Source organism: Choloepus didactylus, chromosome 5, assembly GCF_015220235.1.
Source record: "Choloepus didactylus isolate mChoDid1 chromosome 5, mChoDid1.pri, whole genome shotgun sequence".
Classification (NCBI taxonomy): Eukaryota; Metazoa; Chordata; class Mammalia; order Pilosa; family Megalonychidae; genus Choloepus; species Choloepus didactylus.
The window spans coordinates 68,310,236-68,382,324 of NC_051311.1; positions in this window are offsets into that span (position 1 = coordinate 68,310,236).

Sequence of the window (72,089 nt, forward strand, 5' to 3'; positions counted from 1 at the left end):
AATACCTGAAACTACCAAACTCCAAACCAGTATCCTTGACTCTTGAAGACAATTGTATAACAATGTAGATTATAAGGAGTGACAGTGTGATTGTGAAAACCTTGTGTATTGCCCTCCCTTTATCCAGTGTATGGATGAATGAGTAGATAAATGGGGACAAAAACTAAATGAAAAATACAGTGGGATGGGAGGATGATTTGGGTATTCTTTTTAGTTTTATTTTTTATTCTTATTCTGATTCTTTCTTGTATAAGGAAAATGTTCAAAAATAGATTGGGGTGATGAATGCACAACTATATCATGGTACTCTGAACAGTTGATTGTACATCATGGATGATTGCATAGTATGTAAATATATCTCAATAAAACTGAATTTAAAAAAAAAGGTCCCATCCACAATAGGTCTGCCTCCACATTAATGGATTAAAATAACATGGCCTTTTCTGGGGTACATAACTGCTCCAAACTATCACAGGCAGTGACTAGGGGGCCCATCATTCACTGACTAATTTAGCAAGTATTAACTTGTCTCTCAGTCCTTTCATCTCTTCACCTATCATGTTCCTATTCTCCACCCCAAAACTAGCTATTGACCTTGTCATTACACATAATGCACTTGCAAATGTCTTAGCATTTAACGTCCCACAAACTGACATCATCTCTGTAGCTCACTCTTTCATGTACCCCAACTCCAGTAATTCTTTGACCACACTGCAACCATCAATAAATTGACCCTGTCAGTTTTTCTCTGCAGCTTTACTCACGTCCTAACTTCCTTGCTCACCATCATAAATTTCATAATCCACCATTTAAATTAGTGTCTTGCCAATCTTTTCTTCTATTTACTCACTTATCAAAACCTCAACCCTGGTTAATTCCAACCATCTGACTATTCTACTCCTGTAAAAACTCAAGAGACAAGCAAACAAACAGACAAAACAATGTCATAAAAACAAAAAAGTTAAATTATGGTTGAAGTAAAACACACTGACTGATCCACTTTAAATCTGTGACTGAAAACCTCAAATGAGGCTTTGATACTTTCAACCATTCCTACTATATTTCTTAGTTTCAATTTCTCTTCCACTATCTCAAATGACTTTTTCATATCTTTCATTGATTTCTCAAAACTTCAAAATCCTCTCCTCCTTTCCACACTCTCAACAGAGAGCTTGCTTATTTCACTCAGAAAATAGAAGCAATAGGAAATGAATTTCCACATTCTTCTACCAAAAATCTCTCAAGCTACCTGCACATGAACACATGGAGGAACTCTCCATTCTACATCATTATTTTCCCCTATCTAGTCAGTTATTCCCATCACACACAAATATGTCATAAAACCTCTTATCTTAAGAGCCAACAAAACTTGACCCCAAACTTCTGCACCTTGTGATCTCTCCCAAACTCCCTCTTATGAGGTTTCAGTTCTGCCTCTCTACCAAATTGGTCATGTCAAATCCATTAACAGCCTCTAAGTTATCAAATCCTATGGTCAGTTCTCAGCCCTCTTTTTATTTGGCAAATCAACATCATTTGATGGAGTTGATCTCTCCTTCTTGAACAATTTTCTTTGCTTAGATTTTGGAACACCGTAGCATTAGTTTTCTTCCTATCCTCCATTCTTCTGCAATGGCTTCTCCTTATCTTTCTGATCTCAAAAAATGGAGTACTTCTGTACTCAGAACATAGGACTCTTTTCCTTTTTATTTATATCCACATTCTTGTTGAGTTATACAAATGCATTGCTTAACATAACATCTGTACATTGACCACTTCCAAATTTAAATCTCTGGTCTCAAGCACTCTCCTGAACCAGAGATTCATATATGCAATTACCTACTCCACATCTTCAGTTGGATAGTGTAGTAGTTTGAAGCTGTTATATACCCCAGAAAAGGCCATGTTCTTAAATTTAATCCATTCCTATGGGTGTAGACCTATTGTTGAGTGGGACCTTTTGATTAGATTATTTGAATTGAGATGTGACCCACCCCAAAGTGAGCCTTAATCCTCTTACTGGAGTCCTTTATAAGACGATAAAACACATCAGAAGCTAAGAGATGAAATTCAGAGAAATATCCAGAGAAGTTTAGAGAAAAAGCCACAGATTGAGAAGCCAGAAGTTGAAGCAATGAACTCAGGAGAGAAGGACCAGCAGATATCACCACAAGTCTTGCTGTCTGACAGAAGAGACCAAGATCAGGATAACCGGAATTCAGAAGACGTATTGTCCTGTTGATGCCAACTGCGACATTTTCAAGACCTTAGAACTGTAAATTTGTAAGCTAATTAATCCCCATTTTAAAAGCCAGCCCATTTCTCTTATATTGCATTCTGGCAGCTTTAACAAACCAAAACAGATAGTACTGAGAATTTCAAACTTACTGTGCCTTAAACTGGTCTCTGGGTTTCTCTTCCAAAACTGCTTCTCCACAATTCATCTCATTTCATTTCTGGCATCACTATTCTCCCAGCTGCTCAGGCTAAAGTGCTTTAGATTTCAATTCTCTCATATCCCATGTCCTCAATAAGTCCTGTTGGAATTATGCATTCAATATATCCTAAATCTGACCACTTTTTCTTCACCTCTACTAAGCCACTCTCATATCTAACTTGGACTATTGCAACATCTTCCAATTGATCCTTATTTTCAGCCATAACCTGCCACCATCTATATATCCCACTGCAACCAGAGTGGTACTTTGAAATATGAGTGGTATTATACCATTATTCTGTTCAACATGTTTCAATAGCTTCTCATGTGGAGAAAATTGATATTTGGTAAATATAGGAGCACACATTCAGGCACAACAAACACTCCTAGCAAATGTCCACTGTACTGCTTGCCTGGCATAAAGGGTCCAAAAAGACAGGGGAAAAGATCCCACTTTGGCTGTCCCTGGGAGACCAACTTCTTGCATGAGGTTTGGTGGATGGCAGCTTGATGAAGGACACCTGCACTGACTGCAAGCTGGGCTTTTACACACTTCAGGGGGTGGGGCGGGAGCTTTGCCAATGAACAAAATTTGTGCCCTGGCAAACAGCTGGGACTTGTTAAGATTTAATGTCTTCCCTTGCTTCCTGTGGTATCTTGCTAAACAGAAGCATATTGACCACCTGATGCAAAGAAGCAGAAATAGAAACAAAACAAATCCCTGAACATAAACAAGCAAGAATGGAAACATAACAAACACCTGCACACAAACAAGAAAGAGAGGGGAAGAAGGGGGAGGGCAAGGGCTGGGAGACAGACACTGAGTATATCCTTGACTTCCCCAACATCCTCTCTCTCCGAGAAGAATATTTTAGAAGTCCTTACTACTTCCTGACATTTTAAATTTGTTAATGTTCTCTTCACCCTACCAAAATCAGGACAATGGAGAACTTTTTCTATTTTCTTCATTGCTGTATCTCTAGTACCTAGGTTAGTGCCTGGCTATGGTGAATAAATAAATGAATAAATATATAATCACAAACACTGAACTCCCCTATTAAATAATGAGGACTCCCTTGGTTAAAAAAAATCCATTTGTTGCTTTGAAGAAATATATATAAATTTAAATTTTGTACGTCTTGATAATAAAACAGCAAAAAGTGATTCTTTAATAAGACGGGGTAGCAATATTTAAAATAGAAAAGGTGGAATTGATGATAAAAAGCAATAGACCCTTGCTGGTGGGAATGCAAAATACTATGGTGAGTTCAGAAAACCACTTAGTGGTTTTCTATAAAGTTATACAAATAGTTGCCATGTCAGCAAGTGATCCCACTTGTAGGTATCTGCTCAAGAGATATGAACACATATGGAGCAGGCAAAATTTATGGTGATCCCCTAATATCCCCACTTCTTGGAGTTCAGACCCTTATATAATCCTTTTCTCTTGAGTGTGGGCAGTATCTGTGACTTACTTCTTATCAATAGAATATGGCAAAGGTGATAAGTCACACCTGTGATTATGTTACATTACATAAGACTCCATCTTGCTAAAAGACTCACTCTAGAGATTCTCTTTGCTGACTTGATGAAGGAAGTGGCCATATGGGGAAGTCCATGTGGCAAGGAACTATGGGTGGCCTCCAGGTGATGAGGGAAGACTCCTGTTGACAACCAGCAAGAATCCAGAGCACTGAGTTCTACAACCTCAAGGAAATAAATTCTGCCAACAACCAAGTAAGCTTGGAAGCAGACTCCTCCATAGCTGAGGCACCAAATGAGAACCCTGCCCTGGCCAATACCTTGATTGTAGCATTGCAGAAGCCTGGCTAAGCCACGCCTAGATTCCAGACACACAGAAATTGTGAGGTAATAGAAGTATGCTGTTTTAAGCTGCTAAGTTGGTGGTAATTTTCTATTCAGCAATTCAAAATAACATAAAACATGAACACCCAAAGACTAACAAGCAAAGGTTTGTGTCAGTGTTATCCTTAAAAACCAAACCCTGGAAAGAGCTCAAATATTTTCAGTCTCATGAATGGATAAATAAATTGTGGTATATTCATTCAACAGACCACTACTCAGCAATTAGCTACCCAAACTACCCTAACACCCAACAGGAAGAATCTTCAAAACAGAATGTTCAGTAAAAAAGGGCCACACACAAAGGAATACATGTTACATGATTTTGTTTATGTGAAATTCAAGAAAAACAAAAATATAGTAACAAAACGTATAACAGTGGTTTGCCTGAGGCTGGGGATGAAGGTAGAGGACTGACTGCAAAAGTGTACAGAGGTGTTCTGGGGGTGATGGAAATGTTCTACATCATCACTAATAGAACTATATGTGATGATTGGATATATTCAATAATTTCTGTCCCATTGAATAGCCACCAGTCATAGACAGCTATTGAGCACCTGGAATGCAGCTAATCCAAATAGGAAGTGAATTTTTAAATGATATATTTTTTTTTTTTTCAAAACAAATTGTACTTTCGATTGTTTACAGTACCATTACATAGTTGTACATTCATCACCTAAATCAATCCCTGACACCTTCATTAGCACACACACAAAAATAACAAGAATAATAATTAGAGTGAAAAAGAGCAATTGAAGTAAAAAAGAACACTGGGTACCTTTGTCTGTTTGTTTCCTTCCCCTACTTTTCTACACATCCATCCATAAACTAGACAAAGTGGAGTTTGGTCCTTATGGCATTCCCAATCCCATTGTCACCCCTCATAAGCTACATTTTTATGCAACTGTCTTCGAGATTCATGGGTTCTGGGTTGTAGTTTAATAGTTTCAGGTATCCACCACCAGCTACCCCAATTCTTTAGAACCTAAAAAAGGTTGTCTAAAGTGTGCGTAAGAGTGCCCACCAGAGTGATCTCTCGGATCGTTTTGGAATCTCTCTGCCACTGAAGCTTATTTCATTTCCTTTCACATCCCCCTTTTGGTCAAGAAGATGTTCTCCGTCCCACGATGCCGGGTCTACATTCCTCCCCGGGAGTCATATTCCACGTTGCCAGGGAGATTCACTTCCCTGGGTGTCTGATCCCACGTAGGGGGGAGGGCAGTGATTTCACCTTTCAAGTTGGCTTAGCCAGAGAGAGAGGGCCACATCTGAGCAACAAAGAGGCATTCAGGAGGAGACTCTTAGGCGCAAATACAGGGAGGCCTAGCCTCTCCTTTGCAGCAACCGTCTTCCCAAGGGTAAAACTTATGGTAGAGGGCTCAACCCATCAAACCACCAGTCCCCTATGTCTGTGGTCATGTTAGCAACCATGGAGGTGGGGTAGGCGAATACCCCTGCATTCTCCACAGGCTCCTCAAGGGGGCACTACATCTTTTTTTTTTTTTTCCTTGTTTGTCTTTTTTCTTTTCTTTTTTTTTTTTTTAACTTTCCCTTCTTTTTTAAATCAACTGTATGAAAAAAAAAAAGTTAAAAAGAAAACAAACATACAATAAAAGAACATTTCAAAGAGACCATAACAAGGGAGTAAGAAAAAGACAACTCACCTAAGATAACTGCTTAACTTCCAACATGTTCCTACTTTACCCCAAGAAAGTTACATAATATAGCAACATTTCAGTGAACTTGTTCCTACTACATCCATCAGAAATTAACAGACCATAGTCATTTCTGGGCATCCCCAGAACGTTAAATAGCTTATCTGTTGTTCTTGGATTATTGTTCCCCCTTCCTTAATTGCTCTCTCCTGCTAGTTCCCCTACATTCTACATTATAAACCATTTGTTTTACATTTTTCAAAGTTCACATTAGTGGTAGCATATAATATTTCTCTTTTTGTGCCTGGCTTATTTCGCTCAGCATTATGTCTTCAAGGTTCATCCATGTTGTCCTATGTTTCACCAGATCGTTCCTTCTTACTGCTGCGTAGTATTCCATTGTGTGTATATACCACATTTTATTTATCCACTCATCTGTTGAAGGACATTTGGGTTGTTTCCATCTCTTGGCAATTGTGAATAATGCTGCTATGAACATTGGCGTGCAGATATCTGTTCGTGTCACTGCTTTCCGATCTTCCGGGTATATACCGAGAAGTGCAATCGCTGGATCGAATGGTAGCTCTATATCTAGTTTTCTAAGGAACTGCCAGACTGACTTCCAGAGTGGCTGAACCATTATACAGTACCACCAACAATGAATAAGAGTTCCAATTTCTCCACATCCCCTCCAGCATTTGTAGTTTCCTGTTTGTTTAATGGCAGCCATTCTAACCAGTGTTAGATGGTATCTCATTGTGGTCTTAATTTGCATCTCTCTAATAGCTAGTGAAGCTGAACATTTTTTCATGTGTTTCTTGGCCATTTGTATTTCCTCTTCAGAGAACTGTCTTTTCATATCTTTTGCCCATTTTATAATTGGGCTGTCTGTACTATTGTCATTGAGTTGTAGGATTTCTTTGTATATGCAAGATATCAGTCTTTTGTCAGATACATGGTTTCCAAAAATTTTTTCCCATTGAGTTGGCTGCCTCTTTACCTTTTTGAGAAATTCCTTTGAGGTGCAGAAACTTCTAAGCTTGAGGAGTTCCCATTTATCTATTTTCTCTTTTGTTGCTTGTGCTTTGGGTGTAAAGTCTAGGAAGTGGCCGCCTAATACAAGGTCTTGAAGATGTTTTCCTAAATTATCTTCTAGGAGTTTTATGGTACTTTCTTTTATATTGAGATCTTTGGTCCATTTTGAGTTAATTTTTGTGTAGGGTGTGAGGTAGGGGTCCTCTTTCATTCTTTTGGATATGGATATCCAACTCTCCCAGCCCCATTTGTTGAAAAGACCATTATGGCTCAGTTCAGTGACTTTGGGGGCCTTATCAAAGATCAGTCGGCCATCGATCTGAGGGTCTATCTCTGAATTCTCAATTCGATTCCATTGATCTATATGTCTATCTTTGTGCCAGTACCATGCTGTTTTGGCAACTGTGGCTTTATAATAAGCTTCAAAGTCAGGGAGTGTAAGTCCTCCCACTTCGTTTTTCTTTTTTAGAGTGTCTTTAGCAATTCGAGGCATCTTCCCTTTCCAAATAAATTTGATAACTAGCTTTTCCAAGTCTGCAAAGTAGGTTGTTGGAATTTTGATTGGGATTGCATTGAATCTGTAGATGAGTTTGGGTAGAATTGACATCTTAATGACATTTAGCCTTCCTATCCATGAACATGGAATATTTTTCCATCTTTTAAGGTCCCCTTCTATTTCTTTTAGTAGAGTTATGTAGTTTTCTTTGTATAGGTCTTTTACATCTTTGGTTAAGTTTATTCCTAGGTACTTGATTTTTTTAGTTGCTATTGTAAATGGTATCTTTTTCTTGAGTGTCTCTTCAGTTTGTTCATTTCTAGCATATAGAAACATTACTGACTTATGTGCATTAACCTTGTATCCCGCTACTTTGCTAAATTAGTTTATTAGCTCTAGTAGCTGTATCGTCGATTTCTCAGGGTTTTCTAGATATAAGATCATATCATCTGCAAACAATGACAGTTTTACTTCTTCTTTTCCAATTTGGGTGCCTTTTATTTCTTTGTCTTGCCGGATTGCCCTGGCTAGCACTTCCAGCACAATGTTGAATAACAGTGGTGACAGCGGGCATCCTTGTCTTGTTCCTGATCTTAGAGGGAAGGCTTTCAGTCTCTCTCCATTGAGTGCTATGCTGGCTGTGGGTTTTTCATATATGCTCTTTATCATGTTGAGGAAGTTTCCTTCAATTCCTACCTTTTGAAGTGTTTTTATCAAAAAGGGATGTTGGATTTTGTCAAATGCTTTTTCAGCATCTATTGAGATGATCAATTGATTTTTCCCTTTTGACTTGTTAATGTGTTGTAATACATTGATTGTTTTTCTTATGTTGAACCATCCTTGCATGCCTGGAATGAACCCCACTTGGTCATGGTGTATGATTTTTTTAATGTGTCTTTGGATTCGATTTGCAAGTATTTTGTTGAGGATTTTTGCATCTATATTCATTAGGGAGATTGGCCGGTAGTTTAGCTTTTTTGTAGCATCTTTGCCTGGTTTTGGTATTAGATTGATGTTAGCTTCATAAAATGAGTTAGGTATTGTTCCATTTTTTTCAATGTTTTGAAAGAGTTTGAGTAAGATTGGTGTCAGTTCTTTCTGGAAAGTTTGGTAGAATTCCCCTGTGAAGCCATCTGGCCCTGGGCATTTATTTGTGGGAAGATTTTTGATGACTGATTGGATCTCTTTGCTTGTGATGGGTTGGTTGAGGTCTTCTATTTCTTCTCTGGTCAGTCTAGGTTGTTCATATGTTTCCAGGAAATTGTCCATTTCTTCTACATTATCCAGTTTGTTGCCATACAGTTGTTCATAATATCCTCTTATAATTTTTTTAATTTCTTCAGGATCTGCAGTTATGTCACCTTTTTCATTCATTATTTTGTTTATATGGGTCTTCTCTCTTTTTGATTTTGTCAGTCTAGCTAGGGGCTTGTCAATCTTGTTGATCTTCTCAAAGAACCAACTTTTGGTGATATTTATCCTCTCTATTGTTTTTTTGTTCTCTATGTCATTTATTTCTGCTTTAATCCTTGTTATTTCTTTTCTTGTACTTGGTTTAGGATTGGTTTGCTGTTCATTTTCTAGCTTCTTCAGTTGATCCATTAGTTCTTTGATTTTGGCTCTTTCTTCCTTTTTAATATATGCGTTTAGTGCTATAAATTTCCCCCTTAGCACTGCTTTTGCTGCATCCCATAGGTTTTGGTATGTTGTGTTCTCATTTTCATTCGTCTCTATATATTTAGCAATTTCTCTTGCTATTTCTTCTTTAACCCACTGATTGTTTAGGAGTGTGTTGATTAACCTCCAGGTATTTGTGAATTTTCTAAGTCTCTGATGGTTATTGACTTCTAATTGTATTCCATTGTGGTCAGAGAATGTGCTTTGAATAATTTCAATCTTTTTAAATTTATTGAGGCTTGTTTTATGTCCCAGCATATGATCTATTCTGGAGAAAGTTCCGTGAGCACTAGAAAAGTATGTGTATCCTGGTGATTTGGGATGTAATGTCCTGTAGATGTCTGTTAAATCTAATTCATTTATCAGATTGTTTAGGTTTTCAATTTCCTTATTGGTCTTCTGTCTGGTTGATCTATCTATAGGAGAGAGTGATGTGTTGAAGTCTCCCACAATTATTGTGGAAACATCCATTGCTTCCTTTAGTTTTGCCAGTGTTTCTCTCATGTATTTTGTGGCACCTTGATTGGGTGCATAGACATTTACGATTGTTATTTCTTCTTGCTGAATTGCCCCTTTTATTAGTATGTAGTGGCCTTCTTTGTCTCTCAAAACATCCCTGCATTTGAAGTCGATTTTATCTGAGATTAATATTGCTACACCTGCTTTCTTTTGGCTGTAGCTTGCATGAAATATTTTTTTTCCATCCTTTCACTTTCAGTTTCTTTGTGTCCCTGTGTCTAAGATGAGTCTCTTGTATGCAACATATTGATGGTTCATTTTTTTTGATCCATTCTGCGAATCTATATCTTTTAATTGGGGAGTTTAATCCATTTACATTCAACGTTAAAACCGTGAAGGCATTTCTTGAATCGGCCATCTTATCCTTTGGTTTATGTTTGCCATATTTTTCCCTCTCTCTATTAATATCCTTTATTGTACCCATACTGAATCTCTTTAGTACTGAACCTTTCTCCAAGTCTCTCTGTCCTGTCTTTGTTTCTCTGTCTGTAGGGCTCCCTTTAGTATCTCCAGTAGGGCAGGTCTCTTGTTAGCAAATTCAGCATTTCTTTGTCTGTGAAAAATTTAAGCTCTCCCTCAAATTTGAAGGAGAGCTTTGCTGGATAAAGTATTCTTGGCTGGAAATTCCTCTCACTCAGAATTTTAAATATATCGTGCCACTGCCTTCTCGCCTCCATGGTGGCTGCTGAGTAGTCACTACTTAGTCTTATGCTGTTTCCTTTGTATGTGGTGAATTGCTTTTCTCTTGCTGCTTTCAGAACTTGCTCCTTCTCTTCTATGTTTGACAGTGTGATCAGTATATGTCTCGGAGTGGGTTTTTTTGGATTTATTCTATTTGGAGTTCGCTGAGCATTTATGATTTGTGTATTTATGTTGTTTAGAAGATTTGGGAAGTTTTCCCCAACAATTTCTTTGAATACTCTTCCTAGACCTTTACCCTTTTCTTCCCCTTCTGGGACACCAATGAGTCTTATATTCGGACGTTTCATATTATCTATCATATCCCTGAGGTCCATTTCGAGTTTTTCAATTTTTTTCCCCATTCTTTCTTTTATGCTTTCATTTTCCATTCTGTCATCTTCCAGGTCACTGATTCGTTGTTCAACTTCCTCTAGTCTTGTACTATGAGTGTCCAGAATCTTTTTAATTTGGTCAACAGTTTATTTAATTTCCATAAGATCATCCATTTTTTTTATTTAGTCTTGCAATGTCTTCTTTATGCTCTTCTAGGGTCTTCTTGATTTCCTTCATATCCCGTACTATGGTCTCATTGTTCATCTTTAGTTCTTTGAGTAGCTGCTCTAGGTGCTGTGTCTCTTCTGGTTTTTTGATTTGGGTGCTTGGGCTTGGGTTATCCATATCGTCTGGTTTTTTCATATGCTTTATAATTTTCTGTTGTTTTTGGCCTCGTGGCATTTGCTGAACTTGATAGGGTTCTTTTAGGGTTTGTAGACCTATTGAAGTCCTTATCTCTAATTTATCAGATCTACAGCTTCGTGGAGTACACTTTCTCTAACTAACCAGCAGGTGGCATCCACGAGCCACCTGTTCTCCACAAGCCAGTTCTCCCCTGCTTAGCCTTTTTGGTGAGTGGGGGAGTGAGTCTTGTGGGGCCCAATTGGTGTACCAAGCTTGCGTGTGTAGTTGGTGTTGCCTGCCCTGTATGTGGGGCATGTTTCTGGGCAGTCGGGGAGGGCGGGTGGCCCTAACCATCAAATCTCCCTGATGATCCTAGAGTTTTAAAGCTGCTGCAATAGTCTAATCCTTCAGTTCAGTCCTGCCACAGTTTGTCTCTACCACTGACCCACAAGTCTTTGGTATTGGCGTATGGCTCCTGAGACTTGCAAGTGGGCCCCTCTTCCAGGCTGTGCACCCCGGGTCCTCTGTTGAGGGATGACTGTGCTATGTCACAGGTGAGTGCCGTCCCCCCAGGGCAGTTCTGGGCTGCTGGGCTGTGTAGGCAGGCTCCCAGTCTGCTCAAATGATGGCTGAATGGGGCTTTGTTAATTCACACTGCTCCACCTTCCCAGCTCTGGGACATTCAGCTGAGGTTGCAGGGAAGGCTAATGTCCACGCCCAGTTTTGTGGTGTGTGCCTGTTATTTGAAGCACTTCCGTCACACTGGGTTGTCTGGGGCAGCTCTGGGCTATGGGGCTGGCGATGGGCAGGAGTGTTTCCTGTCCACCAGGATGGTGGCTGTGAGCGGACACCCCCCTTTTCTTGGGAAGTTGTGTTGTTTAGTGAATTTTCTCAGCCACTGGATTATTGCCTTTTGTCTCAGAGCTCTCTTAGTTCTGCTCTTGACTTGACCTGCCCAAATTGCAATTCTTTGAAACTTTCTGTATTGGGCTTCTTGGAGTAATTGTTTTAGAAAAAGAAAAAAGGATTTAAAAAAAAAAAAAAAAAAAAAAAAAAACGGCCCTCCTCAGAGATCTAATGGGTTATTGAAATGCTAATAGACAAAGCAACCAGGGCCATTAAGGAAAGGTCCACAGGGCAGAGAGATCAGCTTTGCTTCGGGATTTGCATATGCGCCTCAAGGCCTGAGCTCCACCCTTCCCCTTTCTGTGTTCACCAGAACTCCAAAAATCCTCTGCTTTTATTTTGGAGTTTTTCGTGTTGTTTTTTTTCTATGCCTGTCTCCTCTCTGCTGGGCTGGCTGCTCTCAGAGTCTCTGGTGTCTGGTCTCAGTCTATCTATGGTTGGAGTTTGAATCAGTAGAATGAGTTTCCGATAAGAGCAGCCACTGCAGTTCTCCCTTCTCCTTCCCGGAGCTGACAGCCCCTCCTCCCCCGGGACTGAGCCTGGCAGGGAGGGGCGCGGGTCCCCTGGCTGCAAAAACTTACAGATTTCGCTGATCTCAGCAGTTCCACGTTTTCATGAGTGTTGTATGAAGTATGCCCAAAGACAGATTGCTCTGTGGTGTCCAGTCCACGCAGTTCCTGGCTTTTTACCTACTTTCCTGGAGGAGTAACTAAAACTTACAGCTCACCAGTCTGCCATCTTGCCCCCCTATCTCTTTAAATGATATTTAATTTTAATTTTATTAGCCACATGTGGCTAATGGCTACCACAATGGATAGTGCAGTTATACATCATTGGATTGCGGTGGTGCTTACATGAATGCACACATTTGTCCAAACTCACTAAATTATTGTGGTGGTGCTTACATGAATGCACGCATTTGCCCAAACTCATTAAACTATACTTAAAATTGGGTAAATTATACCTTAATGAAGCTGTTAAGAAAAATAAAGAATTGGGGCTAACAGAAACACAGTGTAGTTATAAAAATTACATTCAGCATCTTCCCTTCCCCTTTCTCACCCCTTTACTTTCCCCTTCCAGTTCCTGAAGCATTTAGTGGTACAGCCTTTAGGTGTGTAGTCATTCATGCTAGGTAGAGGGTGAAGAGGCACTGCTCTGGCACAGTCAGACCTGAGAAGAATGAGCAGGGCATCCATGAAAGAGAAGTACCCAGCATGGGGTGTTAGTCAGGCAAGTTGAAGAGGTTGTCCCCAAGCAAGGGAGTCATGGCATTAGAACCCAAGCTGACTGGGGAGAGGATCCATGCAAGAGTGGGAGGAACCCACTGTGGTGTGTCAGACCTGAGCAGCCTGAAAAGGACACAGGCAAGGGGGCTGTTTAGCAGGAAGAGTCAGTGCTCAGGTTAGCTGCATTTCAAGTGCTCAATAGCCATGTGAGGAGGGTATGTATGTGTTGGGGAGCAGGCACGGTGTACCAGAACCCAAGTGGGGTTAAAAGGACGTCCACAGAAGAGGCATCCTGGTGAAGTTTTCCAAGTTTAAGCAAAGTGAGAAGAATGCCTATGTGGGAGGGAAGACCTGTGAGACATATCAGAGCCCGAATGGGTGAGGGCTTGTATGCCCAGGAAGGGTGGTAGCAGCATTACAGCAGAATTGGTCAAATAAGAATTGGTAATGGGAGACTATCACCTGAAGAAAGAGCTGCAACTGAGTGCCTGGGGGTCTTGGTTTGCTTCAAAGAGCTAAACATGTCTATAAATAATACTAATGGATCAGAAATTTCAGTTTTTTTTTCCTATTGCTAATTTAAGCCTTCCTAAAAATCACAATGACTTAGCTCTCAAATAACATTTTAGGGGTTATGTACCACCACACCCACTGACCACACTTGATACCTGGAGCAAAAATAAGTAAAAGCAACATACTTTTCTACATGCTCAACATAAATTTTTATATTTGGAAATGGCCATCATATATTCCTAGAAAATATGGTCAATATATTATTGTTTCAAACATTTCATTTTTAAGTAATGTCAAACATGTAAGAATAGTAACTTGCAAGAACAGTACAAATAATTTTTCCTGAATCTTCTGAGAGTAATTTGCCAACATACCACTCCATTAACCCTTACTGCCCATTGCCTACACACAAGGGTACTTTCCTACATAATCCCAGCAAATCCATCAAAATTAGAATACGAACATTGAAATGGTGAATTTCTATTTCTACCATTCCTTCTAGATCTATTGGTTGGCATTCTACTGTAAAGTGGGTCTGTCTTCTCATTTATTTGTTCATTTGTTTTAACTTACATCAATAAGGATTCATGGGACTGTTGGGGGACATCCATGACTGAACACACATCATACGTCAGCCTGGAATGGATGGAATGGCTAAGATTGCAGCACAGAACTAAATGGAAATGTCCTTAAATAGATTGTTGTGGTGAATGCATAACTATGTGATTATATGGGGAACCACTGATTGTTGACTTAGGATGGAATGTATGGTGTGTGAATAAAACCATCTAAAAAATAAACAGAGAGATACAAGTGCTGGAGAAAATTTGGAGAAAGTGATGTGCTTAATCACCATTGGTGGGGAAGTAGAATGGTGCAGCCCATCTGGAGGGTAGTGTGGTGGTTCCACAGGAAGCTAAGCATGGGGTTGCCATATGGTCCTGCAACTCGGTTATTGGGTATATACTTGTAATAACTGAAAAGAGGGACATGAATGGACATTTACACAGTGGTGTTCATGGTGTCAGTATTCACAATTTTCAGTGGATGGAGGTGGCCTAAGGATACACCAACTGACAAACAGAGTGGCGAATTGTGGTGTATACATGCAATGGACTACTGAGCTGCTATAAGAAGGAGTGAAGTTCTGAGATGAATGGACATTAAGGAAAGCATGTTGAGTAAAATAAACCAGAAATGAAAAAAAAATAAACATTATAATGTCTCACTAATATGGACTAACTATAAGGTGTAGGCTCTGAGAATTGAGTCTGAGAGCATAGATTATCAGGGGAAGGCTTATTGTAAAGGTTCCTAGATTGTAAGCTCTTACAGCAGTTACATCTATTCCTGAGTTGTAATGGTTATTTCTAAATTCTGAGATGCTGAGCTTTTTGTGTACAACCTGGTCTGTCCCTGGAACTTTGGGTATCTGTGTGACACCTGAGACTCAGAGCCAGAGTCTGCCAACTATGAATGTCAGCATTACCCCATAAAGCAAATGTTAAGGAGTCTGCAGAAAGAGATCACACTTCAATTAGAGATATAAATAAAATGGACTTGGTTAGGACTAAGGTAAATCAGACTAAAAGATAAAGGATGATAATGACAGTGTTCTAAAACTTCAACTTCTATATGAGAACAAAGGAAGAGATGATTATTAGGTACAAAATCTATATCTTTTGTAACAAACTATATAATTTAATTTGTTTGATTAGTTTATTCAAAAACAACATAACTATATGGAACGTTGAATAGAGAATGAAATCTGGTTGGTTCGTACAGGCTAGTGTGAAGCCCTAATATATCCCAGAGTAATTTGAGCAAAGAATAAAAACAAATTTGCAAAGCCTCCTTGAGGGACTGGGGGAAAATGTGGAAATATTAAATTTCCCCACCTGGGGAATTAATGATATTCTCACAAGCATTGGGGGCTACCAATCTAGAAGGCCAAGACCTTGATCTTGGAGCTTGCCCTTATGAAGTTTATTACTGAAAAGGAGAGGCTAAGTCTACTTAAAATTGTGCCTAACAGTCACCCCCAGAGAACCTCTTTTGTTGCTCAGATGTGGCCAATCTCTCTAAGTCAATTCTGCAGATAAACTCACTGCCCTTCCACCTAAATGGGACATGACTCCCAGGGGTATAAATCTTCCTGGCAATGTGGAACATGACTCACAGGGATGAGCTTAGCCCTGGCATCATGGGATTGAGAAAGCCTTCTTGGACCAAAAGGAGGAAGAGAAATGAAACAAAATAAAGTTTCAGTGGCTGAGAGATCTCAAATAGAGTTGAGAGGTCATCCTGGATGTTATTCTTATGCATTATATAGATATCCCTTTGTAGTTTTTAGTATATTGGAATAGCTAGAAGGAAATACATGAAACTGTTGAACTGCAACCTAGTAGCCTCTATTCTTGAAGAGGATTATATAACTATTAAACTTACACTTTGTGACCCTGTGATTGTGAAAACTTTGTGGCTTCCACTCCCTTTATACATTATATGGATAGATGAGTAGAAAAATGAGGACAAAAAGTAAATGAATAATAGGGAGGGACGGTGGGTGTGTGATGTTTTCAGTGTTCTTTTTTACTTTAACTTTTCTTTTTCGTATGTGGTAATGAAAATATTCAAAAATTGATTGTGGTAATGAATGCACAGCTATATAATGATACTGTGAACAACTGATTGTAAACTGTGGATGACTGTATCATATGTGAATATACCTCAATAAAATTGAATTTTAAAAAAAGCTGGAAAAAATATGGATTCCTACACTGTTCAGTGGCTTATTATTTATTTTGATGCTCAAATCAGCCCAGTGGGAACCCCTTCAAGCTGATTTTTGTTTCCTTTTAATGTATCTCCATCATTCATAGATCACTACCTTATTTCCAGTTCAAAATTCTAGACTCAGTTTGTATATTCTCTTTCCACACCCTGGAATCAACTATTTCTTCAAGAAACTCTGATTTCTTTCAGTGGGGAATGGTATTTAGAAGCCAAAACCTGGGGCTGTGTGTGTGCTTATTGTGATGAATGTGTCACTGCTATCAGGCTCTCTCAGTGGACAAAGATGGAGGGGGAAATACACCCGCACCCACATACACACACAAATACCCACACACATGCATCATACAGACACTTATAGCTATATACAATTTTTCTATACCTATCTGTACATACTGAAACTTATATGTTCCCCCTGACACCTCAATTCCAATGTACCCCAACAGGGTTTATTCTACCCTTCCACCTTTCCATAACTTCTTTGTAACTTCTCTTGCAGTTAAACAAACAAACATATACACACATTCACACCATTATTTCCAATATATTTACCTATTTGATCAATATCCTGTATGTAAACAATTTTTAACCCTACTAGGCACTACCCCAGATAGCCCCTTTTTTTCATTCAGGCTTCAACTCCTGGCCGTTTTCCTTGCTCAGACTCTGAACTCTGACAAGAGGGTCACTCACTACCTTGCCTGGAGCCCACCTTGCTTGGCCTCCTTCTCTGGCTTTAAGGCTAAATTATTCAGAAAGGAGATAGGAAGGAGGGGAAATAATGCAAGAAAGAAGGTAGATAGACAAATGGGGAGCCTCATCAATATACTTTCAATGTGGGCTTAAAGTTCAAAACTTAGAATGTCAAGACTGGATCTACTTTTCAGATACGATATTGCAAAGGCTAAGAAACTGTCTTAACAGATTATTTAAATGGTCGAAATGCCAGAATATACAAAGTCTTAAAATGGACACTCTGATAATATGTGTTTGATCTTAGATATAGAGCCTACTGTTTATATAATTCACAATGATAAATACCTACAGTAAGAGCTGAAGCTTGCTCTGCTTGATAGTTTTACTAAAGTGACTGATTCAAATAACTGAATAATGAATTAATAATCACCCAATGTGAAATAAGTTAAAAGATATATTGGTGTTAAGCAAACAAGATTTGCATGAGATAACTATTTCCAGCATTCTCTGATTTTCCTATTTTTAAATCATCCCTGAACTATGTAAGAAATTTCTTTGACCTTAACAAGCTCTGAACTCACTATTAATAAATTATTGAGGCTTTCCATCCATCTCTGTAAAGTACCAAAGCACTCTTGGGTAAAGTACAGTTTTTAAATTTCAAAAACAATCAATTTCTTTTCATGACAGATTACTAATAGCATCTACCAATGCTTTTAGGGAGCATGCTTCCCTAGCAAAACAAAAAGTGAGAGAAAAAATTGACAGAATGGTGCCAGGTTAGTGGATATTTTTATGCTCAACTTGAATTAGCAATTTCAAAAATTGCATTTCATCTTCTCCTTCCTTCCATGCTATGTACCCTACAAATACATGGTAGCAACACACAGCTCCCCATGAGACAACTCCAGAGAAGTTTAGAAAGCCTATAAAGTGCTTCCTAAAGTTAGTAAGAAAAATCTTGTGATTTTCTTTTTAATTAATTTACCTGAGCTTTGTACTCTTCATCATTTTAAAACCAAGAATTCTTTGTTTGTATCAGTATCATTTGCCAACCTTACTAGCAAGTATTTTTTTCTAGCTCAGGAACTTACTGTTGAAATAAAGGTATCAATCAACGCCTTATCAATTTTAAATACAATTTTAGCCTCTTTCTTCCTTAAAACATCCATAGTATTTGCATATTTCTTTGCAAATGCCATAAGTAATAGTAATTAATAGGCTACTTTTACAAATCAAAAATTATTCTTGAGTTAAAATCACTTTCCACATTGTGTTTTATTTGCTTCTGAGGAATTATTTGTAGTGAAACTGGACTATTTTTAAAATAGCAACAACTCAGATTCAGAAGGTTTAAGAAATTTCACAGCATTCATGAGGGATCAGTAGGCTTTACTTTGAAAGAGAACAAATGTTTCTGAATTATTTCCAAAAACACACAATTATTCTTTAATATTAATTCATTAAATATGTATTCATTCAATAAATAAATATTGAGTCTCTATTTGCAGGCATATGCTAGGCACAGGAGTTGCATCAGGAAATAAAATAGATGAAATAATTGCCCTCATGGAACATTCATTCTGTTAGGAGAGACAGAAAAGCAATCAAGACAGAAAAGCAACCAATAATTACAAAATATGATATCAAGTAGTAGCGATAAAGAAAACTAATACAGAAGTAGAAGAAAGCTGCTTTAGGCAGTCTGGTCAGGAAAAGGTGCTCTATGAGCACAAATGTGAATGAAGTGACAGAGTGAGCCAGGAGCAGATCCTTCTAGGTAGAAGAAACTGCAGAAGGAAAGATCCCACAGCAAGAACAAGCTTTCCATGTTTGAGGATCAGTGGGGCCAACGAGAGCTGAGAGGTGTGAGGAAGACAGCCTTAGGAGATTAGGTTAGGGCTAGATCAGGCAGGGCCTTGAAGGTCATGGTAATCAACATGAATTATTATAGGCCACAAACTCGGGACCCACAACAATCTGAAGGCTGTGTGTTGTGTGTTTCAGTTTGCTAAAGCTGCCAAAATGCAATATACTAGAAATGGACTGGCTTTTAACAATATGGATTTATTAACTTACAATTTACAATTCTTAGGCCATGAAAATGCACCAATTAAAGTCTCAGCAAGATGATACCTGGACTCTAAAGAAAGGCTGCTGGCATCTGGGACACCTGTGTCACATGGGAAATCACATGGCTGGTGTCTACTGGTCCTTTGATCCCTGGTTTCATTCCTTTCAGCTTCTGGTTCCAGTGACATCCTCTCTGAGGTTCTGTGGGTCCTCTCTTAGCATCTCTGGGGCTTTTCTCTCTAAGCACTCTTGCACTTTCTTGGCTTTTTCTGTTTTTTATCTTCCTAAAGGACTCCAGTAAAGGATTAAGACCCACCTTGAATGGAGTGGGTCACATCTCAATTGAAACAGCCTAATCAAAAAGTCCGATCCACAACAGGTCTGCACCCACAGGAATGGATTAAAATAACATGGCCTTTTCTGGGGTACATAATAGCTTCAAACCAGTACATTATGGAACTAGTAATTAAACTTTGCTTTAAATGAAGAAGACAATAAGATTTATAGCGAAAGAATGAATGGACTGGAAGAAACTTGAATGGTTATAGGGCTTCAGAATCATCTAGAGGACTTGAGAAAAATTAAAATGTCCATATTCCACCCTTGGAAATTCTAATTCACTAGTTTGGGAAGTAATCAGAGTTTTGCATTTTTAATAAACACTGTGGAGGTTTTCACTTTAGTTTCTTTGTCACCAAAACATGGAACCATTTGGGTTCCTCCATTCTAGGTGAGCCCCCTCACATTACAGATGAGGAAACTGGCCCAGGTACCTGGTCTTGCCAAGGTTGAACATCTAGTTTTCAGCAGAGACCAAACATGTACTATCATTTTACATAATAATCAGTACTGACTTTTGGGTTGTTTTTTAGGAACAGGGAAGTATCTTTACTAATTTGATTACATTTTGTTCCCAGCTCCCCTCACATTATATGCAAAAAGTTGGGCAGGTAGGTTGTCAAATAAAATGTTGGAAATCTTGACTTCATATAGTACACAGACCAGCCAGCTAAGTAAACCAGTGACTAAATAAGATACTGAATACATTTGAGTACTAACAATGTCACATGAAATTATCTAAAAAGTAAGACATAGGCAAGGCTTGGAAACAAAGTTTAGCAGCATTGTTTGCCTATGGCAGCCAAAACAATCAGTGACTGACAACTCTGAATTTGACACTGATATAAAGCCTATTGCATAAACTATCTATTGCCTCATATCTATTAGCACAAACTTAATAGCTTAAAACAACACAAATTTATTATAGGTTCTTTGGGTCAGGAATCTGAGCACAGCTTAATGGTACTTCTGCTTAGGGTTTCACACAGCTCTAATCAAGTCTCCAGGCTGCATTCTCACCAGACGCTTGTCTGAGGAAAAATCTTCTTTCAAGCTCAGTCAAGAATTTGGCAAATTCCTTTTCCTATGGATTTACGAATAAGGGCCCTGGCTTCCTGATGGTCCTAGGGGCTGCTCACAATTCTTCAAGGACACCTGTAATTTCTTGCCATGTATGCTTTCCAAGCATAGCCACTTACTTCATCAAGTCATCAAGGGAGTTTCCAGAGTGAGTCTGCTAGGAAGATGTGGTCTTACATAAAGTAACATAATCACAGGTGTGACATCCATCACCTTTTCCACCTTTTCATTGGTTAGAATCAAGTCACAGGTCCAGGCCACATTCAAGGGAGAGTGATTGCACAAAGACATGAACACCATAAGGTAGGCATCCTAGGGAGCAACCTTAGAGTCTGTACACTGCAGCTATTTAATTGTGCTTCCCACTTGGATGTGACCAATTTAGAGAAAGGGAAAACAAATATTCATTTGCAGAAGCAGCATCTTATGTCATTATATTGTGATAAAGAAGCTAAAAACCTAGGAAAAAGGAAGAATAAAGACTTATAACAACAGCAAGCTGTTGAAAATGTATGTAGCATAGAAAAAAGGAAGAAAACGTAGATGTGGTCCAAAATCAATTCTGCACATCGGTTTTGTTGGACAACACTAAATCAAAGAGTTAGTATAATTAAAGCAAGTAGAAGCAATGAGTCTTTTAAGGAAAGGATATGCAAATAGCTACATAAAAAGATAGGTGAAATTTTGTGCTGTCTGAGGAAGATTGTCAATATTTATTTTCCTTGTGTAGTCACACAATATAACCTTCTAATACATGAAAGCTTAAATGTGCATATTTTAAACTCTGACCGCAAGACTATCTGCTTTCAATTTCTTTCAGTCCTTCACTCAGGCTATGCTGATTTTTGACATCTCATAGACCTCCAATCCTTTGAACTTTCAACCTCTTCAATATTTCTTTGGACTTATTTCCTTCTCTACAGTCTAGACTCCATGATTGTTATTGTGATGTGATGTGATATTGTGCTGTCCACTAGGCCTACATGCCCAACATGGGCAAAAATCCACATTGCATCCTAGTTTCTTGAGAGCTGCAGGAGAAAGTGACCCAATCTTCAGACTGGCAGAAATACCAATGCATGTTTCCAACATTTGGTCACTTGGTCTCTCAATACCTTTTTAATTCTTTTACCTTATTTCTGTTGTGCCATCTGTCTTAATTTGCCAGGCAGCTATTACAAATACCACACAGTGGGTTGGTTTAATTAAGAAACATTTATTGGCTTACAGTTTTGAGGCTAGAAAAAGTCCAAAATCAAGATATTGGCAAAGCTTGCTTTCTCTCAGTGTCTAAAATGTTGGCTGCTGGCTATTATGGTTCCTTGGCACGTGCTCTACTCTCCATCACATGGCAATGTCCTCTACTTTCTCTACACTGACCTCCGCCCTCTCTGGGTAGCCTTCTCTGACTTCTAGCTTCTGTTTCTTCTCTTTATCAGGTCTTCAGTTATGGATTAATATCCACCCTCATTCAGGTGGGAGAAGCCTTAACTAAAAATAACATATCTTTCTGTTTACAAAGGGTTGGCAACTACAGGAATGCAAATTAAGATTAAGAACATGGGTTTGTTGGGGTACATAATTCAACATATCATACCATCTTTCATTCCAGTAAAATATTCCAAAACTTTTAGGCTGCCCTTATTAATATTAGAAGATGTCCCTGAAATGTATTTCACTGAGAAAACAGGAACCAGATAGAAAATGCTCTCAAATTCAATTTGACCTCCATCATACCCTTCTAATGCTCCTTCTTTCCTTCACTCTCAGGAGAAAACTTGTTGCTCCCTTCATTAACTCATCCCTTTTTCTTATACCCTGATTGCATGTCTTCTGTTTCCTCCAAGATCGGCTCGGATTCCCACCTGCAACACGTTACTATTTATGGATGTCTTTCCTCACACTTAGAGATGCTTAAACCTCTATTTTGAAAAACAAACAAAACTACTATAAACTCCTTTGATTATGTTTCCTATCTGAACACTGCCTTCTAATTTTCTTTCTCTGCTAAGCTTCTTGAAATAAAACTCTATAGTTCTTTAGCTTCTATTCATTCCCTTTAAATCTGAAGTCCTGCCTCAGTTTACTCCACCAAAACTACCCTGCTAAAATGTCACCAAGGTCTTCCCAATTATCAAACCCAGTGATAAAGTGTCAGCTTTCATCTTGCTAGACTTCCCTGAGAATTTTGATAACTTAGCTACTCCCTCCTATTTTTTTTAAACTCTCTATTTCTTCACTTAGCATGACACTATCCTCTTCTGTAACTTTTCTACCCACTCCTCTGACTATTGATTCTCAGATTCTTTTATTAGATTCTCTTTCTCTAACCACCCATTATATTCTTGTATGTCCAGTTACTTTAGGGAAGTATTTTTTAGCCTATGTTTTTTTAGAGCACTAGGGGTTAAGCAGAGATACATCAGGATGGTGGTGTTTGCACTATTTCCATGTGAGTTTGCTTTAAAATAACACATTAACTGTCTATTTATGTGTTATGCATTTTTATGTGTTTTACCATGAAAAAAGTATTTTTAAGTAGGAAAGAGGATAAAATACATAATTCTGGGTAGTTATTATTTCAGGAGGGGAAACAGGAATATCATAGAAAAGAAACACTTGGAGAGGAAAATTTAACAAAATAGACCAGCGTTGAAAATATTTAATTACTTAGGAAGAAGTTAAAAATGCACTTAACTAAAAAAAAAGCAGATCAAAAATAGTGGATACAGATGGATTCCATTTTTGTAATCATATATATTATCCATGTATGAATGTTAACAGTTATTTTCTTTGGTATGAAGGAATATTGGAAATTATTTTTTTTAATTTTTGTTTAGCTGTTTAAAAGGAAGTTATTTTTTAAATATCTTAACTATATTATAATTGAAAAGTCATTAATGTTACTGTAAGATTAGACATGTAGAACATGAGAGCTTAATTTCAAGGATTACTCCCAAACATTCTCTTAAATATGATGTGTGACACTGTTACATAAAATAATACACCCTTCTGAGAAATTCTCCAGGTTAAAAATAAAATCAACAATTTATCAGTCACCAATGTGGCAAAGAGAAAGTGTTCTGGTTTTCACTTCAAATATACAGTTGAATAAAGAAAGCTGTTACAAGTTATCAAAAAGGAATATTTCCAACCTTCCAGTTATGCTACTTCTGAAGCAAAAATGAGTCAGTTATTTCTTTTCCTGCTATACCATTCATATCAAACAAAAGGAGGGCTATTTGTTGTTAAGATTAGGGAAACTTAATCACATATCTGTATATTCTCTTAAGAAATTTGTTCCATTACTTTGTTTAGTTTCCTCATTTCTATGCCAACCATAATTAGAGCCATCAATGCCAGTTTCTCAATTTTTTTTTTACAGCTGTGTGGTACAACAAAAATGATACATTTGGAGTTGTTCTGTAGGAGTAAAGTGTTAGGTAGATAAGATATTTTACTGAATTTCAATTTCCTCATCTGTAGTATGGCAATAATCATTACAAACTCCTAGAATTGTTTAAAGGCTAAAATAAAATATTGGAGGAGAATAGAGGCTAGAATTCAGTAAAATAATTACTTTTGAATCAAAAAATAAATTATATGTGTATTGAAGAACTCTGCATGAAATCATTGTCACCTACACTCCACCAGCGTCTTCTTTGGCCTCTAGGGGAAATGGGAAGGTTGTAGGCAGCAAGAGAAAGGTAGCAAAGACAGAAGTAAGACGGGAAGAAACATTTGAGGCAGACCCCAGACTATTTTGCATCCTTTCTGATCTGGTTCAATGGAATCAAGGGAGATATCTGTATAAAAATTTTAGTTCTTACTGTACTTACTCACTCTTTACAGATAAAGAAACCATGACCTGAGGAGATAAAATGACCAGGGCAAAGTTACATCCATACAAGTGGTAGATTTTTGACCCCTAAACTCAGAATCTGAGAGGTCAAAGACCAACCCTCATTTACAGAATAGAAAAGTAATAAGTGGAGATAGATGGCACAGCTGCTTAACTACTGAGTCAGAATTTCTCAGCTATAAAGTAGGAATAGTAATAAATATCTCAAAGGGTTGTTTATATATACAAAATTCTTTAAGCAAAAGGACTTAGTACAGTGCCTGGTTTATACAAGTTGCCCAATAAATAATGTTATATAATTCTCAGCTAAGTAATGTCAGGAAAACAAGGGTAGTCTTATTCATCCTGACAAGTATTCACTTTGTTTAGTTTGACTTGGTAAGGAATACTGCTTTCCTGTGATTTGCCCACTGAGCATCATAATGTTCAAATAATATTCAGGAAAGTCTATACAAATGTGGCATCCTATAAAAATTCTGAGCTCTTTATCTGGAATTTGATGAAATGGAACAAATGTTATTGAATACATGTAAACTTACAGTCTGGAATTTAAAAAAAAATATTTTAAAACAAAACTAGCACATATTGTTCTGAACATTTTGACATCAGCTTCTGATTGCCACTCACCAAGGAACAAGTGATAGCTTGATACAGTGTATTTTAGTAATTTATTTGGCAAATGTTTATTGAAAACCAACTGTAACAGATTCTCTTTTAGGTGCTTGTAATACATCAATGGATAAAACAAAGATCACTCTATAGTACTCCTCTATAGTACTTGGATGATGCATATCAGAGTGGTATAACAGATGGTGAGAAATGCAGAGACAAAGAAAATATTGAGCAGGTTTGGAGAGTACAGATTGCTGGAGATAAGGGGTACAGATTACAGCTTTAGCTAAAATGGTTATAGTTAAAACTTGAACAAAGACTTGCAGGATATGAGGAAGATAGCCATGCAGATTAGCTAAGAGAATGCATTCCAGGCAGTGCAAAAGCCCACTTAGGAGCATGATTGTTTTCTATAAAAAAAAAACAAAAAAACCAGTGTGGCCAAAGCAGAGAAAAGAGAAAGGGAGAGTGGTAGAAGAATAAGGTCAGAAAAGTAAAAGGATTCTTAAAAAATGAAGGCCTTTATAAGCCAAAGGATTTTAACTTGTATTCTGAGTCAAATGAGCAGAGGGATGACATGGTTTTGGATTTTAAAAGAACCATTCTGACTGCTGCATGGGAAATAAACTTGCAGGGTATAGTACCAAGTGTAAAAGGTGAATGGTCAGGTAGGAAACTTGTATGGTAGTTCTAGTAATAGCAGTGAAGATGGTGAAAAATAGCTGAATTCCATACATGTTTTGAAGTACAGCCAAAAAGATTTTCATAGATTGTATATGGAATGTGTGAGAAAGCAAGAAGTTGAGAATAAACCCCACTGTTTTGGACCTGAGAAATTAAAAGGATGAATTTTCTGTCAACTGAGATGAGGAAGGCTGAGGGTGGTAAAGGTTTGTCGAGAAGATCCAGGTTGGACATGTTGAGTTTTAGATGTTTATGAGTCATTCAAGTGAAGCTGTTGAGCTAACAGTTGGTTATTGAAGTCTGGAGTTGTGAAATAGTTCTAGACTCAAGAGACACATTTTGGAGTCATCAGATAAATGGCACTCGAAGGCATGAGATTGTAAAAAATTAAAAATGGAATAAATGTAGATGAGTTAAGAAGACCACAGGTAGAAAACCCTTGAAGACGTCAACACTAAGAATGGGAGTTGGGGGTGGGGAGGAACTGGCACAGGAGTCTAAGAAGGATAAACTCAGGAGGTAGAAGGAAACATGATGCCTTGTAAGTCACATGAAGAGAGTGACCATCTGCCCGTTTGCCTGCAACGGTACCAGTTAGTCACGTGTTTCCCAATGTTACTATTAACAGTGTCCACATTTTATTTTCAAATGTATTCTAGTTGAGAAGATAATTAGAGTAATCAATTGTGGTAAATACTGCTGAAAGGTTATAACATGAGAATAAAAACAGGCAATTAGATTTAGAAAGATGTACATCATTCTTGGTAATTATACTACCAGCATAGTATGAAGGCAAAAACTTGATGAATCAGTTAAAGAGAAAACCAAGAAGAAGTAATTCATCCATACTACTTCACCCAATGAAGACAATTACAAAAGCAGGATAAGGAAAAAGAAATCTGAGTAAAGGCATGGGAAAACAATCATGGTGAATAATATGGGCAAAGGCTCAGTACACCATCAAATGGAAGACTGCATGTAATGTCATTTCTCCCCAAGAAGTGACTACTCATCCCAGAATGTAACTGAGTACCTGAAAAGCTGAGCAGTGCTTTTGACTGCCTTATGTGTTAAGGAAACAAAAAATGGAACTAATACTCCACCAAGAGAAGGAGGGCTGATAAAATATCCAGCCTTTGAGTTAAAAGTCAAGGGGATTATCCCCTTGGGGTAAGCATTATTACTGGCTTCACAGATTTGGAAGCCAAACTTTAATTTAACTCAATGCCTGAAATGGAATCCCTGGTTGTTGGCATCTATAGCCATCTGCCAGAAAAAAACAAATTTTCTCTGAAGGAAAACAAAAATTATCTTAAGCCTTACATTTTTTTTCATAATTTGAAATGTACAATATCAATAACTTATTTAAATATGTAACCAGGATGACTTATCAACAAGGAAAAAAGATAGAAGCCAGAGTACTAAAAGAAAATAACCTCCAAACCAGAATTCTGTAACCAAAAAAAAAATTGCCTTAAGGAATAAGATAAAATAAAGACATTTTTATATCAATAAGAACTAAAACAATTGATGACCTGAATACTTACACTACAGAAAATATTAAAATGTGTTTTTCAGGTAGAAAGTAAATGATCCTAGACTGAGACTGTAGTTCTAGGAAGAAATAAATATCAATGAAAAATGGTAAATATGTGGATAAAGCTAAATGAGTATTGGCTACTTGGCAGGTGAAATCACTGCCATCCCCTCTACATGGGATCTGACACCCAGGGGAGTAAATCTCCCTGGCAATGTGGAATATGACTCCCGGGGAGGAGTCTAGACCCAGCATTGTGGATGGAGAACATCTTCTTGACCAAAAGGGGGATGTGAAATGAAATGAAATAAGCTTCAGTGGCTGAGAGATTCCAAAAGGAGCTGAGAGGTCACTCTGGTGGGCACTCTTACACACAATATATACAACCCTTTTTAGGTTCTAATGAATTGGAATAGCTAGCAGTAAATGCCTAGAACTATCAAACTACAATCCAGAACCCATGAATCTTGAAGATGATTGTATAAAAATGTAGCTTATTAGGGGTGACAATGGGATTGGGAAAGCCATATGGACACACTCCCCTTTGTCTAGTTTATGGATGGATGAGTAGAAAAATGGGGGAAGAAAAAAAAAAGGCACCCAGTGTTCATTTTTACTTTAATGGTTCTTTTTCACTTTAATTTTTATTCTTATTATTTTTGTGTGTGTGGTAATGAAAATGTCAAAAATTAATTTTGGTGATGAATGCACAACTATATAATGGTACTGTAAACAACTGAATGTATGCTTTGTTTTGTATGACTGCATGGTATGTGAATATATCTCAATAAAAATGAGTTAAAAAAATAAAATAAAATGAGTACTGGCTGTTAGAAACAATATCAATAGTGACTTATGTGGGTTAAAATACATTGTAACAATATGAAATAAGTCAGAAGGGTGGTAAATCTAGTTAAAGTATTCTAAGGTCCTTGTATTGTCTGAGAAGAAGATAAAAACATTAAGTAATAGTCAATGTTGCTAAGTCAAGAATTCATATTTTAATCTCTAGAGAAATTAGTGAAAGAAAAAATAAAGAATGCAAAAATATCAAGCTAACAGGGGCAGAGGAATATAAATGATAAATAATATTAAACCAGTCCCAAAGAAGCCAGAGGAGAAAAAAGAAACAGAAACATGACAAGAATCTGGAATGAGTCCTGTGTGGGGTTGGTTGTGCCAAATGATGGGTATAGCAAAGCAAATGACCTATGACCTTGAGACACAGAGGACCAAAATAGTCTCTGGTAGGCCATAAAAGGTACACTGCACAAGGACGAGAGACCGGGGATAAGTCAGCTCAATCCACAATTAAATCAGAGAAATCTACCTCTACATTAACTTGTTTCCAAGAGCAAATGTAAACCTTCCCTTAAAGAAGCAAACTTCACCTAGAAATTCAAATTATGACTATATTACTATACACAATGTCAATTGAAAAAGCCATAAAAAGACAAAAACTAAAGGAATAAAAGACAATAGAAACAAAAACAGAGGTAATTCAGGTGCTGACATTATCATACGAAGATTATATACACTGTAAAATACTTTCAAGAAATTAAATGACATGAAAGAGCATGTTGGCAGAAAACTGAAAGCTGAATGTAAGAATGAAACAAGCATACAACTGAACAATACAATAACTGAAATTTGGAACTCAAGGCTTGTGTTTAAGAGAAAATTAGGTATAGCCAAAGAGAGAATTTGTAAACTGAAGAAAAATCAGAAGACAATAATTAGACTGAAAAGTGAAAAAAAATAGAGGAAATACATAAAAGACATGAGGCATGGAAAAAGATCTGACATACGAGAAATTAGAGTTATGGAAAGAGAGAAGACAGCAAGGAATTAAAATACCATTAAAGAGGTAATGGCAGGAGAACCTAAGATGGTGACTAGGTTAGACAAGGCAAAAAAACACCTCCATGAAAAATACTAGATAAAAGCCAGAAAGTGACCCAGAACACCAGTTCCAGTGATGCACCAGCTGGACAAGGTCTGCTAAATCCACAGGAACCATGCACTTGGTGAAACCAGGAGTCTGTGTATGGAAACGGATGAGCCAGCTGAAAGTCCAACGATTCTACTGCGGTGTGGGGAAACCATGAGTAGGCATTTGGAGGCAGACTAATACTTTTTTTAAAAAAAAAACTAAAAGTGGCTGCAGATATGGCAGCAAGAACCACACAGTGAAATGCAGCAGGAATGGGCTATGCAGACACCTCAATATCTGGCATGGAAGATAGCCTTTTGTACACCCGCTGCTAATTGTCTCGGAACAAGAAAGATAGAGGTTAGGCAAAAGGGGAACAAAACCATGCCCCTTGCAGCCATCTTCCCAGCGGGCTGGGAACGCTCCTGCCCGGCACAGTCACCACAGCCCAGAGATGTGCCAAGGGACCCAATGTGACAGAAAGTATTTCCAGCAATATGAGCACAAGCCACAATAACAGGCATGGACAGTAGCCTTTAGTCCACCCACAAACTGCCCCGGAGCTGGGAAGGTGGAGCTGTGTGAAAAGGTGGAAATTAACACGCCACATTCTGCCATCCTTACAGCAGGCTGGGAATGCCCCTGCAAGGCCTGGTGGCCCAGAACTTCCTTTGAGGGATGGCACACCTGTGATGTAACACAGCCGTCCCTCAGCAGAAGCCCCAAGAAGGGCACAGCTGGGAAGAGGACCCACTCAGAAATCCCAGGGACTATATGCCAATACCAAGGGCTTGTGGGTCAGTGGCAGAGACAATCTATGGCGAGACCGAACTGAAGGTTTAGACTCTTGGAACAGCCTTAAATCTCCAGGGACACCTGGAAGGTTTAATTATTAAAGCTGCCCTGCCTCCCTAACTGCTCAGACATATGCCCCACATTCTGGGCAGACAGCACCAACAACACAGCCAAACTTGGTGCACCAATTGAACCCCACAAGAATCAGACCCCCACATACCACAAAGACAAAGTTGGGGAGAACTGACTTGAGGGGAATAGGTGACCCACAGATGCCATCTGCTGGTGAGTTAGAGAAAGTGCACCACCAAGCAAATGCCAAGAGGCCAAAAACAACAGAGAATTTTAAAGCATATGATAAAACCAAATGATATGGATAACCCATACCCGAATATCCAAATCAAAAGATGAGAGGAGACATAGTATTTGGAGCAATTAATCAAAGAACTAAGGACAAACAATGAGAGCATAGCACAGGATATAAAGGACATGAAGAAGAGCATGGCACAGGATATAAAGGACTTGAAGTAGACTCTAGAAGAGCATACAGAAGAAATTGCAAGCGTAAGTAAAAAAATAGATGATCTTATGGAAATAAAAGAAACTGTTGACCAAATTAAAAAGAGTCTGGATACTCATAGTACAAGACTAGAGGAAGCTGAACAATGACTCAGCAACCTTGAGAAACACAGAATGGAAAATGAAAGAACAAAAGAAAGAATGCAAAAAAAAAAATTGAAAAAATTGAAATGGATCTCAGGGATACGATAGATAACATAAAACATCCAACTTTAAGACTCATTGGTGTCCCAGAAGGGGAAGAGAAGGGTAAAGGTCTAGAAAGAGTATTCAAAGAAATTGTTGGGGAAAACTTCCCAAATCTTCTACACATTATAAATACACAAAGCATAAATGCTCAGTGAACTCCAAATAGAATAAATCCAAATAAACCCACTCCGAGACATATTCTGATCACACTGTCAAATATGAAAGAGGAGTAAGTTCTGAAAGCAGCAAGAGAAAAGTAAATCACCACATACAAAGGAAACAACATAAGACTAAGTACTGAGTACTTAGCAGCCACCATGGAGGCGAGAAGGCAGTGGCATGACATATTTAAAATTCTGAGAGAGAAAAATTCCAACCAAGAATACTTTATCCAGAAAAACTCTCCTTCAAATTTGAGAGAGAGCTTAAATTTTTCACAGACAAACAAATGCTGAGAGACTTTGCTAATAAAAGACTTGCCCTACTTCAGATACTAAAGGGACCCCTACTGATGGAGAAACAAAGAAAAGAGAGAGAGATATAGAGAAATTTAACAGACATATATAGAACATTACATCCCAAATCACCAGGATACACATTCTTCTCTAGTGATCACAGAAATTTCTCCAGAATAGACCATATGCTGGGACATAAGCCTCAATAAATTGAAAAAAAAAAACTGAATTTATTCAAAGCACATTCTCTGACCACAGTGGAACACAAATGGAACTCAATAACCATCAGAGACTTAGAAAATTCACAAACCTGGAGGTAAAAATGAGGGGGAGATGAAAACATTCCCAGGTAATCAAAAGCTGAGGGACTTCATCACCAGTAGATCAGTCCTATAATAAATGCTAAAGGAAACTGTGTAGGCTGAAAGGAAGGGACACTAAACAATTGACTGAAACCACATGAAGAAATAATTTCCAGTACTAATACTACTGTATTTTTGATTTGTAACTCAACTATTTACTTCCTACAGGATATAAAATACATAAACTGTAATGATAAATCAGTGGTTTTGGACTCAATATAAAATATGTAATTTTTGACAAGAACTACATAATGGTGGGGGAATGGAGGAGTATAGGAACATAGTTTATGTGTCCTATTGGAGTTAAGTTGGTATCAAATAAAAACAAGATTGTTATAGATTTAAGATGTTAAATTTAAGCCCCATGGTAAATACAAAGAAAGTATCAGAGAATGTGATCACAGAGATGAAAAGTAGAGCATGGGTTCTAAGAAGTGGGGGAAGGGGCATTGGGGAGTTAATAAGAAATGAGTGTAGGATTTCCGTTTGGGGTGAGGGGAAATTTCTAATAATGGATGGTGGGAAGGTGATGGCATTGCAGTAATGTGAATGTGAGTAACCCCACTAGTGGAATGCTTGGGGGGGGGGGCGGTTGTAATGGGAAGATTTATGCTGTATATATATTTCCACAATGGAAAAAAACAAAGTCTAAATAGATAATCACAATTACATGCCAAGGATGATCCTGGATGGGATCTGAGGATGGAGGAAAGGAGGCTCAAACAGACACAGTTGGGACAAAAGAAAAAAATGAAATATAGAATGTAAGCTTTGTATCAATGTTGAATTTCTTGAACTTCTTAGCTGCACTTAACATGATTGCATAAATGAATGTTCTTGTTCATGGGAAATGTATATGTGAATTATATTGTTTGTTCAAGGATATGTTCAGCTAGCTCTCATATGTTCAGAAGACAGAGCAATAGATGATGGATGATAGGGAGGGAGGGAGGGAAAGAAAGAAATGGTAGAATGACAGGATGTTAAAGTTGGTGGATCTGGGGTATCAGTGGAGGGGTGTTGGGGTATGCTGGAGCTCTGTGTATGGGGTTTGTATTGTTTTTACAACTGTTCCTGTAAGTTTGAATTTATTTCAAAATAAAATTCAACAATAAATAAATAAATAAATAAATAAATAAATAAATAAATAAGGCAAAAAATAAAAAGAGAGGTAATGGCAAAAAATTTTCTCAAAAACATGTAAGATATTGCACCACAGATTCAAGAAGTGTGGTAAATCCAAGCAATATAATTACATGGGAAAACACTAAAACATATGTACACATCATCATTGTGAAACTAGTGAAAACCAAAAACAAAGAGAAAATTGTAAAGTGGCCAGATGTGCTGGGTATATTATCTTCTAAAGAGATACAAAAAGACTGGCAAGTGATTTTTTGATAGAAACAATGGGAAATTGGAATAATGAATTCAGGGTGCTCAATGAAAAACCTACAAATATAGACTTCTATACCTGGAAATAGTGTTCTTTATAAATGAAAATAAGGTAAAAGCATCTTCAGGAAAATAAATAGATGATTTTTTTTTCCACCAAAGAACTGCATTGAAAGAATCTGCCACACAGAAGGAAACTGGTTCCAAAACAAGAAAAGAGGAACATGAAGAATCAAGAGCAAAGGTGACTGTAAATATGTGGACAAATCTAAATGAAAGCTGACTGTATAAAACAATTATAATAATAATGTTTTGTGGGGTTTAAATATATTCAGAAATAAAATGCAAGGCAGTAATAATACAATGGCAAGAGAGGACCTGAGGTTCTATCATGGCTAGGTAGTAATTAAAGTAATAGTTTATGTTGCACTTTAAGTCAAGGAAACATGTTACAATCATAGGCTTGCTAGTAAAATAATTTGCAACTAATAATCTAAGAGAAAAAAAGGAAAAAAATAATTTAAAAGAATTATATATAGAAAAATGTGTAACAAGTAGAAAACAAATAATAGCATTGTAAAATTAAACCCAAATAGGTTAGTAATCACATTAAATCTATACATTCTGAATGTAAACAAACTAAATAATACAATTAGGAGACAATGATTAAAAACAAACAACTAAAGAAGTGAAGTGAGTGAAGATGACAGATTAAGGAAATATAAATCTATCCCTCCATAAAAGTAATTTAAAAAACTCGCAAAAACTGTCAAAGTCAACTTTCTCAGAATACTAGAAACTAACCAAAAGCTTGCAGGAACAAGGTGATGATTTATTCAAGAAAACGCTGCCAAATCTCTGTAAGAAAAAAAAGTTTTGTGGCATTTTAAATTACCCTGGTTCCACCCTTGGTCCCCAGCTCAGCAGTGGCCTTCAAAATATCCGTCCACATTGTAGTACTGGTACTAGTTGGAGCAAAATGGACCTCATTTTCAACAAATTGTAACTATTTATTTTGATCTACCTGTTTGCTCTCTGTAAGACTGGCTCAAAAGGCTTGCCTTTATCTTGCCTAGGTTGCAACTCATCCAATCCTAATGAGGCTACCTGAGGAGGTAGGCAAATGTTTCAGTTTACATTTACAGGCAATTGTTTCAGTTGCTGCTTCCCAAGGTAACTGATGTCAGTTGGGGTGAACAATAACCTAACCAAAAGGCTTGGGGAGAAAGGCTGCTTGGAACACTTGACATATACTTGGGAATCTAGAAAGCCACACTCATGTCAAGGGTGTGTACAACCTCAGAAGAACCTGAGAGAGCTCTAAGCTCTCACCTCTGGCTGACCTTGAGGCTCTGTGCAATTGGGGCAGAAAGATAAGGCAGAGTTTTAAACCATATGGATGAGTGTTGAAGATATACTGCAGCACACAGACACAAAGCCCCTCTGTAAATAATGGGAGATATTTTTGGTTACAGGAGTTTAAGAAAAGTCACACTGTTGAATCATTAGATGACCCCTAATGAAACAGAGATTATTTCAATGGCCACATCTTACAAAGAATACAGACTTTTCAAAATTAGTTCAGAAAAATCACTATATAAATACATGGCAACAACTAAAACAAGAAAGAAAAACACCCTGGGGAGGATGGAGAATATGATTTTCAGAGTTGCCACATTGTGATACTCAAAATGTGCAGATTCCAAAAAAAAAAAAAAAAATATGAGACATGCAAAAACATAAGAAAGTATGGCCCATAAACAAGGAAAAGAGCAGTCAATACAAATTGTCCTTTGAGAAGCCCAGAAGTTGTACTCACCAGACAAAGATTTTAAGTAGATTCAAATACTGAAGGAAATATGTCTAAAAACTAAAATAAAACATAAGAATTATGTCTTAACGAATAAAGAGATAGAAATTATAAAAGAGAATCAAATGGAAATTCTAGAGTTGAAAAATACAATCACTGAAATGAAAAATTCACAAGAGACCCAATAGGAGATTTTGCTGGCAGAAAAAAAAAAGTATCATAAAATTGAATATAGGTCAATTTAACTATTCTAATCGGAGCAGCAGAAAGAAAAAGAATATTAGAAAATGAGCAGAGGTTAAAAGACCAGTGGGACACCATAAAGCATACCACCAAATTACAGAGTGGGAGTCACAGAATGAGAGGAGAAATGGAAAGGAAGAGAAAGAATATTTGTAGAAACACTGTCTGAAAACTTCCCAAATTTAATGAACAACATTAATCTACACATCCAAGAAGCTCAACAAATACCAAGTATGATCAACTCAAAGAGATCCACACTAAGACTCATCATAATCAAATTGTCACAAGAAAAAGACAAAAGGGAGAATCTTGAAACCTCAATTGAGGAGCAACTCATCATTTACAAGGAATTCTCAATAAGATGAACTGCTTCTTTTTCATCAGAAATAAGGCCAGAAGGCAGAGAGCTGACATATTCAAAGTACTGAAAGAAAGAAAACACTGTCAACCAAGGATTCTGTAGATGTAACTTGTGAGAATAAAAGCACAGGGGCTGAATACAGAGCTGTATAGGAGCAAAGATTGTAAATATGATTGAAATTAAGTTGGCATTAATTCAAACTATTTTACTTGTTAGTTGTAATCCACAGGGCAACAACTAAGAAAATTACTTAAAAATATATAGTAAAAGGAAGGACAAAGGATTAAGTGGTACATTAAAGCTATCTTAACACAAAAGCGGGCAATAACATAAAAACTAAGGAAGAAAAAAGATGTAAGAAATAGAGAAAACAAATAGCAAAATGGTGACTAAGTTCTTCCTTATCAATAATTGTATTAAATGTAAATGGATTAAACTCTTCAATTAAAAGGCAGGGATTGGCAGAATGGCTTAAAAAATCATAATCCAAATATATGCTGTCTATAAGAGATTCACTTTAGATTCATAGATGCAAAAAGGTTAAAAGTAAAAGACTGGAAAAATATAAGCATGAAAGCAATAACCAAAAGAAAGTTGCAATGTCTACACCAATATCAGAAAAAAATAGGTTTTAAGTCAAAAACTGTTGTGAGACAAAGTACATTATATAATAATAAAAGGAACAATCCATCAGGAAAATATACCAATTATAAACATATATGAACCTTACAACACAGCCCCAAGATACATGAAGTAAAAACTGACAGAATTCAAGGGAGAGGTGGACAGTTCAACAATAATAATTGGAGACTTCAATACCCCACATTTGATAATTGTTAGAACAACTACACAGAAGATCAGTCAGGAAATAAATGAGCTGAACAACAGTACAAATCAACTAGAGCTAACATATGTTTATAGAACACTCCACCCAACCATGGCAGAATAAATATTTCTCTCAGTACATGTGGAACATTCTCTAGGCTAGACCATATGTTAGTCCACAAAAATAAGTCTCAATACTTTTATAAAGATTAAAATCAGAAAAAGTATGTATTCCAACCTCAATGTAATGAAACTAGAAATCATTACAAAATGAAATTTGGAAAACTCAGCAGTATGTAGAAATTAAACAATGAACTTCCAAATAACCAATGGCTAAAAGAAGAAATCACAAGAGAAATTAGAAAGTACTTTGATTAAATGAAAATGAAAACAAAACATAACCAAACTTTTCGTATGAAGTTAAAGCAATGAAAGCAGAATGCATGGAATGCAGAAAAATTTATAGTCATAAATGCCTACATTAAAAAAGAAGAAAGATCTCAAATCAATAACTTAACCTTCCACCTTAAGAAACTAGAAAAAGAAAAGAAAACTAAGCACAAAGCAAGTAGAGGAAATATATAATAAATATGACAGTGGAGATAAAATAGAAAATAGAAACAATAGAGAAAATCAGTGAAACCGAAAGATGGTTCTTAGAAAATATCAACAAAATAGACAAATCTTTTAGCTATGTTAGCTAAGAAAAAAGAGAGAAGACCCAAATTACTAAAGTTAGGACAAAAGTGAGGACATTGCTATTGACCTTATAAAAATAAAAATGATTATAAGAGAATACCATGGACAATGTATGGCAACCATCATATAACCTAGACGAAATGGACAAATTCCTACAAACACAAAAGTTGTCAAAACTGGTTCAAGAAACCACAGAAATTATGTATAGACCAACACAAATAAAGAGATTGAATCAGTAATCAAAAAACCTCCAACAAAGATAATCCAATAACTAGATAGCTTCACTGGTGAGTTCTACCAAACAATCAAAGAAGTAAAACCAATCCTTCTAATCTCTTCCAAAAGAAACATAAGAAGAGGAGACACTTTCTAATTCATTCCATAAGGCCAAAATTAACCTGATAACAAATCGAGGCAAAGATATCTCAAGAAAAGGAAACTATTGTCTTTATCACCTATGAATATAAATGTAAAATTCACAACCATATACTAGCAAACTGAAATCAGCAGCATATTAAAAGGGTTAAACACCATAACAAGTGGAATTTAGCCCAGGAACGTAAAGTTGCTTCAACATACAAAAGTCAATCAACGTAAAACACTGTACTGATAGAATGAAAACAGGGGGAAATCTTCTTCTCAACAGATGCACAAAAAGCATTTGAAAAAATCCAACACCCATTTATGATATGAAAAAAAAAAAACCATTCAACAAATTAGGAAAAGAGGTGAACTATCTCAGCCTGGTAAGGAGCATATATGGAAGACCTACAGCTAATATCATACTTAATGATGAAAGACTAAAATCTTCCCTCTAAGATGAAGAACAAGACAAGGATGCTCACTTTCACCCCTGCAATTCAATATCATACTAGAAGTTCCAGCCAGAGAAATCAGGCAAGAAAAATAGATAAAATGCATCAAAATTGGAAGAAGTAAAACTACCTCTATTTTCTAATGACATAAGCTTATATATAGAAAATCAGAGGAATTTGCAAGAAAACTACTAAAGCTAATAAATAATTGCAGCAAAGTGGTAGAGTACAAAATCAACATCCAAAAATCAATTGTTTCTATACTTTATTGATAAACAAACAGAAGAAGAAATTAAGAAAACATTTTCATTTACAATTGCATCTAAAAGAATAAAATAACCAGAAATAAATTTAACTAAGGATGTGAAAGACATATACTGAAAACTACAAACTATTGTTAAAGAAATTAAAGGAGACCTAAATAAATGGCAAGATATCCCATGTTTATAGATTGGATGACAATATTGTTAAGATATAATACTACTCAAAATGATCTACAGATTCAACACAATCCCTAATAGAAGTCTAGCATCCTTTTTTGCAGAAATTGAAAAGCTGATGCTCAAATTCTTATGGAATTGCCAGGGGCCATAAATATCCCAAAAACTTTGAAAAAGAACAAAGTTGGGGGACACATCTTTCCTAATTTCAAATTGCACTACAAAGCTAGAGTAAACAAAACAGTGTGGTACTGGCATATGGATAGACAAATAGAAAAATGGAACAGAATTTAAAGTCCAGAAACAGGTCCACACTTCTGTGGTCAATTGATTTTGACAACCATGCCAAGTACATGCAATGGTCAAAGAATCGTCTCTTCATCAAATAGTGTCAGAGAAACTGGATATCCAAATACAAAAGAATGAAGTTGAACCCCTACCTCACGTCACATGCAAAAATTAATTTGAAATGTAGTAAAAACCCATGTAACCTTATATAAGTTATCTATAAATAGCAAACCCACAGAAACAGAATGTAGATTAGAGGTTCCCAAGGAATGGGGGAAGTGAGGAATGGGGAATTTCTGCTTGCTTGGTGTACCAGTTTGTATGTATTATGTCCCCCAGAAAAAGCCATGTTCTTTGATGCAATCTTGTGAGGGCAGACATATTGGTGTTGATTAAGTTGGAATGTTTGAATTGGGTTGTTTCCATGGAGCTGTGCCCCAACCAACTGTAGGTGATGCAGTCTTGTGTGGGCAGGAAACATATTAGTGTTGCTAATTGGGTTGGAGACTTTTGATTGGATGTTTCCATGGAGATGTGATCACTCAATTGAGGGGAGATCTTTAATTGGATAATTTTCATGGAGGTGTGGCCCCACCCATTCAGTGTGCTACTTGATTACTGGAGCACTATATAAGCTCAGACAGAAGGAGCGAGCTTGTTACAGCTAAGAGGGACACTTTGAAGAATGCACAGAAAGCTGAGAGAGTAGCTGCAGATGAGAGACAGTTTGAAGACAGCTGTTGAAAGCAGACTCTTGCTCCAGTGAAGCTAAGAGAGGACAAACACTCCAAGAGCAACTGAGAGTGACATTTTGAAGAGGAGCTGTGGCCTAGAGTGGAACATCCTGGGAGGAAGCCATTTTGAAACCAGAACTAGGCGCAGACGCCAGCCACATGCCTTCCCAGCTAACAGAGGTTTTCTGGATGCCATTGGGCATCTTCCAGTGGAGGTACCCAATTGTTGATGTGTTACCTTGGACACTTTATGGCCTTAAGACTGTAACTGTGTAACCAAATAAACCCCCTTTATAAAAGCTGATCCATATCTGGTGTTTTGCATTCCAGCAGCATTAGCAAACTAGAACAGTTGGTACCAAGTATTTCTAAATAAAAATTAATTTAATCAAAAGTATACTAGATCAATATACAACAATCAATTGTATTTCTATATAATTGCAACAATCAGAAAATGAAATTAAGGAAACTATTCCACTTACAATGGCATCTAAAAGAACAAAATGCTTAGGAATATCTTTAACCAAAGAAATGCAAGTCATATACACTGAAACCTAGAAAACTTTATTGAATAAAATGCTAAAAGATACAAATAAATGGAAGAACATTGTGTTTATGGAATGGAAAACTTAATATTGTTAAGATAGCAATTCACCACAAATTGATGCACATCAATACAATCCCTACTGAAATTCTGACTGATTTTTTTTCTTTTACAGAATTGGACAAGCATCCTAAAAATCATACTGAAATGCAGGAGACCCTAAATACCTAAAACAATCTTAAAAAGAACAGAATTGAAGGTATCATACTTACCAACTTCAAAATTTACTACAAAGCTACAGTAATCAAAAAAAGTATGGTACTGACAGAGAGATAGGCATATAGATCTATAGAATAGAATTGAGGTCTAGAAATGAACTCATACATCTAAGGTGAAATGATTTTTGACAAGGTGCTAAGTCCAGTCAATGGGGAAAAAGAGTCTTTTCAACAAATAGTGATGGGACAACTGGATATCAACATGCAAAAGAATGAATTTTGGCCCCTACCTTACACCATACACAAAAATAAACTCAAAGGAGGTCAAAGATATAAATATAAGAACTAAAACTATAAAAACTCTTAGAAAGGAATGTAGGTATAAGTCTTCATGGCCTTAGATTAGACAATAGTTTCTTAAACATGACACCAAAAGCACAGGCAGTAAAAGGAAATGCGGATAAACTGTAATTCATCAAAATAAAAAAAAAGCCTTTATACTTCAAAGGACACTATCAAGAAAGTGAAAAGACAATTCACAGAATGTGAGATAATGTTTGCATATCATATATCTAATAGGGTTCTAGAATCCAGAGTATATAAAATACTCTTACAACTCAACAACAAAAAGAAAAACAACCCAATAAAAAGATGGGCAAAGAATTTAAATAGACATTTCTCCAGATAAGATATGCAAATAGTCAATAAACACATTAAAAGATATTCAACATGATTAGTCATCTGGGAATGCAAATCAAAACCACTATGAAAAACCACTTCGTACCCACTGATATGGCTGTTATCAGAGCAATGGAAAATAACAAATGTTGATAAGGTTGTGGAGAAATTGGAACCCTTAACCACTCTGGAAAATAGTTTGGCAGTTACTCAAAAGTTAAACATAGAGGTACCCTATAATTCAGAAATTCCAATCCTAGGTACATACCCAGGAAATTTGAAAACATATGTTTACACACAGACTTATACACAAATGTTCATAGCAATATTTATTCACAATAGCCCAAAAGTGGCAGAGTACTGATGTCTACTGACTAATGAATGGATAAACAATATCTGTATTTTATGGAGAATACCATATGTTCAAAATATATTGAAAATACATTTCAAAAAATATGAATAATACAATATATTCAAAAATATGGATAATACAATATATTCAAAATATATTCAAAAATATTTTAAAAAATATGAAGTACTGATCCATGCTACAACATGGATGAACCTTGAAAACAGACACAAAGAGTCATATTATTGGATGATCCCATTTATATGAAATGTCAGAAGAAGCAAATTCATAGAGACAGAATCACAAGATAATAGCTCCAGTGATCAGGGGAGACAGGAATTATGACTATTCAGTAGGATTTCTTTTGGGGTGCCAAAAATGTTCTGAAATTAGATAATGATGATCATTTCACAATATTGTGAATATTTAAAATCGCAGTGAACAGAATACTTTAAAAGGGGTTAAAATGGTGAATTTCATTTTATGCACCTTTTAATTCAACGTAAAAAAATACTGGCGCTGTGGCTTAAAAGATATACTCTTTCAATACATGAACATAGCAAGATTAAAAGTAAAAGTATGGAAATGATACATCATGCTAATACTATGAAAAATGCTTCCTTAGCTATACTTACATCAGACAAAATAGATTTCAGAGCAAGAAGCACCATTATAAAGAAAGAAATGTTTCATAATAACAAAGTCATCAGTACTCCAGAAAATCATAGCATAATTGCTAATCCATTAAAACTTGAAAGCATTAAGAAGAGAAATAGACAAAACCACAACCCTAAAGGAGAATGTTAACACATTTTTCTCGGTAGTGGATTGAACAAACAAACAAAAATAACCAATAAGGATATAGATTTGTACTACAATTAAAACTTTTACCTAATTGACTATGTAAAATTCACAAAACTGCACAATACCCAATCTTTTCAAGACAGATAAGACACTTAGTGAGAAAAAAGCTAGCTACTATCATCAATTTCCTAAGATGGAAAGCAAAAAGTATATCTGTGAATACAGTGTACTTAAATCTAAAATAAATTTCAACAACATAACTAGGAAGTAGTCGAGTTTAGAATAAAATATACATATCTAAATGCAAATGGATGAAGAAATAAATTACAAACTGGAATTTTTAAAATTGTATCAAAACCTGTGGATGCAGATAAAGCTATGCTTAGAGGAAAATTTATAGCTTTAAATATGTATGTTATTAAAGAATAAGGCTGAAATTTAATATTCTAAGCATCTATCACAAGAAGTTGGAAATATAACAGCAAATTAAAATGAAATAAAACAGAAAGAAAAAACAATTTAAAATTAATGAATTAAAAACAAAAATAAAATAGAAAAGATCAAAGTAAAAAATTGGATTCTTTGAAAAGACTCACAGAATTGATATTCTTCCGGTGAGACAAATCAAGAAAAAATAGAGAGACTCAAGTAACCAAGTACAAAATGCAGACATTTTGGAGAATGCCATTTTGAAATGCAGCCTAGAGCAAGCAGACACCAGCCACATGCCTTCCCAGCTAACAGAGGTTTTCTGGATGACAATGCCTTTCTCCAGTGAAGGTACCCTTTGTTGATGGATACTTTGTGGCCTCAAAACTGTAACTGTGTAGCCAAATAAACCCCCTTTTATAAAGACCAATCCATTTCTGGTATTTTGCCGTCTGGCAGCATTAGCAAACTAGAACAGTATTTAATAAACATTTATTGATTGCTTATATATGTCAAGCAGCATGCCAGAAGCTGGCAAGATTATTACAAACCAACAATCTCTGCCTCAAGGAGCTCAAATTCTAGTTGGAGTAAAACAAATTTAAGAAATTATATGTAATAAATTACCGGAGGATGTGGGAAGGGACCTCCAAGAAATCAGGGAAGGAGTTAAGAGATGATGCCTGATTTAAGTCCTAAAGGACAAACTGGAAAAGCAGATAACAGTGTATAAGGAACAGAACTTCCAGACAAAGGGAAGAGAGAGGATCTGAAGGTCTGGAAACACATGCTTGCAAGTAAAATTTATTATATAGTATATAGCTCACAGAGGAGGCCTCTCCTCTTCTCTAATAAGCTTATTATATACTGGATTTTGCTTTACTCTTGACTTGAAAATGGTTTTAGTCTATTTTCTGTTGCATATAGATGGTCTATTCCTTTAAGCCTGTGTTCTCTTCAGCAGCTGTGATTTTTTGTTGTTGTTCGTGGCATATGGTGGAGAAAGAGATTTATACTTTTCTCTTAGACAGAAAAAAAATCACTTTCTTTTTTTAGTCCAAACTGTAAATATTACATAATATCATAACACTTCCAATGTAAATACAGTAAAAATGCCCCTTTCCTTATCCTCACTTCCCCTAGAGAAATTTCTTGAGAAACTCACAGCTTAATGCATTAATTCATCCAAATAGCTATTGAGTCTCTTTTATGTGACAAACAAGAGATTTCAAATGTAAGTAAGGCAGTCCTTTACCTCAAAGAATTTCATGTCAGGGATTCGTAATCCTCAGGTTGTCTTCTCTACCTCCATGAATGAATTATATTTTGAAAGATTCCCCAAGCAATTTAGCTAATGCATAGTCAGAGTGGTTTCAGAGAATTTGCAATGTACAGAAAGGTTGTCAAGTTTTATAGAAAACAATAAAGAAGAAAAACCACCACCATTTCAATCCTTTGCTCTTGCTACTCTTATAAAATCTGGAGTCTGAAAATGGAATTCTGTCATTGTCATTATCAGCAATGTATGCGTGTCTCTACCCATATTGACAAGTGGACAGAGCACATTTATGTTATTCAAGCCTTTCAAAATTTGCTACAATGGCCTTGAGTTGCTAGTCAAAAAAATTACCCTGAAATTTACATTACCCTGCCAAACGCAAGACCTTCCAGGTCACCTAATGATAAAATAGAGACTGACAGTACTACAGTTCACATGTAAGAGTATTATTGAAAGAAACATCTTCTTGGTTTCGTCTTTTCAGTTGTTTTTTTTTTTTTAACTGAGAATAAGAGGTCTGCCAGACGTTTCATTAGGGGGAACCTATTTGTCATTGTTTGTCAGTCTGTGACAGAGTAATTCAGTCTATAATCAAATAAGCCTGGAAGACACTTTTATTTAAGTATAAAATGGTAAAATATGGTTGTCTTAGGAGAATGAAAGATCACAGATTTTAGCTGGTGATCTTTAGGAAATCTGTTCTTGCATCTACCCAATCCTATCTTTTATTTTCAGATACCTTTTAGGTGCCTACCCACAAAAAACTCTTGTTTCCTTTCTACTAAGTCAGCTGCCTCTCTCTTCTATTTAACCCCTTTCAGTGAGTTCTCCTCTTTATTTCCCTGGGTAAATGCCAGAAGCAAAAAGGAAAAATGCACAACTAAATATGAGCTAAAGACATATAGAGGGGAAAAAAATTAGCAATTTTCTCAGAACTGTCTTTTGCTTTTCCATCAGTTTTATCACTAACCTTTAGCTGAAGTCTCAAAGAGAAATGGAAGCTTTAACTTGATAATTAAAAACATGAGTATTTTTATTTTAAAACTTTCTTCTGGATAGCACTAGTAGCCTAAGACTACTTGAAAGGGAAAATAATATTTTGGCCAAAAATCATGCTATCAAAATAAACAAAGCAAATGAAAACTAAATGAACTGAGCCTGGGAACAATATTATCTTGCAGAAACAACAGACATTCCATTTTCTGATAGCCTTGAAATAAAAAAAAAAAAAATTACAGTATTTACCAAGAAATAAAATAAAATGGAAAAACACTCCAGGGAAGCCCAAAGATTTTTCCATACAAAGACAGATTCTATAACAAACACTAACTTTTATCCCAACATAATTAATAAGAATTCCAAATTCCAAATCAAAAAGATTTTTTTATTATGCTGTCACTAAGAATGCATATCATTAGAAATTTTGAGTTCAGTGGCTCATTTGGCCTTGCATAAGCATTTATTTCTGCTTTTAGAAGAAAGAAATGCTTTTCCTTGGATTAAAGGAACAAATATCAAATGAAATTAAAGAAAGAAAAAAAATCAAAAAACAAAAAATGGTCATCTACAAAACAAAAGGCCGGCTCAGGCAACATGCCTGTCTCTTTCTAGGTTGGTAAATGATGTCTTCTTCTAGAATCCAATCACTTTCCATATATTCAAGTTTGTACTCCAGTCAGAAACTTTGGAAGCTCAGACAGGCTTGCAAAAAGAAATTACTCCAAAAAAAAAAAAAAAAAAAAAAAAAAAAAAAAAAAAAAAAATCTGAGGTTTGTGGAGGCACAGAGGGTATTATATTGGCCAGATTTCAGGAAGGCTGACAAATCCTTCACAGGCTGCTTCTTATCACGGCTGCAGGCTAAAAATATAGGCGATTAATATGCTAAATAGGAAAGCCTGGGCTGTCAGTTACTCACGTTTGTCTGCCAGAACCTTGAAATTAGGTCATGGCCATCAGGGAAAGCTCCTCCTTAGATGGCAGGCTGCATGAAAATGTTAACAGACCCAGGCAAGAGGAAACCTTCCTGATGTATTCCGAACGATGGGAATAATATGTGCTATTAAAAATTACATGAATTGGTGACTTCCATGTTCTTTTAATATGTAACTAAGAAACATGACTCTGAACTTCAGACCTTACTTTCCACCCTGCCACTGAAAGGAAACAAAAGGAACAAACCTCCTTTTCAACTTTTCCAAATGTTTCAACTATCTACTAGAATATTTAGTACAGGATTTCTCTTAATGAACACCACTCCTGAATTTTAGAACTTGTCTTTATGTAAGGGATGTCATTAAAAAATAAATAAATAAGGAAAATAAGTAAGTTTATTTTTTTAAAGGAATTGCTGGTATTGTTGCAAATGTGCATAAGAGATCAATTAAAATTCCTGGGCTTCACCACCTTCAAAATAATGGGTTATATTTTTAAGTGGTAAAACGGGAAAACTATTAGATTAAATTGTTTTGCTAAAATTTCATAATCTTTAATGAGTAAATTAAACCTTATTATTTCTGGGTAAGTTAATAATGTAGGATGTTAAAGCTGAGATCTTAATTTGAAAATAGGGAGTCAGTAATCGGTGTGTAGTATTGGAAAAACCACCAATAATAGCTTCAGAAACAAGAATTTAAATTCTGCTTCTATTAATTAAATCAGTTTTTAGCTTTAGGCCTCAGTTTACTCATGTGTAAAATGATTAGTTGGAAGTAGATGATTTCTAAACCTACTTCTACCTATAAGACATTATGAATATTTTATTCAAATTGTAAACACACATTGAGGAAAAAATTGAAATTCTTAGTTTTTGCATGTGCTACTAATTCATAAACACGTACATGGTAATCATTTATATTTTATATATAAGGAGGGGTCACACCAATAGCAATGTCAGTTAAATATGACCTTGTAAAATATCAAAGGCTATCAGATCAAAGTGGACTTGAGGTTTCTACACCCTTTTCTTTGGCCTCAATAGTTTATTGTACCTTTTTCCTACATGCAACAAACCCATCTATCATAGGGAAAAATGGCCTCTTTGGCTTAGTTAAGAGTTTTGCATTCACCACAGATGAGGAATCTTTGAACACACAGGTATTTGTAATGATTAAGGTTTGGATTTGTAAATCTGGAAATTCTCATGATGAATATATCAAAGAATAAAATTTTGCTTTGAGACTCTTTGGTGACCACAATTTGTAACCTAACATATTTTAGTGCAAAAAGTTCAAAATTGGCAGGACTGTAGCAATAACCTAAACCTATTCATCCCAAATGCTAAGCATTTTTGCAACATTACTCTAAATACTCCAAAGCAATTAGTCTTTGGAGTCAATAAAAATAAAAAAATAAAAAAAACTTTAAAACTCAGTTTTATCCATTAGACACACATGACTCAGAAAAAACAGTGATCTGAGAACATGGGAAATAATTGACCTACAGACCATATGGACTAACAAACTGAAATCTGGGACCATTTCTCAGCTGGGAAAGAATCCTCAAACTTCCCTAAATGGATTTTACATTTTATAACTTCTTCCAGTTTGCTAAAGCTGCTTCTCTGAGGAAAGGCCGATGGCATCTGGGGTTTCTCTGTTACTTTTTTCAAATTATACCTGGGGTTGGCATGGTGACATCTGCTATTCCTTCTTCTCCTGGGTTCTGGTTTCAAAATGGCTTTCTCCAAAATGTCTCTGGCCTTCTGTCTCTCTTAGCTTCTCTGAGTTTCTCTCCCTATGAGCTCTCTTAAGGACTCCAGTTAACTAATTAAGACCTACCTTCTTTGGACAGGGTCACATCCCCATGAAAATCATCTCTAATTAAAAGGGCCCACCCACAATTGGGTGGGTCACATCTCCATAGAAGCAACCTAATCAAAAGGTCTCACCCACCATATGTCTGCCCCAACAAGAGTGGGTTAAGAGAACATGGTCTTGTATGAAGTACATAACAGATCCAAACCTACTCTTGGAATTTTTTTCTCCAGAAGGTTTGCTAAATGTCAGCCAAAAAGCATGGTACTTTCATAGTCTTCCAAACACTCTTCATAAAACTGGAGGACAGAAAGTGGCAGCCTGGCATGTTTCCACTGTGACTTCTAAATGTAAAGCTGTTGACGAGATTTCTAATATTTTCCCATTATGTTTATTAAGGACAGCTATTGTGAATCTTCAACTTTTTCTAGTGTTTGGAGTTGCTTATAAGGGGGTGTTCCAAATTTCTCCATACCTGATTGTCTCTTCCCTGAGCATACTTATCCAAACTCTCCTTCCAGACCAGTTGGGGTCTAGAATGCCTAAAGCAGACACTGGTTCCAGGAGAGATACCTGGGGTTGGCATGGGCTAAGAATGACCCTCAGGGAGGGGAGTATGATACATAGAGAGTAAATATAGTTACTAATATTTCATTTGTGAATATCTCACATAACATGTTTAAGGAAATAACTGGATACTTAAGCAGTAATGATAGCAGTTATTTGGATTCACAACTAGTTGGATGGTCATGAGTGAAGACTGCTGTTTAGTGGATCCATACCAACCATCCAGGTATTTTCAGGGCCCTGTATTAGGCTTTCCAGTCACTCTTTCACCAATATCTCAGGTGAGGACATAGTGACCTACTGAAATTTATGATAGACCAAAGCTGGCTGAAACAACCCACAAGTTAAATGACAGAATTAAGATACAAAATAATAATTTAAAAAAAGGAACAGAGAAAGAAAAAAAGAAAATATCCATGGCCTGAACTAAATGAGCAAGATAAATAAAATAGAGAGAAATATAAATTTTATATATAAGTATGAAAATGGTTTTCAAAATGATCAGATAAGAATATATGTAATGTAAGAGCAGCATACATTTTTAAAAATTTCAGTATTTCAGTTAATTAGCAACCATAATGTTTTGTGGCTCCCCACAAAAAAGTGTATTTCTTCTATGTTACCTATCTGATTTCAGTCCTCTGCTCAAAACAATGTGCTAAGTGATAAATGGTTAAGACAAGAAATTGTGCCAGGTGATTATAGAAAGGATGAATAATTTATAAGCCAAGAGTTCTCTCTGTGCAATGAAAGATATCCTTGGTGACATCAAAGGGTTCAAGGACCAGAGGAAGAAAATACCTGAATTTTCTGAACAATTTAAGAGAGAATAATAGATCTCAGTCAATTAGGACCTTTTGTAATGAACACTATTTCATATTTAATAAACAAAATTATATACATACATCCTGTAAATTCTGCCTGCTGCATGGTTCTGCGGAGCCAAAAGAGTGTTTAAAATTAAGTGTGCAATTCCTCATCTTCTCTTTCATCTGATGTTTTCTTCCTTGCCTTTCTTCTCCTTCCAAAATTTCCCAAATAATAAAAATATTTACTGTTAAGTATGCAGGCACAGAAAAGTTCTTACCCACCTGGGCTTTTCCCTCCACTTTAAAATCTTTGAGAACTTCAAAGAGACGGAACAAAGAAAAGAAGCAGAGGGAAGGTATTCTGTTTCCTGGCTTATAAAGACACAGTAGTAGTGTATTTCACAAAAGGCACTGATGACCAAGATCAGATCTCTGCAGCTGAAGCTGAAACCAGTAACTCTCTGGATGCCCCAATTGACATGCAGTTGTATCTATAACTGAGCCACAGAGCGAAAAAACTGCCTTATAGATGCTGTAAATTATTATATCCACACTGTAAAACTTGAGTTCTATATGATTGTGATTATAAAGGTTTGAAAATATGTTGATATACATTATCCCATTCCATTCTAATTCCTCCAGTGGTTCTGCTTTTTAGACTGTTACTGAAAAGGTTGAAATACCTTTCATCCTAAAAAGTCAAAAGCCAAGTATCAAAAAATGACCTTGTACCAGCTACTCACACAGGTTTCAACTGTCACTCTCAACATTCTCCCACCAAAATTCTTGAAAAAACAATCTATATACACCATACAATCACATATATTTTCCTTGCAATCGGCTTGTTCCTTACTGCTCTTGTTTTCAAAATCTACACCAATCTGTTGAAACTTTTGCTCCACCCACAAATAAACTCTTTATTACCATATCAAAAAGGACTTTTAGGAGTGCTCATCTTTTATGATTTCTCAGTAACACTGAGTAATGTTGATTACTCTTACCCACACCTCACTCTCAGTTTTTTTTAACTATTCCCTTAGAGCTCCATAAGTATATTTTCCTTGTTCAGCTTTTATTTAATGGTTTAGTTCATTCATTCATTCATTCAACACTTAAGATATGTCATAAACTGTGCAAACCCCTGCCCAAAAGGAGTTTGCAATCTAGTGGTAATCACACAATTCTCCCTCCACCTACTATGTTTTACATAAAAGTGTTGTCTGGAGTCTGCTCTTGACCTTCTTTTATTTCTCTGTAATATGGCCATTGGTGATCTGAGCTACTAGATGGCTTTTACTTTTACCTTTATGTTCATTATTTCCAATTCGATTTTGACAGATCTCCTTTCCCATATGTGTAACTTCCTCTGGGGCGTCTTCACCAGCATTTAGGTAGGCTGATATCTATAACGTATCTACACATCTTTCTGTGCTTCCAGTTCTTGTTAGGGATAAAACCATTGCCCCAGATCCCCAGGCTAGGAACCCTGAAGCCATCGTTGACTTCTCTGTTTTCTTAACACAACAAAATATTGGACAAACTCCTTTACTTACACATCTTCTGAAGAATATTCATTAGTAATATCCTTTTAATTGCTATGCTATATTTCTAATTAATATATACAAATATATTGTATTGATATACAGACATGTACCTATACGTGATAAAGAAGTAGCAATACTGTAAAATTCATAAAATATATTTTAAAAAGGAGCTATCAAAAGTTTCCCCTACCTGTTCCTCCCTCCATACCTTGTACCATTTTCCTCCTTACTTTCTAAATGACAGTCTTGCTGGGAATCTTTCATATACTTTTGTATAAACTAACATTTCAATATTTGTCTGCCTTGAAACTGTTCACTCTGCTTAGAACTCTCTATACCATCTTTTCTTTGCCAGTCTAATGTCTACTCATCTTTTATGTTTCAGTAGATTCCTGATTTTCATTTAAAATGGAAGAATAAAGTCATTTTTATTTTACTCTGCTCTTCAAAACCCAGTGAAACAATAGAAGAAATTCAAAAAGTGGAAAAATAAAGCTTCATCCCCAATGAAACTAGAAAATGACTACAACATCAAACCATAAACTGTAAAACTTTCCTTCTGTATGAGTCAGGTATTTGCTGCTAGCTGCTACAAAAGAAATCCTGAAATTTCAGTGTCTTAAAACTATGAAACCCAATTTATTTTTCTTGTCATGGTTCAATGAAGGTCATCTTGTAGCTATACCATTTGGAACATATGACCTTCAAATCTTGAAGGGGAAGAGAGAGCTGATGGATAACATGAAAAATTTTTAAAGGCTAGGCTTGAAACAAGTTTACATCACCTCTTCCAACATTTCACTGGCCAAAACTTAGTCAAATGGTCCCAGCCTACCTACAAAGACCACAGGGAAGTGAATTTTTCCTGTATTCCCAAGAAGAGAAAATGGTGTTGGACACACATAAACATTGCTTCTAACACAGTTTGCCCTTCTGGTAATCAAAATGTTTTATTCTCCTTCCAAACATAACACATTCGCCTCCTCCCAAGGCTAGATTACTGTATCCAGTTACTGAATCCAACAAAAAGTCCAGGAAAACAAGTAAATAGTGGGGTTGGGGGGAATAAATAACTTGACTGCAAAAATAAGATCATGAAAAGGGAATAAAGCTGGAAAATTCTCTGAAATATTTTTGAGGCTCAGCCCTAGAAGTGAGTTACTTCATTCTGTCTGCATTCCATTGAGCTATGTGCCATTATCTTTGATGCAATCTTGTGGGGGCAGGCTTATTAGTGTTGATTAGGTTGAAACCTATTGGTTCATTGTTTCCATGGAGATGTGACTCAATCAACTATGTGCAAGACCTTTCATTGGATTATTTCTATGGAGGTGTTGCCTCACCCATTCAGGGTAGGTCTTTATTGGATCACTGGAGTACTTTAAAAGAGACACACAGGCTCAGACATGTGCAGCTGTAAGTGACATTTTGGAGAGCAACTGAGAGTGACATTTTGAAGAGGAGCTGCAGCTAAGAGAGGAAAAAATGCCCCAAGAGCAACATTTTGGAGAACACCATTTTGAAACACAACCTGGGAGCAAGTGGATGCCAGCCACATGCCTTCTGAGCTAACAGAGGTTTTCCAGACGCCAATGGCCATCCTTCAGTGAAGAACGGCAGCATTGGCAAACCAGAACAGCCTGTAAGTCACAAAACTCCAAATTAGAGTGCTAGATTTAACAAATAAAAATTTAGGACACCCAATTAAACTTGCATCTCAGGTAAATAATAAATAAACTTGGATATAGTATGGTCCAAACAGTAGAAGCAATAAAACAGAGAAACCAACTGAAATCATTAGGATGTGTGTATGTGTGTGTTTATTTTAGATTTATCTGACATCCTACAATTAATCTGTCAAACCTACTCCAAGTTAACTAAAAGGGAAATTGGGAAATGTAACTGTCCAGGAAAAGACAATTAGAGCAGAAGAAAAATCATGCAAAGAACATTCACATTTAGGACAACCAGTTCAAATAAGTAATTAAAGACTATTTGAAAAAGAAAAGGAGGAAAATTAAGCAGCATTCAAGGTTTGTCCTTCTCCACTCTGAGACATTGAGGCAACCTCACTGCAATGAGTCTGGTCCTGAAATTTCAGGCCAGGAAGGAAATCAGATGTGAAAACTGTTTATTCCTTAGCCCACGTAAAGGAAACTAAAGAGTTAGCTTAGGTGGAAACTATTAACATCTACAGTTTAGCCAAAGAAGTTACTGAGATATCAGTATTTCTCTAAATATTATTTGAGGGAGAGGTCTCCAAACTTTGCTGAAACTTGGAATTATATAGTATTCTTTAAAAAGACCCCATACATTATGATCTAATTAATGTGGGATGTGATCTGGGCATTGCCATTTTTAAAATCTCCCCAGATAATTTGAATGTGCAGCAAAGTTTGGGAAACACTGCTGTTGATAAGGACAATACCCTTCATTTGCTATATTCCTGGAAATTAGCCTACTACCTCAGTGTTCCGTAGCTGTTTCTTTGGGATTTGGAAGGCCCACTTGCACTTTTACTAAAGGGGAAACCCTAAGTTCTCCATCCTGCTGCCATGATTATAAAGACTGCATTTCCTTTACATAACTTTAGCTTTGTTCGGCTTCTTAAGGACTGAAAGAAAAGTTTCATTATTTTTCAGTAATAAACCTGTGAGACATATAAGAAAGAAAAATCAAATTCCACAAGAAAAAAAAAATTGAGGTAAGCAAATACAGAAGGGAAGCATTCTTTAAAAAATACTCAGGTAAACTAATTAGCATAATGTTATCTATATTTTAAAAAAATGCATTATCTTCATGAACCTCAAATACAAATATACTTAAAGAAAAAAATAAACTTGGTTTTGTGATCATGTATAAGCACTCAAGTACCATAGTTCAAATTAACATATCTCTAACTTTACTGGTCAAAAAAGTCTGAAAAATATTAGGATTGGGTAAAGTTGCACAGGTTTGTTTACAGTAAAGACAACTTAGAGTTAGTGTTCTTAATTTTCCTCATTCCTAGTCAAAGCAACAGTTAAATAACAAACCCTCCAAAGAAAATACATAAAGCAAAGAACAAAAACAAAAGTGTATTGTTACTGTAATTTACTGGGCTGTTTAATAATTGAAGTTACATTCTTCAATCAATGTGGATCCACTATTACTTGCAAAATTTTCTTACCTTAAAGTTAATGGAATGTATCTCTGTCAGCCAAGTGTATCAAATTCTATTGCAACATTATCTCTGTCTGGTCCTCTCTCCTTGCTATATAACTTACCTGTGCCCAGATATCCTTTTACTCAACTCACAAGGAGTTCTTATGGCCATCCTCAGAGTGGCTATACCAAACCTCTTCCACAGCCTCAACCCCTCACCATCACTGGATACCATTCATTCAACTCACTCTTTATTGTGAAGATGATCAAAAGCCTGCACAATGAACTCACTAAACTCTCCTCTCCATTTAATTCTCTCCTATCTTCACTTATTTTTCCCTGTCATCTTGTATCAAAAGTAACAATCCTTCTTTCAAAGGTAATCTCTTGACAACCCCCCCCCCCTTTATTTTTAATTCTGTTTTCCTTATGTCCTCTTTCTTGGTTTTGTTATGGTTATTTTACTCTTTTTCCTTTTTGAATTTTTAATCCATCCTTCTCTACTCACTCCATCTTTATCTCCACAAATGCTATGTCTACCATATCCTAAAATATTCCTTTGATAACCTTTTGCATTACTATTATATCATTTCAGTTCTCATTCCTTTCTACTGCCAACTTTCTTACTCTCTCCTTTCAGCATCGAATCATTCTGTTGCCCTTTGTAACGTAGATTCTGTCCTTAATTATTCTGTCCTTACCCTTCATCTTCAAACCATTTTCACATCTGAGTTCTGGGACACCCACAATGAGAGTCTTCTCTCATCTCTGATCCCTCCTTCATGTACAGAGCTGGCTGTATTTCCCTAAACTAAAATTCTCTAAGCTAAAACATTCTCCAAACATTTATTTGATTTCTTTTCTCCAGGCCCCGTCTCTTCCTTTAGTACTTCATTAACTTTGTGAAATGATTACTAGTTAAATTCTAAATAAGTGATGCTCAATCTCCATTTATTATTCAGCAACACAGCGAAACATTTTTCTGATATTAACTTGCAAGTATGTTAATATGTTCTTTGTAAATTACTAAAAAACTCAAATTGTTTTCTGCTTTCTATATTTTCTCCCTGATGTGCTGTGAATCTTGCTACTGCAGACATGTAAAATACAAAACTTTCTGGAAATGTAAATCCAACCTACCTTTTTATATAATGTCATTTACATTAATACACATTTCCTTTACCAGTCTTCAGTGTCCTTCTAAGGTCCTGCTGGGAATGTTATTTTTCTGGTTTCTGAATGCTGAAAAATCATTTATGGTGTTGTTAGTAGATCTAAGGAGTGAAAAGAGAAAAGTAGGCAATTATTAACAAGTCTTCTTAATTTTTAATGGCTAGATTTCAGAATATATAGTATTCTTTTAAATTCCCCCCACAGGTCCATTATTTTCTCATAAGAAATACCCTTTCATGATTCATCCAAGTGGTAAATAAAATCAAATAAAGGAGGTATAAATGAACTATTTGCTTTGGACTTGTCAGGGCCTAATAACATCCAGTGCATATAAAAGTGGGTTGACTTCCCAAAAGAAATGACCTTGTCTTCACATCTAAAGCCTGCCCCACACTTTGAGATGAAGCTGTAATTAATTGACTTTTCTAGTATCTCTAAAATCATTCACAGATACGGGTAAGGATTTGGATAAAATGAATATATAGCAATGAAGCTAGATCTCTTTCTTTTCCACTCTAGTAATAAGAGCCAGAAAGATAGGCTATCCCTTCCATATGGTTACAAGTGCTGCCTGCCCAGGAAGCACTTAATATTTCTAATTTATTATTGCTTGAAAGAAAGGGGTGTCTTCTGATTAATCTAGTTCTAATTAAAAAAAAAAAAAAAAAAAGAAAAAGCCCAAGTAGAGTATAGAGGTCATTGCCCTCCTTAGGCCTAAGAATTGCCTGCAGAAGGCAAGATACAGTTAAGATTGTGTGCTATATAGAAAGAATTGGAGGACAGGGAAGAAACTCAGAGATTTTCAAGCAGTGGAGTATAACTTATAGCATCTTTTATGGCATTTGGTGGAAAACTCTTGCTACTACTGTCTGATATTACTGTCCAATTGGCTAAAATTGTTTTTATCTTCTTTCTCATTTATTCTGTCATTCAATTAATGTTTAATCAATTTATATTAAAATGAATCATTTAAGTCTCTGATCTCATATAACTTATGATCAAGAGGAGAAAAGTCAACTAAATACAAGGCAGAATATAATAAATGCATTTAAAATGTTACTTTAAAAGTTAAGTATAATTTCAGAGGCAAAGACAATCACTTCTATCTATCATCACTGAAAAAAATGCAATTAAAATGAGGATCCATGGATCAATTTCTAAAGGATAGGCAAAATTGCATTACATAGAGATGAGGGTGAGAGGCTACTGTTTATAGGAATTGAAATGAACAGGACAAGATGGAGAAAATCTAAGCCTCATTTGTGGAAATATGTCTCATTCAAAATATTGTTCCTAAGGAGAGTCAGTAGAAATTAAGAGAATTGGACAAGATTGTGGGTCAGGCAGAGAACTTGATCTAATTTGGATTTTACGAATATTTTTCTTTTAGGATCAATATGGTCAGAGCTGTCCTTTAGTAGAATTAACCTTGTTGAGTGTCACAATGGTTTGGGAGAAATTATACTAAGATTATAGTAATGACTGGGTTAAAACAATTTTCATTCATGCATTATATCATTAATTTATTCAACATATGTTTACTGAGCTCCTATTATGTGCCAGGCATTGTGAAAATCTCTTGTCTACTCATAGAGATTATGATAAATTCAGATGCTCTTGACCTTGTCTAGTGAAAATAAAAAAGAATATAACCAGAAATAATGTGGAGAAATAATATATAAAATATGGATATTATTTGGATGCAGAGGCTAGAGGAGAAGAGATTTTGATAATGAGTTTATGGAAATGGTTTTGCCATTGACAAAAATAGAAAGAGTAGGAAGAAGCTGTAGCTTAAGAGTTGGAGGACAGATAAATGATATGGAAAGAGTTGCCTCTGCTCTAGATTATACTTTTGTAATGACTCTGGAAAAGAGATGGAGAGAAAGGGATTGGACATCAAACCAGTTTTTATTGTTTTTGTTTTTTATCATTTTTGTTTTTTTCCTTAAGTCTATCAACAAAAACACCCCAAAGTCCAGAGCCTCAGCTAGGTCCCTTAGTGAACACAGCACCCTGTACTGAGCCTATAAAGTAAATGTGAGTCTTCTTGTCATCTTCTTGTTTGATTTTAAAGAAAATAGCATTTTAATGAGCCTCTCAATTGTTATAATAATACTTATTTTTATAGTTAAAAATTTAGTAAGAGGAAATTGCTGTCTTGACCCATGTTTAATGATGAGCATCTTAGATGGACCAGTGGGTCCAGGTGATACCAACCTCTTCTATATTATTAATTTTTCTATCAATTTTTTACCTAATGATTTTAGAAGCCATTGGTGATTGTTATTTAGAGCCATTATTTCATTAGAGGATTTCAAATATTGATTTCTAATTCTGTCAATCCTGAATTTATTAGCTGTGGCATGTTCCTCTGCTGTGATATAATAGCAGTGTGAAAAACACACTGTTACCTAAGAATTACAAAAAACTAAATCATGATCTAAATTTAATCAAGCTTTTCTAAATAATCACCAGCTTGTAGAAAATACAGAGGAGTTAGAGAAATGTTAAACAACATCACAATTGTGCAATGAGCCAAATCCAGAATGTGGAAAATTCTGTAGGAAAACTTATTCTGGTTGTTTCAAAAACTAAATAACATGAAAAGAAAGGAAGGGTAAGTTTTATACATTAAAATAGGCTTGTGAATCATATCAGCTAAATCCAATGAGTGGAACTTGTTTAGAATGTAATTCTATGAGCCAAAATTGAAGATCCTTTGTTTGAGACAATTGTGGAAAAATGAACATGGATTATTGGATGAATTAAGAGATTCCTATTAATTTTGTTGCATATTAAAAACTAATTATTTTGTGTCCCGATTTTCCCTTTTGATTTAAATTCTATTTTTGTTTAATAGTGATATTGCTATACCAACTGTCTTCTTCTTAAAAGCAGTTTTATTAAGATATATTCACAAACCATACAATCCATCCAAAATGTACAATTAATGACTTTTAGTATATTCACAGTTGTGCATTCATGACCACAATCAACTTAAAGAAAAATCCCATTTTCCTTAGCAGTCACCTCTCCATCCATCTACCTTCCGCATCCCACATAACCACTAATCTATTTCTATCTCTATAGATTTATTTATATTTACATTTTATAAAAATTGAATCATACAGCATTTTGTGTCTGGTTCCTTTCAATCAGCATAATTTTTTTTAATTATTATTGTTTTTTTTTAATTATAGAAGCTGTAGGTTTACAAAAAAAGTCATGTAAAAAAAATGTTCTCATATACCACACTATTGTTGATGCTTTGCATTAGTGTGGTGTCTTTGTTATAATTGATGAAAGAATATTGAAATAGTACTATTAACTGAAGTCCATATATTACGTTAGATGTATTTGCCCCCATATACCACCTTATTATTAACAACTTGCATTAGTGTTGCATAGAAAGAACATTCTTATACTTGTACTATTAGCCCCATGTCCACAATAGGGTCCCCTGTGCTATATAGTTCCGGGTTTTATCTTCTTTCATTCTAGTGACACACACAACCCAAACTTCCCCTTTCAATTCATTCATATACATAATTCAGCACTGCTAATTACACTCCCAATAACATGCTACCATCATCACCATCCATTTCCAAATCTTTATGAGCAACTTAAATAGAAATTTTGAACAAATTAACCATCAGATCTCCATTCTTTATGCCAATATATCCCCCAGTCACCTATATTCTATAGTTTGCTTATTACAATTGGTTCATATCATGATATCACACAATATTTGTCCTTCTGTGCCTGGCTTATCACTCAACATGATCTTGTCAAGGTTCATCAATGCTATTTCATGCATCAGGACTTCATTTTTTTTAAAAGCTGAATAATATTCCATTGTGTGTATATTCCATATTTTTTTTATTCTTTCAATGGTTGATGGACACTAAGGTTGCTTTTTTGACATTGTGAATAATGCCACTATGGACATCAGTGTGAAAATATCTGTTTAAGTACCAGCTTTCAATTCCTCTGGGTATATACCTAGTAGCAGGATTGCTGGGTTATATATTAATTCAATATTTAGCTTCCTGAGGAATTGTCAGACTGTCTTCCATATGGTTGCACCATTTTACATTCCTACCAGCAATGAATGAGTGTTCCTATTTCTCCAAATTCTCTCCAACTCTTGTAATTTTCTGTTTACTTAATAGTAACCATTTTCATGGGTGTGAAATATCATGTGCTTTTATCTGCATATCCCTAATAGCTATGAGGTTGAGTGTCTTTTCATGTGCTCTTTTGCCACTTATATATCCTCTTTGGAGAAATGGCTACGCATTACTTTTACTGAGTTTTTAATTGGGTTGTTTGACATTTTATTGTTGATTTGTAGGATTTCTTTATGTTTTCAGATATCAAACCCTTATCATATATGTGGTTTGCAAATAATTTCTCCCACTGAGTAGGTTGTCTTTTGATTTTTAGGATGAAGCACTTTGATGCCCAAAAGTTTTTGATTTTAAGGAGTTCTCATTTATCTATTTTTTCTTTTCTTGCTTGTGCTTTGTGTGTAAAGTCTAAGAAACCATTGCCTAACACAAGGTCCTGAAGATGCTTCCCTAAATTTCATCTAGCAATTTTACAGTCCTGGCTCTCATATTTAGATCTTGGATCCATTTCGAGTTCACATTTATATATAGTGTGAGATGGGGGTCCTCTTTCATTCTTTTGCATGTGGATATCCAGTTTTCCCAGCACCATTTGTTGAAGAGACTATTCTTTCCCAATTGAGTGAACTTGGCATTCTTGTCAAAAATTAATTGGCCATAGGTAATGAGGGTCTATTTCTGAACTCTCAATTCAATTCCATTGATCAATATATCTATCCTAGTGCCAGTACCATGATGTTTTGACCACTGTAGCTTTGTAATATGCTTTGAAGTCAGGAAGTGTAAATTCTCCAACTTCACTCTTTTCCAAGATGTTTTTGCCTATTTCAGTCCCCTGACTTTCCAAATAAATTTGATAACTGGTTTTTCCATTTCTGCCAAGTAGGCTGTTGGAGTTCTGATTGGGATTGCATTGAATATGTAAATTACTTTGTGTAGAATTGACATCTTAACAATATTTAGCCTTCTAATTCATAAACACAGAATGACCTTCCATTCATTAGGTCTTACTTGATTTCTTTTAGCAATGTTTTGTAGTTTTCTGTGTACAAGTTCTTTACATGCTTGGTACCATTCTCGGTACCAAAATCTGTCCTAGTTTGCTAATGCTGCAGAATGCAAAACACCAGAGATGGATTGGCTTTTATAAAAAGGGGGTTTATTTGGCTACACAGTTACAGTCTCAAGGCCATGAAGTGTCCAAGGTAACACATCAGTAATCGGGTACCTTCACTGGAGGATGGCCAATGGTGTCCGGAAAACCTCTGTTAGCTGGGAAGGCACGTGGCTGGCATCTGCTCCAAAGTTCTGGTTTCAAAATGGCTTTCTCCCAGGACGTTTCTCTCTAGAAAGCTTGCTCCTCTTCAAGACGTCACTCACAGCTGCACTCCGTTCCATCTCCCTGAGTCAGCATGTTTATATGGCTCCACTGATCAAGGCCCACCCTGAATGGGTGGGGCCACGCCTCCATGGAAATATCCCATCAGTTATCATCTACAGTTGGGTGGGGCGCATCTCCATGCAAACAACCTAATCCAAACATTCCAACTTAAACCCCACTATTATGTCTGCCCCACAAGATTGCATCAAAGAATATGGCTTTTTCTGGGGGACATAATACATTCAAACCAGCACATTCCACCCCCTGGACCCCAGAAAAACATATTCTTTCCAAATACAAAATACATTCATCCCACAATACCACAGAAACTTAAATCATTTCAGTAACAATAGTTAAGTACAAGATCCCATCAAAATCAATTTTGGTGTGGTCAGTCCTAAGGCATAATTCCTCTTTAGCTGTGGATCTGTGAACTTAGAACAAGTTATGTGCTCCCAATATAGAAAGGAAAGACATTCATAGGATAAACATTTCCATTGCCATAAGGAGAAAGAGTAAGGAAAACAGGGTTAACAGGAGCAAAACAGTTCCTACAACCCGCAGGACAAACTCTATTAGATTTCAAAGTCCTGAGAGTCATTTACAGAACAATGTTGCATCCTTGGGGCTTGAGAGAGCGGGAGCCTAACCCTTCCCAAGGGCCTTTTTGGCAGTCCTCTTCTCTCCAAATGCTTGGGTGAGTGCTCCAACATATCCACACACTGGGGAGACCACCTTCTTGGCCCCACCCTCCTCAAACATCGGGGCAGCTCCCGGATTCCCTTCCATCTCCGAGGCACATGCTCAACCCCTTCAGAGCAGTGTGGTGGCAGCCAGGATCTCCCCAATTCCCTGGGAATGTGCTCCGCCCTCTTTGGGACCTCAGATGGCAAAACTCTTCCAGAGCATCGAGGCAGAAAGCCTGCCATCGACCTCCAGGGCAAACTCACCCTTTCCATGCGTGTGGGCTGCTCCACTCTCCCAGCCCGAGACCTCTTGACTCCAGACCTCAACCTCCATGGCTCTGTCTTTGAAGAAATTTTTCCTTTAATTTTTTCCTTGTCTGTCTCCTCCAGTCCAGACCGGCAATGGCTCTGTCTATAAAGATCTCGCAAAAATTCTGTTGGCTTCGCATGAAGCATGCAGGGGTCAAAGCCATCAGACAATAGGAGTTTCCACAAATCCTTTCTGCTTAACTCCTTATCCAATCTTGGCTTGTCCTCATGTTGGGCTGTAGCTTCTGGGATTCTACCCACTGGAAGCCCGTAATTTTCAAAGCCATCAACTTCTGGTTTCTTTGAACCCAAGAGTTCAGTTCTAAGTTTATCTCTCTCTGCTCGCATTTTACTATAAGCTGCAAGGAGAAGCCAGGATACATCCTCCACACGTAGTCTGGAGATCTCCTCAGCTAAGTATTCCAGGTTGTTGCTTCCAGATTCTTCCCTCCATCTGACACCAGGACTCAATTTTGCCAAATTCTCTGCCACTTTAAAACAAGGATCGCCTTTCTTCCAGTTCACAACAACACATTCATCATATCTGCTCAAGTCCTTGTCAGAAGTATCTTTAGACTCCATATTTCCATAAACAGTCTCTTTAAAGCAGTTTTGGCCTTTTCTATCAAGCTCCTCACAATTCTTCCAGTATCTTCCCCTTATCCATTTGAAAAGCCGTTCCAACATGTTTGGTATTTGCAAACTCAGCAGCAAAATCACCCCATTCTCAGTACCAAAATCTGTCCTAGTTTGCTAATGCTGCAGAATGCGAAACACCAGAGATGGATTGGCTTTTATAAAATGGGGGTTTATTTGGCTACACAGTTACAGTCTCAAGGCCATAAAGTGTCCAAGGTAACACATCAGTAATCGGGTACCTTCACTGGAGGATGGCCAATGGCATCCGGAAAACCTCTGTTAGCTGGGAAGGCACGTGGCTGGCGTCTGCTCCAAAGTTCTGGTTTCAAAATGGCTTTCTCCCAGGACGTTTCTCTCTAGCAAGCTTGCTCCTCTTCAAGACATCACTCACAGCTGCACTCTGTTCCATCTCCCTGAGTCAGCATGTTTATATGGCTCCACTGATCAAGGCCCACCCTGAATGGGTGGGGCCACGCCTCCATGGAAATATCCCATCAGTTATCATCTACAGTTGGGTGGGGCGCATCTCCATGCAAACAACCTAATCCAAACGCTCCAACTTAAACCCCACTATTATGTCTGCCTCACAACATTGCATCAAAGAATATGGCTTTTCCTGGGGGACATAATACATTCAAACCAGCACAGTTCTGTATTTGTTAGGTCTAGTTCATTTACCATATTATTCAAGTTCTCTGTGTCCTTGTTGATTTTCTGTCTAGATTTCCTATCTATTGATGAGAATGGTGTATTGAAGTCTCCAACTATTGTTGTAGAGGTGTCTATTTCTTCCTTTAGTTTTTCCAGTGTTTGCCTCATGTATTTTGGGGCACCATGGTTAGGTGCATAATTATTTATGATTGTTACTTCTTCTTGGTGAATAGCCTATTTTACTAATATATAGTGTCCTTCTTTGTCTCTTATAACAATTTTGCATTTAAAGTCTATTTTGTCTAATATTAGTAATGCTACCCTATTTCTTTTTGGCTACTATTTGTATGGAATATCTTTTTCCATCATTTCGCTTTCAACCTATTTGTGTCTTTAGGTCTATCGTGAGTCTCTTGTAAACAACATATCTTTGGATCATGGTTTTTTAGTCATTCTGCCAACCTGTATCTTTTGATTGGGGAATTTAATCCATTAGCATTCAATGTCATTACTATAAAGGCAGTACTTACTTCAGCCATTTTTATCCTTTGGTTTTTAGATGTCATATATATATCTCCCTTTTCCTTTATTGCAATCTTCTTTTTTGTATAATTGATCTTTTTGATATCTCTGACTGATCCCTTTCTCACTTCTGTCTGTATATTTTTACAATACATTCTTTCTTGTTACCCTGGGGTATATATTATATAACCTACATCTATAACATACTAATTTGAAAAGATATCAACTTAACTTCAATAGCATACACAGTATCTGCTCCCATATCTATCTGTTTCCCCTCTTTATGTTGTTTTTGTTCCATTTACCATTTTATATTTTGTATATCCATTATCAAGAAACCTGTCTTTTTCTTGTTCAATTGTATTCTGATTCATATATAATTAAAGAGTAGAAAGTTAAATTTAATATACAATACTATTGGGTTTCAAATTTACCCTTTTAGTTACCCTTACTGGTTATTTTCATTTCTTCCTGTTACTCCAAGCCACTCTGCTATCTTTCCTTTCAATCTGCAGAACTCCTTTTATAATTCTTGTAGGGTAGGTTACTTGTTGACAAACTCTCTCAGTTTTTGTATATCTGTGAATATTTTAAACTCTTTCTCATTTTTGAAGGGCAGTTTTGCCAGATAAAGAATTTGGGGCTGGTAATTTTTCTCTTTCACTGCCTTAAATATATTATACCACTGCCTTCTCACGTCCATTGTTTCTGGTGAGAAATTGGCACTTTGTCTTATTGAGGATCCTTTGTATGTGATGAATCATTTTTCTCCTTCTGCTTTCAGAATTCTCTCTTTGTCTTTGGTATTTGATATTCTGATCAGTATATGTCTCCATTGGGTCTATTAGGTCTATTAGGATTTATTCTGTTTGGAGTATGTAGAACTTCTTGGACATGTACATTTATGCCTTTCATACTAGTTGGGAAGTTTTCAGTGATTATTTCCTCAAATATTTTTTCTACCCTTTTTCCCTTCTCTTACTGTTCTGGGACACCCATGACATGTATGTTTGTGCACTTCATGCTGTCCCTCAAATCCCTGAGAAACTGCTCAGTGTTTTCCATTCTTTTCCTTGTCTGTTCTTCTGACTGTATGATTGCAATTGTCTGGTCTTCTAGTTCACTGTTCCTTTTTTTTTTTTTTTTTTTTTTGACTGTTCAAATCTACCATTGTATTCCTCTAGTGTAATTTTAATCTCTATTATTGTGCCTTTCTCTTTCTTCCCCATAATTTATGTTATGTTTCTTTTTATACTTTCAAATTTTTATGTGCACTCATTGTCTTCTTAATATCCTTTATCTCTTTATGCATATTTTCCTTCAGCTCCTTGAATTGTTTTAAGAGATTTGATTGAATATCTTTAATTAGTTGTTCCAATTTCTGAGCCTTGTCTGAGGTTTTAATTTGTTCCCTTGGCTGACCCATATCTTCCCAATGCTTGGTATGATTTGTAATTTTTTGCTGATGTCCAGGTATCCAATTATCTTGATGAGTTAACTCTGAAGGTTTGTTTCTCTCTCCTGTCCAGAGTTTGTTATTGATTACCCTTGTGTTAAGGCTCTTTTTTCCTCACTCATTCTAACTTATTCTAAACCTTTAGAATTGCCCGTGTTTAGCTATTCAGATTTTCTTGGCTCTTCTTCATCTGATTCTTGTCCTGGATATGTGGTGAAATTTTTAATTTAATTTTTGTGCAATTGTTCCTCCTCCAGGAGACAACTTCCTTTCCTCTGTTTGTTCTTCAAGAATCTTGATTTGTTCTGTTTTTTTTTTTTTTGCAGAATTTTCTTCCCATTTCCTATGATTTGTTTAAATTCTCTCCCTCACTCAGAGCCCTATTTTCCTTACACATTTCAGTTCTAAGACAGTTTAACATCCCTTTTTCTGTAAGGATTTTCTGCCTCTGGTTTCTTCATCATTAGGATATCCTACCCTGGGAAGAGAGTTGTGGACTATCCAGAAAGGTGGATCACTTCAGCAAAGTCTGTTTTAGCTGTCTGAAACTGGATTGAATGAGGGCACAACAGTTCTTGCCAGCTTTTCTATCACAGTCTCTCTCCCTCCCTCCCTCTCTCTCTCCCTCTCCCTCTCTCTCTCTTTCTTGCTCCTGGAAGCTCTTTTGTATGTAGCACTCCTCAGCAGCTTGTGTTTTACACTAGGTCTCTGCACAATGAGGTCCCTGTATGAACTAATTATATTTTAAAGAAACATTTTTGATTTTTAAACATTAATATCTGTATTAATTATGCTTCTCTAGGGAACCAGAATCAACAAGAGATATCTGTAAATATAAGATTTTATACAAATGTTTCAAGAGTGTCTTAAGAGTGGCATTATTCTCTGCAATCCCTCCAGGAATCCAGTATTGCTTCTGGTTTACCATTTTGCTAGTCAGGGGCAGTTCTAAAGGCTCCCACTTGATCTTTCCTACCATAGTAGACTTCACTCCATGAGTCAGGGAACCAGTGTGAGGATTCTGCCAGTCTTTAAGTATGTCTATTCCAATTATGCATTCTGGAACTGGGGAAATAACCACAGAATGGGTCAGGGATCCACTGGATCCACTGTGAGATGAGATGAACCTGAGCCAAAACTCCATCACCTGGCCTCCATAAGCCCCAACTCCTACTAGTGTATCAGAGTGACATTTTGGGTCTCTTGGAATTAATGTTACTTCTGAACCAGTGTCTGATAATCCCCCAAATATCTCATCATTTCCTTTTTCCTGATGCACATTTACCCAGGTAAAAGGCCATACATCCCCCTGGGGAAGGCTGAGAGGAAGATTAACAGTATAAATTTTTGGCACTGTAATAGGGTCCTTCCCCAAGGGTGCCTGGCCTTCCGCTCATTCAAGGTGTTCTGGGTCTGTAAACTGTCTCAAGTCTGGGAATTGACTCTCTGTTTTTGTAATTCAAGGTAGACTTTTGTTCACTTGACCTAGAATTCTTCTGCTTATACAGATCAAACAGGAATTTAGTAGACTGCCCATCTATTTTACTTCTAGGTACTCCATGATCTACTAGCCAACACCATAAGTATCTGTGAGTCAGATTATTTTGACTGCTGCTTTGAGACTGTTTTCCATTATGGGAGCCAGGCCCACCTTATCTTTGGGTATTAACTGCTGCCACATGGCTTCTGCCTACTCGGGATCTGATTATCCCCATTGTGTTTAAGGATTCCAGCTTAGTGACACAGTTCCCACAGTAATATCTGACCTACAGAGAAGGGTGACTACAGAGCTCTTCAGGGATGATGGAGCTAGTCTCACAAATTTATTCCTCATAGTCCTGGTAAAAGGTGTGTCCTCTGGATGTTCCAGGTTGTAGGAGCATGTCTTCCATGACAAATCCACTCTAACATTCCAATCTCTCTAAGCCTTTTAATCACCTCCTCTATATTAGACCGGGGCAGTTCTGGCATTTTGACCTCAGGAAATGTCGGCCACCTTTTGATCCACATTTCAGCCAACCACCCAAACAAACTGCTAATGCCCTTTCTAACTCCTCAAGCTAAAACATTGAATGCAGAATCTCTTCTTAGTGGGCCCATATCAATAAATTCAGCCTGATCCAACTTTATAGTCCTTCCACCATTATCCCACACCCTTAATATTCATTCCAACACACATTCCCCTGATAATTGGAAAACTCATACAGTTCTTTTGGAGTAGGGCATACTTCCTCATGGGTAACACTTAGCAGCTCACCCTTCAGGGCCTGTTGGGACTTTAGTCTAGTTATAGGTCTTGAAGCAAAGACTTGTGGTATGGGTAGATCATGAAAAGAATTACAAGTATCCCTCAAGCCATTTATCTCAGGACATTCCACTGAAGTTTCATCTCATGAAACAGGATTAATCTCTCCAGACAGAGGAGTGAGGGTTGCTTCCTCAGGGGAGATGATTATAGGTTTAGCAGGCACTGAAGGGTTAATCTCTTTGGGTGGATGTTGGATGGCAGGCTCCTCAGAGCAGACTGGAGGTCAGGAAACTGTTTCCTCAAAGCAGATTGGAGGTTGGGTAGCTGTCTCCTGACGGCAGACTGGAGAAGCGGGGGGGGAGGGGGCTGGTTCCTCAGGGCAGACCGTTACAGGTATATTTAGCAAAGACTCAGCAGAATCCAGGGTTCCAATGTTCTCACTGCCATTATTGTCAATCCACATGTCTCCATCCCAAGTTTCTGGATCCCATTCTATTCCAATCAATGCTTTTACTTTAACAGCAGACACCCTGTGAGGTTGAGATTTTAGTTTATATTGTAAATCTGCTATCATACAATGAGACTCTGGGCCTGGTTTTCAGAAATATCAAGTCTGCAGCCACAGCAAATAAAATTTTCTTTCAAAGGCACACATAGAAACCTTTATATCTGTCATACAGTGCTGAAGTTTCAAATTGGAAGCCTTTAGCTCATCCCTTTCTCTTATAAGTTTATCTAGCATATCTAAGAGCAACCAGCCAACATCATTATAACTCTTAACTCTGTAAAACTCTGTTAAGGTGTTAAAAACACTTTCACCCAGAGCCTTGCTTCATACAAGAGTATGATTAGGAGAATCAAATGGTGATATTTTGCGTATCTCCATTGCCAACTCATACCATGGACTGTCAGTGTCATTTTGATTATTGGAAATGGAGTCATTACTGCCTTTGAATCTAATCAGAGTAGAAAACCAATTGTAAAAGCCCATTTTAAGATTCTGTTTCTCAAGAACCACTCCCAGTACCAAGCTGTATTAGTTAGGGTTCTCTAGGGATGGAGAATCAACAAGAGATAATTGTAAACATAAGATTTTATAAAAGTGTCTCACACAACTGTGAGGATGCATGAGTACAAATTCCATAGGGCAGGCAGCAAACTGGCAACTCCAATGAAGGTGTCTGATGAACTCCTCAGGCAATCACCTGGCAACTCCAATGAAGGTGTTGATGAACTCCTCAGGAAATGCTTTGCTGGCTAGCTGAAGAATTGAAGGCCCTCTGTCTCCTTCTTCCTTAAAAGTCCTCAACTGATTGGATTAAATCCAGCTGATTGAATTCTCTTATTGTGGCAGACATGCCTTTCATTAACATAATCAGTCATATCTGCAGGCAAGTGACTGATGATTTAATAAACCAGACTTCTGGTTTGTTAACCAACCACAAATGTCCCTGCAGTAATGGTTAAGCCAGTGTTTGCTTGACCAGAGACCTGGACACCATCACCTGGCCAAGCTGACACATGAACCTAACCATCACAATATCCTAAGAATAAGAATCAGTATATTATTTGGTACTCTCTTCTGTCTATCTTATATATTCATTTACTAAATAAGCTCTCAAAATATGATTGGTTGAAAGGAATTACAGATTTCATAAAATAATCCCCCAATTTAGCAGTGTTTGTTAAACTTTAGAGTTCATAAGAATCATATGGAGAAAGTTCTACTTCCAGTAATTGAGGAGTAGCTTGCATTGGACTAACCCTCTCACAAATAAAAATTATAAACTTTGAAAATTTTTTTAAAAGAACTATTTGAATCCATTGGAAAAGGACCAAAAGCAGGAAAAACTTGAGGGGAGTCAACCCTTGAAAGAGGAAAATTGCACTGGATAACATATTTATAGAGCCTTTCTTGTGTGTCAGTCTATGCAACTGAAGAGATGGAAACCAAATAAAAAGCAACAGTCTTATGTGTTTTGCAAATAAATTTTCCAAGGCTATGGCCTGCCTATTCATTTTATAATGGTATCTTTGATGAATAAAAGTTTGTGTGCTTGTTTGTTTTTTTTTAAATGAAGCCAAATTTATATATTTTTTCTTTTTGATCATTATCTAGATAGGATATAAAATGTCTAGCTTTATCCCCAGGTTGAAAAGACATTTTTCTCTGTTTTTTCTAGACACATCATTTTAGTTTTTAAGTTTAAGTATATGACCCATCACAAATTAATTTTTGTATAGGCAACAAGGTAGCATTTGGGGTTAATTGTTTTCCACATGGATATTCAGTTGTTCAAAATGTTCTCAACTCCCATTGGAACTTTTAATGAAAATAAATTGTACAAGTTTTCAAGTGTCTATCTTTGAGTTCTTTGATACTCCATTCATCTATTTGTCGACTCCTATGAAACACCACCCCAATAACTGAGAATCATTGTTCTACAGGCTAAATTTTATTCTTGGGCAAATCTAGGTATTGAAATTAATGTCTACAGAACAATTTATTTGGTATCTCCTGGAATTGTTTAACGTAACTATGCTTTGGCATTATGCCATTGGCCTTCACTGAAGAACAGTTATTTGAAACAATTATATTTATTATAAAAAGGGTTAGTGTATTATACTGCCTTTACTTTATGAGAAACCATAGCAGAAACATCTTAAAAGTTTCAATTCCAGGAAGAGTAATGTATCTTCTCAGTAATCCAAGTGTATTCATCTCATGGAGTTGTTTTCCCTGAGCATTATGAAGATAAGGATCTAATTTATTGATCAACTTGTAACAATTCCAATGAAAATTTAATTGTGTGGTCCTATCATTTACTTGTGGACTGTCCTTATTAGGCTACATGTTATTTTTCAAACTTTGTTGTCATTTTTTTCCCCTATTTTACCATTTATTATACTTTCAGATTGTATTATATGTAGACGTGATCCAAATCAAACCCCTTTTTGGAATGGTGTGGAATCTAAATAAACCACTATATACAATGTATCTTTGAAAATGGGTTTTACTATTGAGAATAATAGCATTTGCATTTGATATAAATTTATGAAATATCTAACTGAGCCCCCTAGTTTTTTCCTATCTTGTGAACTGATCAGATGGTAAGACAAGAAGTTAGCAGGTTCTATTGCATATCCAATAAATTCTCTCTTTTCTCCTTGCCTCCAGTTTTTAGTGTGTAAATAAGCAGCATTTTAAAGGAAAAAAAAAAAAAAAAGAGTATGTGGCTCTCATCTTACATTGTTAGTTCTGAGCAGAATCACTGGAGTTAGAGGATGGTTAATGAGACCTCAAGGGAATTTTGTTTATGGTTTTTGTAAGGGGAGGAAGAAGACACAAAACAGGCTATGGCACCTTTCTTTGGATTGTCCATTTATATGTATGTGTAAGTACTAAGTTTATTATGTCCCTTCTCTTTTCAACATTTTACCTGGCAAGGGGGTGGGGTGATGTAGAGAGTAGTAACTTCTTCCACTGTTTCTTGTCTCCTAGCCCATAAAAGGTAACAAAATCTAAGAATAAGACATCTTGCCCATATTCCTAGAAATACCAGCTGTTGCCCTTATTTCTAATATAATGCTTATCTCTTTTTCAGGCACTACTGTTATTCCTTTCATTTGAAAAGTTATTATCTTCTATATTCTTGGCATTGCTTCATGCATTGGTGATAAAAAAGAAATGCGATGCATCTAGAGATGAAAGTACCAGACTCTGAAATAGCAGCATCACCCTTCATGACTCCTTCTTCCCTGTTCTTTTACACACCACAAATTAGTCAGTTAGCTTTTGAGAACTGAATATCACTCCTTTGGTATTTAGAAATACTAAACAGGTGAAGGGTGTTTCCATACAATGAAATGAAAAGAATCTAATGTCAAGTTTCCCTTAAGGCCATGAGGAAGAAACTGTGAAACCATGCAGGAAAAATAAAATTAGCTTTTGAATTTTAATCTGTCTCTTAATCCAAGGAAAAATACAAAAGAAATAAACTTAAGCACAAATATGTCAGGGAATCACAGTGGATTAACAAGGGGGAGAAGATAATGTTTGGAAGCTTTGTACTTCAAGTAGCAATGTTTCTCAACATATTACTTTTCACTTAAAGCCGGTAAGCAAAATAATACAGTATGAATGAAGACTATTAAAAATCTTAGTATAAATCTTCAATAATTGAGTAAAGTAAACTGTTAACTCAAAGTTATTGGCTAGGACATACACTGCAAATTGTTCCTGAAGAAACAAAGACCCAAAATTTGAGAAAGAATGTGCCATACTGTCATAGGTTAATAGGTACTTCAGGCACAGCCACTACTTTCCTCTGGGCTCACCTCATCACCATCAGCACATAACCATCTCCTGGCTGCCATCTTGGGGGCAGCTGATTTGACAGGGATAAGTTTTATCTCTGCATCTAACTGTCAGAGATAGAGAACAAAGTGAAGTGCAACTGTGGAAATAAATCCAAAAGAAGAAAATATTCAGAATCATGGCTATTTGTATTAGTTAGGGTTCTCCTTGGAAACAGAATCAATGAGAGATGTCTCTTATTATCAAATTGTAAAAGTGACTCACGCAACTGCGGGAGCGCACGAGTCCAAATTCTGCAGAGCCGTCAACAAGCTGTCAACTCCAAGGAAGACGTCCGACGAACTCCTCGGGAAACGAACCGACAACTTTGACGAACTCCTCAGGAAATGAACCGGCAACTTTGAAGAACTCCTCAGGAAACGCACCGACAACTTTGACGAACTCCTCAGGAAACGAACTGGCAACTTCGAGGAGCTCCCCAGGAAAAGCTTCATTGAGCAGCTGAAGAAGAAGTGAAGGTTCTCTAACCATCCAGCTTATAAGCCTCCAACTGATCACCTGGACCAAATCCAGCCAATTGCATTCTCTCACTGTGGAAGCACGCCCCTTGATGAGTCATCAGTCAGCTGCAGTCAATTGACTGATGATCCGACAAACCAACCAGCCTCAAATAGCCTCACAGGAATCGTCAGGCCAGTGCCCGCTTGACCAGACAGCTAGGCCACCTAGCCAAGTTGACACATGAACCCAACCATCACACTATTTATCCTGAAATCTTTGAGTATACCAAATCTAAAATTATCCAAGAGGAAAGGGAAGTGATGTATTGATCCTTTATTAGCTACACTGTTTAGAATGCATTTGTTTTTAAGTGATGCATCAAAATTCCATGAGTGACATTTGAATATTTGACCATGTTTCAAGATTCATCCCTGGTTGCTTATAAATGAAAAACTGAAATAAAAGCCCAATGATCATACTTTATACAAAGTTGACTTCATCAGGACCAAAAAATTATCAAGAAAAGAAACTTAGAATAGAGCTAATATTTGGGATTATAAAAAGGATGTTAATGGTAACAAAAATACTAGAAAATATGCGAAATCTATTTAATATTGACTTATTATAGAACTTACTAGTTTTAGTGGAAAATACAACCACAACTAT